The sequence below is a fragment of the Uloborus diversus genome, chromosome 5 (genome assembly GCF_026930045.1).
Source record: "Uloborus diversus isolate 005 chromosome 5, Udiv.v.3.1, whole genome shotgun sequence".
Lineage (NCBI taxonomy): Eukaryota > Metazoa > Arthropoda > Arachnida > Araneae > Uloboridae > Uloborus > Uloborus diversus.
The window spans coordinates 118,196,014-118,256,961 of NC_072735.1; the positions used below are offsets into that span (position 1 = coordinate 118,196,014).

A 60,948-nucleotide genomic window follows, 5' to 3' on the forward strand; every position below is an offset into this window, starting at 1 on the left:
GTTTTATAATATGTGGAAAAAAAGCTACGATGACGATTTCTGGTATGAGCATTATAAATCTGATCTCTCGGATCTATGAGTCACTTACATCCTTATTTTCAACTCTTTCAACTTCATCAATAATAGCTGAATTAAAACTTGTATTGAAGTTTCTTGATTCCTTAGCTATTTTTTCATAAAATGCTGCTTTTGATATTTCACGCATTTCCCAACGCTTAATTTTTTGCTGTTATATTTTATCGTGTAAGCCAAAGGTTGCTAGATGATCACTTTTCATAGATTGAAGAAAAGCTAAATCTTCTGGATTTTTTATAAGGCATTCTACATTTTTAGGTCATAATGAAAATGTTTTAGCTAATTCTTCCATTTTCTTTACTTTATTAATGGAATTTGTTGTATTTCTTCTTTAACGAGGAATTGCTTTTAATTTTGTGTTGTCTTCATGAAGTTATAGTATTTTCTCACAGGATTTACATTTAGTAATCATTGGAATGTTTGCTTTTGCATAGAAATCAGATATTTTTGACCAGACAAGTGTTGAAGATTTCTATTTGGTAAGATTCTGATCGGCACCTTTCTCAATATGATACATCAAGCAATGAAGCCCTTGCAAGCCAGTGGGTAAACGTGAACCCTTAAATTCTGAGTCCTCTTGAGTTATTCCACTTCCAAGTCCAAATACCATTGAAGATTGTCTGGTTTTGACTTTTATCTTTTGTACAGATGAACAAGGCTTTGTTTGTGGAGAAAATGCCACTGATTCAACAGCAGTTAATTCGCTCATGTTTATTAAAAGTTTTCAAAATATGTTACTTTCAAAAATGCACGCACCTTATGAATTACAATAGAATATATTAACTTATTTAAGTAATTTACAACACATATGCATAGAATAACAAGAAGAAAACTTAAAGAACTAGCATTAGTAGTTGTATGATAGAAGAAAACGGTAGACAGTTGAAAACAAATAGTGAACCTGAACAGTGAACAGTTGCAGTTACAAAAGATGTTATGGAAAGTCACTGAAAAAATGGTAAAAGTTTAAGTTAACACAGGTACAATGTAACTTAAATAATTTAAAAATTATTTACCAGTATTGCATTTTGAGTCACTTTTGATTGTTATAAATGTTCATTTACCTTAAAAAAGAAACTTCTTGATTGAGGTGGGATACCTAAATTAATTTTGATTTTCATAAAAATTCACAGGAATACTATCTACACTGTAACAAATTTCGGAAATGTTTCTAGATATATCGGAAACGTTTCCGAAATAGTAGGAATCCTTCATCCAATAGCGAACTCCTCAATATTCAGAAAGCTTTTTGTTATTTCAAGATATCTAGAAGCGGAAGTGATGACGCAACGCTTCGAAACCTATTTCATCCTTCCAACCAGGCGCCAATGAGTCGGAAATAACGAGAACTTCTTTTTTTCTTATCTATGGTTGCTGCAGTCAGCAACTGTTTAGCATTGGATTGCTTGTTATTTCATGTCTAGAGAGTAGTAAAATGTGTCGAAACTAATTTTACGCCTTTGCATTTTGGACTGCCCTTGATTTTTTAGACGATGTACGCAGCTATTAAGTTACTTAATAACCATTTGCTTCTTTACAATTTCCAATGCGACCATAATTAGATATATATTGTGTGTTCAAGCATGAATAGTTTCAACACCCGTGTTTATACTTAATGAAACGAAACCCTTTGGATTACTTATTCAGTTGTAATGGAGGTACTTAGATTTTCTTCCGCTCATGTTCACTTGTAAGTATTAATGAATATTTTAAAACATGTTGTTATATACATTTATATTTTTGTTGATTTGCATTTGATGAGGCTCCAATTGTAATTGTTTTTGGGTTTATCGAATTAATTTAAAGTTATCCTACATATACCTATGTGCGCGGTGTACTATTTGTTGTAACCAACTGAAACTGATTAATTACGCAAAAGAAGTAAGATTTATATTTTAGAAGCAATCACAGAAAAGTTATTTCGAAATACTTGGATGTACATACATTTTGGTTCAAAAAGAAAAAAAAATCAATTGTTTAATTCATTAGAAATATGGTAATGCAAATATTTTCTAGTATTGTAATATGCTTCACAAAAAATGTGCCGGTATAATTTATCTTTTTTTATTATAATTTATTCATTCATTTAAAAATATTTATACCATTAGAAAATGACCATGTTATCTATCAGTAAGAACATAGTTATGCAATTAATTCATCTGCTTATTCATTTTGTTAAATGTGGTTAACAATAAAAGGATTCCTTGACATTAGTTCTGAAAATAACATTTCCTTCGTGGATATACTAGTTTAATGTAGGACAGTCAGGAGGAATGAGTCAGTGGCAAAAATGGAACAGCTGCATTTACATGCTGAAATAAAAAGTAATATTATTTCATGTCATCGTTTTAAAAGTGATCAGTTTTTAAGTACTATGTTATTAATATTCAATGCACATATGGTGAGAGACTGTGCCATTGACATTTTCAAGGGGTTGCTTTTTTTAAGGTGGGGGGCGCTTTATATCATTTTATGGGTGCACCATCACTCTTATGGTGTGGGGGGGGGGGACTCTCGTATATATGAAATGGAATAATCATGTAATAGAGTTCAATGTTTTAATAAATAAAATATATAATGCATTTTGCGCACACTCTAAAAATAAAATCAGTAACCTATTTTGATTAAGTATCTATATTTGTGATAAACTGGAAAAGGGCAAGAACAGAAGAATAAACCCGAATGGTTCCAGCAGGGGGACTTTGGTGTCATATTTAAATTCATCAATTTCTCTGTTGGTACTTTTCGGTACACTTTGTTCGTCAAAGAAATTGACTTGACGTGAACGAATTTCGGAACGCAAGTGTAGGAGGTAAGTTCTGTCAAATTTTATCCGAAAATAAAAGCTATCAAGTTTGATACAAGATATGTTTTTAAGTTCTGCATTAAAAATACAATATGTTGATAATTTTGTCTTGAAAATATTGAGAGAAAAACTGAAGTTTAATATTGTTTAACAAACAATCCCACTTTTGAGAAAGTACTCCCCTTCCCTCCCCCGACGATTTTGTGATTATGAATGAAACTACTATATTATTTCATAAATTTTCAAAAATTTATAACTGTGCATATGTTATGCTGTTAACCATGCTATTTGTCATTAGAAATTCAGAAAAAAAAAAAATCCACGAATGATTCTAAAATTGCTTGTTTCATTGCTCTTAGATATGAAAGAATTGAAACTGATATGGCATACAATACAATAGTAAAGAATTATTTTTTAGAAAAAATCACGGAAAAAGGATTCCGAAATTCTCAGAAACGTTTTTGAAAATTGTTTGGAGAATTCCGAAATACTCGGAAACGTTTTCGAAACTTTCATGAACCACAGCTGCACAGAATACTCAGAAACATTTCTGGAAATTACGGAAAGAGGATTCCGAAATACTCAGAAACGTTTCTAAAAATTACAGAAAGAGGATTCCAAAATACTCAGAAACATTTCTGGAAATTATAGAAAGAGGATTCCAAAATACTCAGACACGTTTCTGGACATTACAAAAAGAGGATTCCGAAATACTCAGACACGTTTCCGGACATTACAGAAAGAGAATTCCGAAATACTCAGAAACGTTTTTGAAAATTTCATGAACCGCAGCTGCACGATATACTCAGAAACGTTTCCGAATTTTTTTTACAGTGTAGTGGTATGAGAACATTTTTAAATTAGGGACAAAACAATTTTAGACTAGTTGGGCGAATGATGCACCCTAGCGCCCATATGCAAAGTTGCAAGGGGGGGGGGGGGCTCAAATATTTTCCCCGTGGTTTAGCAGAATATTTTCCCCGTGGAAACCGATTTCAGGACAGATTAGAGTCATTAAAATTTGACATTTTTAATAACTTATTCATTTCTGGCTGGAGAAGAAATGTTTTTACATTTTGCAAAAGAAAAGTACTAAAAGCAAGGAAGTTCTAATTTCAAAGGGGGGCTCTAGCCCCCCCCCCTTGCCCCCCTATATGGGCGCCCTTGTGCAGCAATGATTTTCAGGACAATATTTTTCATCAAAAAGTTACACATGGCAATGTTTCAGCTGCCCCTATGAAGCTATCCTATTTATTTATCGTTGTTTTTTTTTTTCACTGAAGGATCATAAAGCATGGTTTCCTATAATCAGGGCCGCCAAGAGGCAAGGCGTGCACCATGTTAGTTTTGTCACCGGTCCTCCCTCCCATTATACTGATTTTACTCTATGCAAACTGTGCATAATACTTTAATTTGAGCCGAGTCCATAGTTTACGACTATGCAGACACACCCACTCAGCGGCCTAGTGAACAGTGTACTGAATACTCTTTTTTTCGTTAAAAATGTTTGAAGCGTGCATTTCAAAGAGAGTTATGGATATTCCAAAATTGCATTTTAAGATTACATTTTTACAGTAATTACAAAAATACTTTTTGTCACTATTACTTCAATTGTTCATTTATAATTACTATTTTAATTTTTTAAAACTACGAAGAGTTTCCCTTTTGCTTCGTTTATTGTATCGCTAAAATGAAATTGGTGAAAATATTCTAATTAAGAAAAAAAAAAAAAAAAAGGAATTTGCATAACCAAGTTTAATTCTGAGAAATTCATTTTTTGTGTCCGTCATTTGAGCTCATATCAACAATTGTACTTAGATATTTCTCCATTTATTTTTGTTTTTGTTATAAACTATTAGTATTGTTGTAACAAACAAAGCCGTATCCAGAAATGTTTTCCGGGAGGGGCTGGTTTCGCACACTGCCTAAACACACACACACACACACACACACACATATATATATATATATATATATATATATATATATATATATATATATATATATATATATATATATATATCTCTACATAGTATAAAATGGTCTCCAAAAAGCGTCTGTGTGTTTGAACTCGCAAAGCTCGAGAACTATCCGGCCGATTTCGCTGAAGTTTTCAATTTGTTCCTTCAAGTCCTGAAAAGGTTTTCAGACTAGTTCGAAAAATTCGATGAGTAGTTCTTTTTTTAATCCAATTTAGGCTCAATGTTCACACAAATTCTCGAAAATGGGGGTGAAAAATTACTTGCATACACACATTAATATTATAAATCGTTGGAAAAGTAAGAATTTTCCGCATTCTACGCAATTTGTTTCAATGCTCTTACTTAATTACGGCGGATGTCATTCACGTTTTTACCTCGAATTTTTTTAGGCTTAGCTGAAGTTTAGGCATTACTTACTTCATTTCATCTATCAATAAAAAGTGAAAGAATTGTCCCACAGTTTTCTTTTTGACACCATTGGAAAAAGCGACATTTTTTACTCCAGATCTATCTCGACTTTGGTCGAAAACTAAGCTTCTATCTCGAAAGGAAAAAAAGTTACAAGCCTTTTTAAATCAAGTTCAAAAAATCTCATGTTCATTCAAATTGTTAACTATTTTCTTTCGCATTTTAATCCCCCAAACTTGTTTTATTTTGTGTTTTCATGGTTACGCTTTTTGAATCCATCTTTCTCGATTTAATTTCTTAAAAGTACTTTAATATCTGTCGTCATTGTTTGGAAGGGAACTTTTGCATGATGTTTTTATTTATTTATTTAAGCCTGATTCTTGAATGTACCGTCATTTGAGACAATTTTTATTTTCAAGGTAGACCGGGCAAAGCCGGGCAGTGCAGCTAGTGTACATATATATTATTTAGACACACATACACGCATAAAAATGTTTAACATAGAAGTAAAAGGTCTAAACTCACTTACACAGCCGGATTTAGACTCGACGGGGACACTACGTTATGGCAGGTAGGTTTTTCCCTTTTGCGACCCGGACATTTTTGTCATAGATGAAACAAACCATTTCCCCCGTATGTGTCTTTTTTTTTACTGATACAGCTCTCATGTTTTTGTCTCGTTTTTTAATGCTTCCGCTGCTTTTATTTTTATTTTCATTTCTTATATTTTTCTTATACCTCCGGGAAAATTTTTGAAAAATAAATATAAAAATCTGTATTTTGAGGCCTTTATATGGGGGTAATTGAGACTGCAAAAATATGAAGAAAAATAGGCAACAAAAGCTTTTAAAAGTTATGCATTCTTTTACAAGTCAAGATCAATCAGAATAAAAAATGTTTGTTCGACAAATCGTATTTTGGTCATTCGGACAATTCATACTTTATTTTCTTGATAAGAGACAAAATTGAAGTACTTTTCAACGAATTTCAAAAACTTAAATAAATTTCAAAGACTCTAGAACATTTGAAATTATTTAAAGCTCTTTATTTGCATTTTCCAGAAGTTGATTGTACAATCTTACAAAATGATTATAACTTTGTAAGACACACCTGTTTTAAGTTAAAAATAAATAAAACGAAATATTTCTCAAAACAAAATTTTTTTCTTCAATCACAAGTAGCGCAGAAAATGAAACAGAGTAGAGTAAGTGTTATATTTTTTTCTAATGCTTAAGATCTAACCAGTATGCAGTAGAAGTAAAATTAAAAACAAGCAATAACAAAAGAACTTCCAAAATACTCAATTCGATATTAAATAAATGGCAAAATATGAAACATACGAGTCACAAAAATTTATCTTGAGATATATGCTATAAAAACGCGAGATACTAGCCTAACCAGATACTGCCCTAATCGGAAACTAGGGGCTCAGGCCTCGGGGAGATCCTGGCTCGAAATCGGCATAGTGTAAGTTTCATATGATTTTTGGGGGGAGGAGGGCAAGTCCACCAAACCTGGACGGCCCTGAATTGAATCGGGAAAGAGAGCAGGAAGTCCTAAAAAGTGTCTAAATTACAAGTGTGTTCTTAGAATTGCTTATTCTGTATTTCTTCAAATTTTCAATCGTTTAATAGTTACAAAAAAAAAAAAAAATTAATTTGAATTCTGAAATTTTGAATTCAAATTATGTTTTTCGCAATCACGAGTTGCGACAGGACTCATCATTGGAGTTCTTGTTTCTAGAAACGGTTCCTGCCCTCCCCCCCCCAAGCCTGCCTCTCCTCCTGGGCGGTTACGTGTGCATAGTTGTGTATGTATAAGTGTGTAGGCTTGTGTGTGTGAGTAGACCCCTGTGTATGCACGTAGGCGTGTGTGAGTTTATGTGTGTAAAGTCGTGTGTGTATGAGTGTGTGAGCGTGCGTGTGTGTAGGACATGGACGCCTCCGACCAAGAGAAGTGGATAGAATAGATAGCTCAGGACCGGAGCGGCCGCGCCGCCTGCAGAGGACGGTGGGCGGTGGTTGGTCCAAGCTGAAAAAGGAACCACAACGCCAAGGACGGGCAAGTGAGGACAATAAGCAATCGTGATTGCTCAAAAAAAAAAAAAAATAAATAAATAAATAAAAAAATAAAAAATAAAATAAAAAAAAATAAAAAAAAAATAAAAAAAACTTTATTGTTTTCTTTTTTTTGACTCTAGTAAGTGAAAAAAAAAAAAAATAAAATAAAATAAAAAAATCTGCGTCTGCCGATGGGCTCTTTTCCTTTGAATTTTGGCAAGTTGTATTCAAAAGATGTTTTCGCAATGCGAATTGCGATAGCATCTTATAGCACGTTAGTAGTGCAATAGCACGCTCTTCATCGGTTAGTTTTCGTCGAGGTATGACAAAACGACTATCTTTATCTTTACTAATATTATAAAGAGAGAAGGCGGATTTTTGTGTGTTTATATGTTCGAGGTAATCTCCGGAACCACTGCACCTATTTGAAAAATTCTTTTACTATATGAAAGGTGTTTTCTTACTGAGTAACATAGGCTATAATTCGGAAAAAATCCGATAAATAGTTCTTTTCTTATTCAAATTTAGGCCCAAATTTTACTTAAATTGCCTATTATTGGCTATTAAAGGGGTGAAAAAATACTTGCACATATTAATATTATATATCGTCAAAAAAGGTAGAATTTTCTGCGTTCTAAACAATTTATTTCAATGCTCTAACTTAATTACGGCGGGAGTAATTTGCGTTTTTAGCTCGAACTTTTTTAGGCTTAGCTGAAATTTAAGCAATAATTTCTTCATTCAATCTATCAATAAAAAGTGAAGGAATTGTCCCACAGTTTTCTTTTTAACAGCATTAGAAAAAGCGAGATTTTTTACTCCAGATCTCTCTCGACCTTTGGTCGAAAAATTAGCTTCTATCTTCAAAGGAAAAAAAGTTACAAGCGTTTTTAAATCAATTTCGAAATATGTCATTTTTATTCAGGTTGTCAACCATTTTATTTTCGCGTTTCCATGGTTACGCTTTTTGAATCCTTTGCATCTGATTTCTTAAACTTATTTTATTTCATGTTTCCATGGTTACACTTTGAAAATCCATCTTTCGCATTTTAATTCCTTAAAAGTATTTTAATATCTGTCGACATTGTTTGGAAATGTAATTTTGCATGGTGTTTTTTTTTTTTCGAGCAATCACGATTGCTTATTGTTCTCACTTGACTGTTTTTGATGTTACGCTGATTTTATTTTCCCACCAGCACCCTCTGCCAGCACAACCGTCGCGTCGACCGGCCTCACGATGCTGCTAATCTTCCGAAAACCGTCTCCAGGTTGCGTCCATATCCTACACACACACACGCCTACACACACACGCCTACACACACACATACACACATACACTAACGCGTCACGACTACACACACATACACACAGTCATGCCCCAGCGCACAGACACAAACTCACACTCCTACACACACACATACACATACTCATGCCTGCAAACAGACACAAATACACACTCCTACACACACACATACACATACTCATGCCTGCACGCAGAGACAAACACACACTCCTACACACACACGAACGCCTACACACATGCGCGTACACACACAGCACTGCATACACAACACGCACACACATGCATACACTCACACACACGCACCCACACACATGCGTCTACACAAACACACACGCGCATTCATACACACACACACACGCTCGTGATTGCGAAAAACATAATTTGAATTCAAGATGCAAAAAATTCAAATTAATATTTTTTTTTCTTTTATTTAAGTTATTCTTTAAGTTATTAAGTTATTCTTTTAATTAATTATTTAATATATGTCACTTGACACAATTTTTGCTCTCAAGGTAGACCGGGCAAAGCCGGGCAACGCAGCTCTTAATATATAAAGATTTGAAAGCTACTGTTAATGTGATTTTATGCCTTTTTGTTTGTTTGGCGAAACATTTATTATTGCTAAAGAAAACATCCGCTTCACACGCAAAAAGGCTGGGTTCCGGTAGCGTGGTCTCTTGGCACGTTAGGCGCTGAGCAGGGGGTTCAGTCTAGCATTATTGTTTTAAGGCAACCGTTAATGTAATTCATTGTTTTGGCGATTTGTTTTGAAAGAAAAGAAACTTTTGATTTGTTTTTATCCGAATGAAATGTACGACATTTTCTTCTTTTTTCTGACGATGATTTTTGAATGTTCCACGGGATGTTTTTTTTTTTTTTTTCGTTAGACGGATGGATTATGATAGCGTGGTTGCTGGGCAAGTTTGGCGATAAACAATAGAGCTGCGGAATTATTTTTACATTTGAAAGATATTATTTGATGTCTTTTTCTGTTTATTTGGCGAAATAGTTTAAATTGCAGTAAAAACCGCTTCACTCGCTAAATCGAGTTATAAAGCAACTGTAAATCTAATTTAATGATTTGACGAAAAGTTTTAAATTCCAAAGAAACTTAAATAGTTCTTTTTTTTTGAAAAGGTGTGTACGCATTTTATACAAAGAAAAACGATCATTTCACATCAGAGGGGGAGGGGGCGTCAATTTTTTTTATTCAACGGACTTCCATTAAATTTTTAGCCCGGGCATCGCTGTGCGGGTACTGCTAGTAAGGTATAAACCAACCTAAGGTAAGGAGGAAGTCGGGAAGGTATAAATCAAACTCCCTAATTTCGTATATAATTTGACTCCATTATATTATAAAAATCAATCAAACCTTATTAACATCACACATAACGTTGTTACACCTCAAGAAGTTGTCGCTAAATTAAATTAAAAATCTTACTTTTTAACAATGAGGTGTTGCCATTCGGCAGTTTGTGTAAAATGAAATAAATAAATATATTTAACAATTGAAATACATAACAAATATGGATGAGGTGTTGCTTTATATTTTGTGATCATTATACGTGGGAACATTTAAAAAGGAACCGGAACGTCAATAGCAGTCAAGTAAGGATATTAAGCAATTCGGATTGCTCAAAAAAAAAAAAAACAAACCTTATGTATTACGTTACAAAAGAGTTCTGTTTTCGAGGGGGGGGGGGGGGGGTTGGATACGGCCCTGCTGGTAACAAAACTGTATTCCGTAAATTAGAGGAAAGTCGGGACCTTTTCAAGAAAAAGATAGTGCTGCCATCTAGTGCTACTTTAAATAAGTGTTAGCTAGTCCTTTTCGAAATTCTTATTTAGGTGCAAAATTTTTCAAAAGTGCAGCTCTAAAAACGGAGTTTTAGACAATCTTTTATGTTCGGATACTTTTATACAAAATTTTATCAAAATAAAAGTGTTTCAAACGCGATTATAGACCATGTGTGTAGCTCGGGTGGAGCGGAGGGGCAGGCCCGTCATTTCGACGTTTTTCGGGGGATGGGGGTGGGTGCGGCAGATGCGTAACTTGGCCACGGGAAGTGGGAGGGCAAACTTTTTTTTTCAAGAGAAATTTATTTGATTCATATGCTGCCATCCAACTGAAATAATGAAAAAATTTACTTTTTCAAAAAATAAATGAATTAAGTTAAGAAATTCTAATAGTTTTTAACGCAATATATGTTATTCAGTTTGAACAGAACAGAGCGCACAAACATCCGGAGAAGTTTCAAAAAATTAAGAAACTTCTCTCCCAAAAAATATGCTGACCCTTTTTTGTTGTTGTGTTTATACATGTAGTTAACACAATCAATGGCGCCAAAAAGTTGTGCTTACGTTTTGTAATTCTAAAGTACAGATTTCTGTTTCTAAGTTGCGTTGGTTTTAATTTGCGAATAATTCAATGTACTATAAAAAGCTCAAGGAATTCTTTGGAAATGATTTTCCTTTCTTCCAAAGTTGTTTTCCGGGATCCCAGGAATGAAGAATCTGTACAGTAGGGTGGGCCGAAATAAGACAAAAAAAATTTTTTTTTTCGAAATCAATTTTTGGATAGCGTGAAAAAGTTGCGTAGTGAGCTAGTTAGCACTCACAAAAAATTTCTTGGACATTAAAAAATATCTAGCCGGCGCTATATGACACAGAAAAACCGAAAAAATAAGAGAAATGAAATTTTGTCAAAATTAAAGAAAAAAACTAAATTTCAAATATTTTGCTGGAATGCACAGAAAATGTTATATAATGAGCCTGTTCGAGCCCATAAAATGTTTCATTGCTTTTAACGAGCATTTAACCGCTCCTTTCCGACATCAAAAATTGAAGAAAAAGGAAAAAATATTGAATTTCTTTAAAAACCAATGTGAAAATTATTTTTAAAAATTAAATCATAGACTAATTAATTAAATAGCACTATTAATCATAGTAATCAAACCACATTGGAGCATAAACTAGCATTACATAACTTTACAAGCAGTGTAAGATTTTCTGATGGAGTTGGAGTGCCTATATACAAGCGTAACATCGGTTTGCAGTTGTCAGCCATCGTGCATGACTGAGTTTGCCTAGGCTACTGTGAGCCACGCTAGAAGGACAACTACCATCTTTTTCGGCAAGACAGATTCTATGCAAATATTGTTGTTCAGTACTTACATTTTTTTTATCTTCCATGTCCAAAGCCTGATGATTCAAATTTGACCACCGGATTTTTTTCACAATCTCTAAGAAGTTTTCCGATAGCTCTAGAATATGAATGTGGCCCCTTTGTGCAACCGTCCAGTTCCAGAATGAGATGCCTCAGTGGCAACTCATTAGTATGCAGCAGACATATGTTCCACTGTAAAGGTCTTTTGAGATATGTCTCAAGTAAACGAATAAACTCCACCTTTCCATCCCGTATTTACATTTGTTCCGTCGCATCCAATAACCGATAAGTTAAGCAAGATCATATTATACTTTTTTGCAAAGCCTATAATACCTTGCAAAATTTCTTTAGCACTTTCACCAACTATTAGTAATAAATGACCGATGTACTTGCTACCTGGTTCTTCTATCAGTGCTACACATGCTTCAGATGCTAATTTTTAATGGCCAGATGTCTTTTGAAGGGTGTCATCTTTGCGGCCATCAAAATACAAACTCTTTATAGCTGCCCCTTTTAACTGCTCTTAAATCCTTTTCTTTTAGCTCGCTCTTTTTTTTATCGACTTCCCTCCTTACTTTGTTTTTATCGACTATATATTTTTGTTCTGTTTAGGAGAAACTAAGTCGAAATCAGCGAGAACTGCTGCAGCAATTTTAGCCACTGCTCCATTTGAAGCTCCAGTTAGACCTGCAACTAAAGCTGTATGAGGCATAGAAAGTCTCATTTGACTTGTCGTTGTTGTTGATGGCACATCAGCTCGCTTACGTTTTCTTGAAAGCGGATAATTCAATTTAAAATCGTCATCTGTATTTTCTGTGCTTTCTCCTGATTCAAGCTCTTGCAGGTTCATTCAATGTAATATGACTTTCCTTAACCATCAATCCACTTGTGCTGGGTACTGATATGTCTTCCTCATCGAAAGCAACACTTGTTTAAATTTTCTGGCATCTTTTTTCTTTTTCGTAGTTTCTGGGTTGTTACCTTATCCACTTTTCCAATAGCCATTTTTCTTACTGTCCTTTGATCAATTAGAAATTGTTTTTCTATATCAGGCACTTTTGCTTTTTTTCTGCAAATTACATGAATATAAATCTGCGCATTTGCAGGCACAAATGTCAAACAAAGACGTAGCCTCTGCTTTAAATTTGCCTAGCTTTGATTGTAAAAGTTGCGTCTTTATATTCTTAGCATTTTTTGTTGCGCTATTATATTTAGAATAATAAGAAAAAATCATGGCAATCACTCTCTTTATCGAAACAACGGGAAAGGAAGCACGCTTCCAAATATCGATTATTTTATTTGCAACTACAGCGGCCACACTTGCAGAAGGTGGCTGCTTACTTCCTTCTCCCTTTGTTTGCATTCTAGTGATTTGATAACATCTGATTATGTCCTCATATGTTGGAAGAAATTATGCATCGAGAGGAGATAAATCTTTTCCAAGTCCAAATAGAAGACTACTTGTGCTTGCTCGCGTTACTTTCTTTTTCGCGCGTTTCTCCATAACAGTCGCGTCGTATACCAAAACAAAAATAATAATGCAATGACATTTGAAATTTCTCTTTAAACACGTTCTGCAGTGAACAATCGAATGCTCAGAATTTCGTTCTGACTGAAACGCAAAAAGCAGCCGGACGGGAAACTTTTCTTTCCCCAAAGATGGGCACTGGACACTAGAGGTACCCTTTATTGTTTAACTCCCAGCTGTGGAGGTGTAGAATTACAGCATTTAATGTCAAAAGGTTTCGTCTCGAGTCGTAAAGTCGAGAGGAAGAAATGGCTTGAGAAAAGGAAGAATATTTGCGTTCAATTCATTGATCAGTTTAAAGGACTTCAGAGGATTCACATTTTTTTTTTTTTTTAATACTCAAGGGGCTCTGTTTGTCAAACATATATAAAATAGTTATAAAATAATCTTAGGAATAATAGAAGCAGTAGAGCACTGGTTATAATCCAGGAGAAACAATGGGAACGGAAGATTAAAAAATTAGCATCTTAAGTAACTATTTTTTATTTGAGTGTGTGCATGTTTTTCATTGCCGTACAAATGTCACATAAAATTGATTGAATTTTCACTGTTTTTTCTAATTAACGTATTGCGTAACATTTCGGTCAAAACTTTAATTTTTTTTTTTTTTCATTTTTTCCATATTTCAGTCTTAAAGGAGCGTAGCTAAATATTCTACGAAATGTGTGAAAGTCTTTGAGGATTTCAACTAATTCACTGACAGATACTTCTAATGTTTGCTGAAACTAGCTTCAAACTCTTATTTTTGACCCCCCCCTCCCCTTTTTTTGTTGAAAAAATGCATTTTTGCCCTTTTTTCAGTTTTTCAAGGCCAAATAGCGCCGGCTAAATATTAAGCAAATTTAGCGAAATTTTTTATGGGTAATAACGGCTTCATATAGCAACTTTTTCGCACTATCCAAAAACAGATTTCCAAAAAAAGTTTTTTTCGACCCACCCTACTGTACAGTGCACACATCCTGTTATTAGTGACCTATGCCCCGAACCAGAGTGATATTCTATTTCAGTGACGCAACCAGAAAAAAGTTTTTTTTACGGGGGGGGGGGGCACACATCGAGAAGGAAAAAAAAATTTAGATCTGATAGAAAAGGGGGGTCCGGCGGTTCTCCCCCGTAAAAATTTTGAAACTTGTAGCTTTAAAAACGCTATTTTATTCTTTCTTCGTTGATGATAGGGGAATAAAAGGTACAGGGGTCTCAGCGGAATTTCTAAAAATTGAAGTTTTAAAAACTTGATTATAGGATATATTTATCGGCGTTAGGATAACGGATGGAGCTCAAGGACTGTCTCCGATCGATTTTTCTTTAATAGGTCGAGTTCAATACCTCCACCCCCCTTGCATTCGACATTGAAGTTTCAAAAAACGCAATTTTAGACAAACGTTGAACATTTTATGGGAAGGAGGTTCTGAAGCTCTTCCCTGTTAAAGTTTTCAAAACTATGGTGCTAAGAACTACAGCAATGTTTTATATTTAGGGACAATTCCACTTAAAATTTTTGTAAGTGTAGTTTAAAAAACCTAGTTGCTTATGATGTTGGAGGAAGGCAATATAGGGACCCTTGTCCGAATATTTTCTGAAATTAAAGTCTTAAAAACACGATATTTTGTAATATTAAGGCGAGTAATTTTTCGAAATTAAAGCTCCAAAAACACAATTTGAAGCAATTTTCGATGTTGTGTTTACTAATTGGGGGTATTTAACGTGGAAAATTCGCGAAATTGAAGACCTGAAAATGAAATTTAAGATGCTCCATAATGCTTCCAGTGTGTGAGGGGGGTAGGAGGGGGGCTTTGGAGGAGCAGTATTTTGAACACTTTCTTATTTTCGGACGAACTAGAAAAAAAAAAAAAAAAAAGGAGAAGAAATAGGACGGGGGAGGGGGCGGGGGGAATTAGCTGATCAACAAGCTGTTACTTTTGAAAAGTTCTGATTCAAAGATTTATTTTTAAAAGAAATCAAGATCTTCTCCTAACATAACTATTAATTTCTAAAAATCACTTTGTTTTCCAAAGACCTGTTCTTTTCTTCTCATCAATAATAAAGGTAAACATTCAACTCAGCATTCTGGGGGAGGCTGTGGTGTGGGCCCCCTTTCTGGTTGCGCAACTGTTCTATTTTGACCCGTCTATTATATGGTTGGTTGTTCAATCATGTGAGCGCCAGTTAAAGGATTGAAAGTAAATTTCGCTTTAAGAAAAACTTCGGAAATGCAAGAGTCCGCTCTTTCTCGAAAACACTCATTTTTTTGAGCATGTAATCCTAGTTTAAGACCTAACTTTAGTAAACTAAGATTACATGCCTATTACATGAGGGATGGGCGGGGGGAGGTTCATCATCACTTTGGGGTCACGGGCCTCTTCCAGGCTTCAGATTGGCCCACTGTGGTGCAGTTTAAAAACAGATAAACAAAAGGTTGAAATTACTAATTGGTGGTTGAGGACAAGGATAAAACTTTCACATATAATTCATAACGATTGCATTGGTAATATGCGAATTACATTTTATTATCGTTTAAAAATAAGGTATAGATCATTTGACAAACAATTTAAAAAAAAATTCTTTGCTTAAAAACTAGGGGGGCAAGTGCCCCCTAGTTTACTCCAATGGGGGGGGGCAAGGGCGTATATTAAATGCAAATTATACCGAAAAACAACCAAAACAACTTTTACTTTGAAAATAAAAAAATTTCAAAGTCAATTGCCCCCTTCCAGAGTCCCCTAAATGACGGGCCTGCGGAGGGGGTGGCACACTTCGGAGGGAACAATGCATAACACTTTTGATGAGAAAAAAAATCCAAATAAAAAAACTCATACTCTGAATTTGTTACCGGAGGCAAAGGAAAAAAAAAAAAACATTTGAAATGTTAGGTTTAGTTATGGTCGACACTAAAAGTGTCTGTGATACAAAACGTGTTTTTTTTTTTTTTGTGAACCTAGCTTATTTTTCTTTCCCTTTACCAGAAGTTACAGACTGAGGCAACTTCGATGAGAAGTCAAAGGACTTCAAAAAAAAAAAAAAAGATTTAAACTATTTTTTAAAACTTTTTTAGGAAATTTTCTCGAGAAGTTCTTGATCTCTTAACGTCATCAAAGGCTAAAACTAACTTCCTGACCACTACCTCTCTCTTTTTTTTGTTTGTTTGAGGAATATGGATTTTTTTCCCTTAAAGTATTCTCTTTTAAATAATTTTCGACTTGGATTAGTTATATCTTAATAAAAGGTTGGCAAATAGAACAATCATCCTGAGTGACAGAAGTAGTAGCTACGCTACTGTTATAGGTCATTTTTGGTAACCTTAAGGTATCCGTGCTTTTTCAAAACTGAAGATCCAAAACCACGAAGATCTTTGTTGATATTAGGAGAAGGGGAGAGGGTTCAGGAGTTATTCTCAAGAAATGTTTCAAAATTAAAATCTTACCAAATTTTAGAGAATCTTGTGATGTTTGGGCAGGGGCGTAGCTAAGGGGGGGGTTTTGGGGACAAAACCCCCCCCGAAAAGTTAGTCTCAAAAAAAAAAAGAGAAAAAGAAGAGAGAAGAGAAAGAAAAAAAAAGGAAGAAAAGGAAAAAATTCCAAGTGATTATACATACATACATACATATATATATATATATATATATATATATATATATATATATATATATATATATATATATATATATATATATATATATATATATATATATATATATATATATATATATATATATATATATATATATATAGAAGTAACCCCCCCCCCCCCCCGAAAGTCGGGTCTAGCTACGCCACTGTGTTTGGGTAGGAGCGATTGCTTCTCTTTCATCTCCCAAAATAGTCTAGTTATAAAAGCACAATATGGCTTTTATTAAGCAAATGGAAATTCGAGATCCAACTCCTTAAATGTTTTAAAATTGAAGTCTTAAAAATGTGAATTTAGACCATTTTTAGAAGCATAAGAGACTTGTCAATTTTTCAAAGCTCAACTTCAAAAATGTAATTTAACTATCTTCAATGATATTACAGGGGTGTTCAGAGTCTTTCTTCCTGAAATTTAAGTGCTATTGGAGACAAATCTATAACGATGTTGATTAGCGGGGCATGTTAAGGGACTTACATTTTGAAGATTACTTTTAATTGACTAGAAAAGAAAAAAAAGGGGGAGGGGGGTAAAAAGAATTGGTAGGGAAGTGTCATGTGTATTCCAGTTTATCAAAATGTTCATAATGTACCAAAAAATTTCATTTTCCGGGAGAAAACCGTTTTTTTAGAAGTTTCGCAAAGAAAAACAAACTAGTAACTATAAAAAATCACCTTTATTTGTTTCCATTGGAAATGAATAAAGCAAACATAGAAAAATACAATTATGGAATTATAATATTTAGCACAGGGAAAAATTGCAAAATTAATAAATATGTCGCACAAAAATTCCGAGACTTTTAAGCACAATGGAGTTACTACAGCACATAATTTACACAAAGGCACAGCTTTCATTAACTGAATCGCATATTTTGTTCAGTTGTTTTGCTCAACAGCATAACAATCACAAATTGCAAGAAAAAATTTTTGGTGGTAAGGCGTTGACCCTTTCACACCTTGGACCCAGGTTCTGCCCGTGTTGGTCAGTCGGAATTTTTGAGATGCAGAAAATCATCAGCACCCTTGTCTTATGATTATGCGGCATGTAAAAGATCCATTGGGATCTTCTTTTGGCTCAGAAAGATCTCGAAAAAATTAAACACGTAGTGCATTTTTGCATCAGAGAGAGCCCAGGTGCCTCCATCTGGTGGAAACAGGGTGTCAAAATCATCTGTGCCTTAATAGTACCACATGAAAGACTGGATGCCATATTGGGGATCGCACTAGGTCTACAAAAGGCTAGAACTCCTCTGCAGCCCCATGAGAAAGAAAAAAATATATATAAAAACTCGGACCATGAGTTTGTACTAGAATATTATACAATTCCCCCTCCCCAATATATATGCTAATACAGTCGGACCTCCATATATCGAAGTAGCAAATTGCCGGAAAAAAATTCGATATATAGAAATTTCGATACATAGAAACGATCGTATTATATCATAAAAATATCCTAAAACATTAAAATTAAAGCTAATTTTCGTGCACGAAACCCAATTTCTAATTTATACGAGCATCGGATTAAACGAAAGTTAATAACTGAAAAATTAACAGAAATTACATTTTTGTGCCTTCATACATCTTCATTCTTCGGCAGTTCAACTTGATTCGCAACATGAGGGGATTTTCGTTCTGACAATGTAATCGAGAGACAAGTAAAAAATCAATCTACTTAACTTGAATGATTTTTTACTGAAGCTAAAAAGACTAGGAATGATAATCAACAGACAAAAAGGATAACTTGAAACTGATTTTACAGTGTTAATGGTTACAACCAGTGGCGGATCCAGCCGACTGTTTTGGGAGGGGCCATCGGAAATTTTTGAACAAACTCCGAACTCCCCAGAAATTTTATTAAAATGAAGTTTTAAAAACTCAATTTTCGGGGTATCGCGACATTAGGTGAAGGGGTGGATTTAGGAATCTCCCTTGAAAATGTTTCAAAATTTAAATTTCTGAGTAATTTTTTAAAATTAGGAAACTAAAAACGCATTTTGTCTATTTTTGATGATGTACGGAGAAAGGTCAGGTTTCGGGCGCCGGCCCCAAAATACTTTTTGGAAATAAAACTTAGAAACCAAAATAGTCTGTCATTATACATTGAGAAGTTAGAAGAGGATGGGTCTTCTCTAGCTCTTCAGCTGTCCAGCCTAAAAATGCACCTTTAGGTAATGTTTGCTTACATTAAAGGAAATGTGAAGGTGCTTAGAATCCTTCCTTCCTGGAAATATTTTGCCTTTGAGGCTCTAAAAATTCGATTTTTAACTATATCTATACATATTTTAGAAAGAGATGGAAGCTTCGTTAGCTCCTCCAAAAACTTACTTTTAAAGCTATCATCACGATATAAGGGAGGGAGGGGGTCCTATCAAAAATCGTTTGTAATTGAAGTCCCAAAAAATTTCATTTAAGTTGCTTTTAAGCAAGTTAAGTGATAAGGGCTGGATAAGCTAGTTTCCGTTGACATGTTTTCCAAATAAATGCAATTTTTTGCTACATATCAAGGCATTTGTGAAAGGACATGGGAAAAGGGGGCTCTCCCCCTAGTTTCGAAATTAAAGCCATAAAAACGAAAATTTAGGCTCTCTTTGGTCTTGTGAACAATAGGTATACTCTGAGAACAGCAGCATTTAGAGATCGTCCAAGTGTCTGTAGTTTTAATCAAGAAATGATGTAAAAGATGGAGAAAATTTTTGGAAATAATAGTTTTGTTTTGAGGATAGGGATATAATTTATCTCCCAATTAAGGCCTATACTTTTTCAGTAAAACACATGTGTTAAATTTTGATATCTTCTCATAGTTTTTTTCTTTTTCTTCTTAAAAACATTCCTACATTCACAAGGCTTTGGGAGGGGCCATGGCCCCCATGGCCCCCCTCTAGATCCGCCCCTGGTTACAACTAAGATTTGAAATGAACTCGAGGGAATTTAAGAACTCCAGAACGGAACAACGACCTATCTATACTCACCCCTCAACCTCAGATTCCTTATGAGTTTCGTAGCAACCTTTAGTGAACATAATGTTCTCCCCCAACCTTCATTTTTCATCAGATAAACAGTCTAAAGCGGAAAAAAACTTCGAATATCTCGAAAAATAATTTCGATATATAGAGATTTTTTCGATATATAGAAACAGTTTTTCTATGTAATGAACATTGAAATTTGCTGCGATTTCGATATATAGAAAATTTTGATATGTGGAAGTTCGATATATGGAGGCTCGACTGTATTTTCAATAACGAACCCTTTCAAAACCAGAAGCTGAATCCGCCCTTAAATATAGAGCAGAAGGCACAGTCTTGAGTTTTCAGAGTCTAGAATGGAGCAGATTAGTATTGTGTTTTTGTTAATGAATGGTTGTAACAAGAGCTGCGGGGTTGATTTTGGGGTAAAGTAGTTGGAGGCCTGGAAATATCAGTAGTCTGGATTGGTCCAGAGGACAGAGAGAGATATATTTTGATTTTAAAAATCAGCGTTAAATGTTAAAAAGGTATGTTTGAAATACTGTGCAATCTTAGCAAATTAAGAGAATGTTGATCTAATGCAAGAAAGCTGATGTTGCTAAATGAAAGTATGATTGTTTAGTTCAAGATGGAACTGTTTGTTATTTCTACAAGTTTCAAACGTTTCTTATTTTTTTTTCTTGTTGCGTATTTTAAATGTTGTAGAAAAATAAACTTGTTTGAATGAATTGACACATTGGTAAACTAATAATAATCGAGTGTTTTGTATTGTAAAGCTTGATAACATTGCAAGAGAACTTTAGCACATGAATTCAACATTGATAATGCACTAAATCTTGAATACATCTATTTATGATGAAAAGAAGATAGGACTCCCCCCCCCCCCCTAAACACACAAGTCTATAATATGAACAGTAATTTTAATGATGATAGGATAGATTATAAATGCAAATACAGTCGACTCCCGCTACAACGTGATTCGACTTACGCAAAATGGCCGTAACGTGAGTTTTTCAGGAGCAAGGAATTTTAGAGTTAAAGCAAATTTCTCGCTCTCAACGCAAAAATATTTGGAAAGGAATCGTGATTCTTAGTTTCGGCTTTGTTATTGACTATTAAACATTGACTTCATGAATGTATTTTCATCAAAGGTGATGAAATATGGTGGCACCTAGGCACACTGTTTCATCTAAAGTTTGAAGATAGAAACAAAAAGCGAAAGTTTGCGACAATTTAAGAAAAGGTAAAAATACTTGATGCGCTTGAACAACTAGAAAGTGGGTTGAAGGTAGCACAACAATTATGTTTGAATGAATTTTTCATACGTACAACTAAACGTCAAGAGTAGGCAATCCGTATAAATTCAGACCTTAGTTTTAATATGAAGCTTGCAGAGTGGTGTTGAAGCAAAATGTAAACAATATGAAACTGGAATCTGCTCTTGTACTACTGATTATAGAGACCCTGAAATAAGGGTGTTACCATAGATGTAAATGTTATAAAAGTAAGTGCAAAGCCAGTGGCGTACTGGGTGGAAAATGTGTACCGGGAAAAACACTTGACCGGCGCCTTGTTCTATTTTCGCTCCCCCCCCCATTCACCAAGTTCAACTAAAAAATTAAACTTGATGAACTTCCTATCCGAGGAGTAGATAATCTTCAACGCCCCAAGACAACTGAAACTTTTGCGCCCCCCCCCCTCTTTTTTTTTTTTTTTTGTAGAAATGAAAGACAGTTTTTTACTTCCTTCGGTGATGTTAGGAGTGTTTTAGGGGGAGGGGAGGTTCCGAAGCTGGAACTTCTAAAAATTAAACTTTGGACGAGTTTTTTTATAAATAAGAAACGAGTAAAAAGACGAGTTGGAAGGAGAAGAGGATAGAGAGCGCTCCCTCGTCCATTTTTCGGGATCGAAAAGTTTAAAGTTCAATTGTTATGTACAACCATCTTACTAAAGAAGGGGGGGGGGGGGGGGGGGGGTCCGGGGCCCTCCCCGGGAAATTTTTCGAGATTGTAGCTCCTAAAATGCAGTTTTAGACGAACTCTAAAGATCATTCTTAAACTGCGATATCTAAAGATTATCTCTAGATTATCTTTGGTAATGCTAGGGGCTGAAGAGGTTCGATGATGCTCCCAGACCTATTTCAAAATTGAAACTTTAAAAACGCAATTGTGGATTATATCCAATTATTTTAGAAAGGTTGGTTGGCTCTTCCGCGAAATTGAAGCAGTAAAAAGACAATTAGCGGTGATATCAGGGGAGGATAGTTTCGTTGAATTTTTCGAACGTAACGCATTTTTCGTCGTAAAAACGCGACTGTAAGCTATCTTTGGTAACGTTAAAAGGACTAGCAATTTTTCGCAAGTGAAATCTTTGTTCGAATTTATTTCAGTTGACTTTCAATGATGTAAGGGAGGGAAGTTCCCGAAAGCTCTCCCCCGAGCCCTTTCGAAATTCAAACCCTTAAACAAAATTTAAGACGATCTTTAATGATTTTAAAGCGAGTGATAGGATCGTTCCCCAAGAAAAGTTTTAAGTTTAGCTCCTAAAACACAGTTTTTAGACGAGCATTGGTAATATTAGTGGGCAGAGAGGTTCGGAGGCTTTCGTTCGGAAATTTTCTAAAATTGAAATTCCAGAGAAAAAAATGCAAAATATCTTCGACGATGTATTAGGCAGTTCGGGAGCTCCTCTCGGAAATATTTTCAGAATTGAAGCACTAAAAACGACCATATTTTTAGTCCGTCTTTGATGATATTAGAAGGGAAGGGAGGTTCGGGAACCTCTGGAATTTTTAGAAATTTAAGCCCTAAAAACGACTATCTTTGGTGATATTACGGGGACGAGAGGTTCAGGGACTTCTAGAATTTTTAGAAATTTAAGTCCTAAAACCGAAATTTTAAACGATTTTGAATGATGGGTTGGTTGCGTTTCTCGAATATTTGAGTGGGGCGCTCTCCTGGAAGCCTTTTGAAATTGAAGACCTAAATGAGTAATTTTAGGCCGTCTTTGGTGACTGTAGGCGATGTGGTTAGGGAACTCTTCCTCGGAAGTCTTTCAAAATCAAAATTTAAAAAACACGCTTCTCAGCTACCTTTGGCGACCAAAAACGAGGGGTTAAGGTTCGGGAACTTCCCACTCTTCCGCTTTCTTCTCTCTTTTTACGTCTTTGTTTTTATTATTGGTAAAAATGTAGTGGAAAACGCTCCCCCAGTTTTCTTTTCTAAACCCATTTGAGTGCTTTAGTTTTTCGAAAATGAAATGCCGTTTGCGGCTCCAAAGAGAAAACTTTTCACATTTTGGAGTGATGTCTCTTCAGTCTTTTTTTCCTCGCACATTATTTTAATTTAAACATCATGAATTTAAAATAAAATTTAATGACTCTTAGTGATATTTGCTGCCTTTAAAAAAAGTAACAGCACCTGAAAGGGAAAAGCTATGTGGAATAAGAAAAGTGGCAAATGAAATGACTAACAGGGCAATCTGATCCCATGAAAAAGCTCAAACTTAGGGCTGTTAAGTGTGATAAGTTGAAAATGAGAAGTATAATACGCGCGTACAACAATTTTGTGTAAGCATGCGCTACATTTAATAATGATTTAAAAGAAAATACTTTTAACGAAAAGAATCTCTTATTTAAAATTAATGACTCCTACCACTAGTTTTGTTTCCAAATCTGCTGGGGGGAGGGGTAAATTAGAGTGCCGTAAAGTCTTCATGGGGGGCGCCGGCGCTAAGAAATTTTCATTTTCTTCACTATTAGCGAAATATGAACTGTTGCAAAATTTCGTAGCGCTTCTGAATCATGAATAAAAATAAAGGGCTATGCAATGAAAGCATACCAGTTTCATTCATTTTTGTCTGTTAGTTATGATTAGTTATATCAATGACGAATCTAGGAAAGTATCTATGTGTGTGTATGTGTATGAGGCTACTGCCTCCTCCCCGTCCGCACTTAGTGAAACCGAAGTTTTTGCCTTTCTTTTCCTTCGTTGGAAGCGTCATCAAGACAACATAAAAAATTTTGACCTTGCCCCCCCCCCCAGGACTAAAAACCCTAGCTTTGTCACCGTGTTATAGAGTGATGGACGCCGTACGAAAGTTAGATGTCCGAGATAGGCGCCTTGGTTCAAAAAAATCTGTCAACCACGGTATTATTCAAAAAATTTAGGGGAAAGGTTTATAGTTTCAACTGAGTTCAAGTCGGCGCTGAATGTTTATTTATTGTTAGATTCGCGAATTGATAGATTTGGATGGAAATGAAAAAAGCATTTTACATTAACGATTTTGATTAAACCGATGGATGGAGGTTACTTTGATTTTTAAAAGGGATGGTACGTAGTTTTATGATGTTAAGTCGTCTTATTTGTTCATCTCATACGAAAAATCTCATGGTACCAGGCGCCGCAATATCCGGTGCAAAATTCAAAGAAAAAAAAATATTGAGGCGCCGGCGCACTAAGGCACCGGCGCACCGGGAATTTTCCCGGTATCCCGGCGGCCCAGTACGCCACTGTGCAAAGCTACTGCAGTTAAAAATATATTATAATGACGATCAGATTGTGCAGCATAAATCATAATCTTCAATTTCTAACTTATAAATGTAACTTATTGCATTTACTGTATACAGCGCAGTGCTTTATTATTGCTACATACTGTACGTACCGCACTGTTTTATTTTTATGTCTCTCTTTCCCATCGATCATCAATTTTGTGCATCGTAACAGTATTTTATGTTGAATAATGCAGTTTTTAAAAAAATATTGTAAAGATTCAGCACTTTGTGTAAGAAACGGTAATATATAGTTAAAAAATGGTCTAAAACAGTTTAAAAAGTGTTTTAAAAGTCCAAAATGATTGGGTTTGTTAATAAAAAAATCATATACACAATACTTTTCCACAAAGCGAAATTTTGACGCAAGGAGTCATGGAACACATCCCTCGCGTAAGTCGGGATTCGACTGTACTTTTTATTTCAAGTAAATGGCCCAAGTAATCATTAAAGATGGCTAACAGGGATTAATACTACTTTTGAAAACAAGGTATGTACAGTCAAACCTCCATGTATGGAACTTCCACATATCGAAATTTTCTATATATCGAAAAAATAGACTGTTTGTCTCATGAAAAATGAAGGTTAGGGGAGAAAATCATGTTTATTAAAGGTTGCTACGAAACTCAAAAGGAATCTGGGGTTGAGGGGTGTGTAGATAGGTTGTTGTTTCGTTCTGGAGTTCTTAAATTTCCTCAAGTTTATTTCAAATCTTAGTTGTAACCAGTAACATTGTAAAATCAGTTTCAAGTTCTCCCTTTTGTCTGTTGATTATTATTCCTAGTCTTTTTAGCTGCAATAAAAAATCATTCAAGTTAAGTAGATTGATTTTTTACTTTTCTTTCGATTACATTGTCAAAATGAAAATCCCCTAATGTTACGGATCAAGTTGTATTGAAGAAGAATGAAGATGTATGAAGGCGCAAAAATGTAATTTCTGTTATTTTTTTAATTATTAACTTTTATTTAATGCGATGCTCATATCAATTAGAAATTGAGTTTCATACAAGTCAATTAGCTTTAATTATAATGTTTTAGGAGACTTTTAGGATAAAATAAGATGGTTTCTATACATCAAAATTTCTATATACAGAATTTTGTTCAGACAATTTGCTACTTCGATATATGGAGGTGAGACTGTATATGCCATTATTGGATAGTTCAACTCAGGCCCATCGTTTGGGAGATCAACTGCCTTCTCTCCCAATCAATTTTAGAAACAAGGTAATTGTGCATTTGTTCATGAATTTTAGAAACAAAATAATTGTGCGTTTGTGTATGTATTTTCCCTTTTAAAATGTATTGAATATATACCCTTTGTCAGGGGTGTGCACAGAAATTTTCGGGCTTGTCACAAATGATTTTTATGGGGGCTCATCCATATTGTTTACCCCTACATCCATAAATATAATTCACCTCTCATTTTAAAAATCTCAGACCCCCTTCGCCTTCCTTCCCTAAACAGAAAATTTTGAAATGATGGTCCTGGTTCAATGTGAATTTACTATGAAGCAAAATTATGGCATTATTAATGTGACCTTAACGTAAACAGGGGATTTATTCATCTGATTATTTCTTCAATTTAAACCACATGTAGATTTTTGAATTACTTTGTTTGAACATGCTTTGTTTTACTGTAATAAAAGATGAGATCATTGGGGGCAGCCTTTCACATAGTTGTATTAGTCTTGAATTTTTTTTTCAAAGGAATCTTTGAGATCGCATTACTGAAACTTTAGAAAATGTCCCCAAACAATAAGGTAACATGCATTGTAATGACTATTAGAAATCACACCAAGTCAAAAGCTTCATGATCCAACATCGCAATGAAATTCTTTTTATTTCACAAAAATTCATCACTTATAAGTTTTTGTTGAATCAATTCAAATTTACATAAAAATCCAACAAATCAACCAGTAAGCATATAAAAAATTAATAAAATAATCAAAGCTTATAATACATTGTAACATCAATTTGTAAAAATATTTTGTAACAGATTAACTAACATGAACTTAGCAGCATAAAAGAGTTTTCATACTTTAAATATGGAAAAGCACAAAATAATGTTCAAAATCAATTGAAGAAAATGTACAACAGGTTTTAAAACTTCAAATTTGAACAATTGTAAGATTTTTATAACAAATTTTCTAAGCGGTGAAAATAATTGATACAGCTAGTGATTTATCTAATATTAAGGACAATGATACAAAATTAAAGCATTTCATTACAGCACAATTTTAGGAATACAATTACAGTTGCAAAAATATATTTCTCTGCACTGGACAAACTATATTTTTTACATAAATTTCAAAGTCTAGAATGATTTGCACAAAAGTGTGAAAAATAACTATGTTTTGTAATTTAAAGCATTCATATAAGTTGAAATATCAGGAAAATACGAGTAAATGAAAGTCGTAATTACATAATTCTTATAATTTTGTTTAATTTCATAAACTATATATTTAAAAAATATATATATAACAGTAGATTGAATACAGAACAATTGAGAAAAATAACAGTGAGCGTCAATTGAATTAAAAATTATAATCTTCCAACTGTTTTTCAAAAACTAAATTATTAGTTAATACACGATTAATAGAAACATGATACAGTATGAGTTGTACATAAAAATAAAATATGTATGCTTTCATATTGATAGCCTTGACATGATAAAATTTTAATCTGAATTTTAGTTAATACATTAAATCTTTGGTATTACAAAAACCAGAACATGTGTTTAAATAACAAGCTAAATAAAATTATTATTCATTTCTGTAAAAGTCCTCACAGTCCATTTTTATCATGTACACAAGTTGAACAATACATCTTTCACAAACAATTAATAAAAAAAAAATAAATAAATAAAAAAATAACAACACTAAATTTTGAGCTTTTATAACATGCACAATTTTCAATATTCTTAATAAGATATAATTTGGTTACAGCCAACAGAGATTCTCATTTTTACAATTACCAAGAATAAAACAGACATAAACATAATTAAAAGAAAAAAAAATATATATACATGAATCAACAAACTAAAATTATTATATTGGAGACAAAAACATAATGGGAATGCACAAAAAGAGTTCAAAAGAAATTAAACTTTACATATTTAGCTTATAATTTATAGTAGCTTTGTAAAATAGCATTACCAATGCACAAGCTTATAGCACAAGCAGAAAATCAAAATGATATGATTTCCAAATGTGCTTGATTGACAGTACAACTCTCCTTATTTAAAAAATAAATTCACAACACCAGATTCAATGAGAATCACAAAATGAGATCAAGTGCAGCATTAGCACTAACAAACGGATCCCAAGTACATACCTAAATTGAAACTCTTTAAACATATTAACATAAGTTCATGCTAAAACAATTAGAAAATGATGTAGGAACGATATCACATAAGCAAATGAAGTACAAAGATTTTGCTAGAGGCTAAATGAAAATTTTCATTCAGTCTCTGGAAGATCTTCAGGATTATCTGTCAAGATCTGTTGTAATAAATCATACAAAATCTCAAACGACTTACTGTACGCAGAACGTGTAAGGTGTAAATAATCATACATGTCATGGTGGGATATAGTTCCATCCGGTAAAACAAAACCAGGATCAATATCAATAAGCTGGGTATTAGAAAGTCCTTGACATGCATGTTTTAATTTTTTGTTGACTTCTTCCATTTTAATTCGAACCGGATTAGGATTTTGACCGCATGGCAAGAGTTTCTGGAAAAATTATAAAATATAAAAATTTTGTTTAACAGATTTTCATTAAAAATAAAACTTAACACAACTCCAAGGAAACGCAGCCAAGTTCAAAAGTATAAATTTTATGTCCAACAGTTAAACAATTTAAAAAGGGTACCGAAAGTGGCAGAGCCACTGTCCGCCACTTTTAGTACAGTGGGCCATTCCCCCCCCCCCCCAAAAAAAAATTGCAAATTCAAAAAAAATTACCGGAGAAGACTACCAAACCTCCCCCCCCCCAAAAAAATGCACAAAAATTGCATACAATTCTATTTTTACAGCTTTAATTCCAAACATTTTCCAGGGGAGAGACCCTGAACCCCCTCTTTCCAATCATTGAAGATCGTCAAAAATTTATCATTTTTGGAGCATTCATTTCAGAAACATCCCCTTGAAAGATTCCTTCAACCCCATCCCTTTACTTAATGTTACCAAAGTCATCCTATAATTACATTTTTAAAACTCCAGTTCCAAAAAACTTCCGATGGGAGATTAAAAACCTCACCTCTTCTTAACATCACAAAAAATTCTTTAAACATGTTTTTAGAAACTTAAATATCAACATATTTCCAAGGGAGAGTTTTGAACCTCATGCCTTTGCCTAATATCTTTAAAGAGGGCCTTCAATTGCATTTTTAAGACTTCAAATCCGAGAAAAATCTGGGGGAGGGCCCCCAAACCCAAGTTGTTCACCTAACATTAATGAAAATCCTCTCACATTGCAATTTTGAAACCATCAATATTGAAAAGTTAAGGGACATCTCCCCCTGTCCATCAATATAAAGCTCAAAACTCGCGGTCGCCAGTCGCCAAATGCGACCAATTTCCAAATTTTGGCGACCATTATTTTCACTTCAGTCGCCAATGTGGCTACCATTCAGCAATGCAACCTTCCCTGACCTATAATCTTGACATATGACCTCTCCCTAAATTCTTTTGTCCACTAAGAGTTCGGCTATCGGATCGCTGGGGATGAAGGGAGGGGGGGGGGGAGTATTGTCCTCTTTCTGATGTCTCTACGTTTAGCATTAAGAATTATTTTTCCACAAAATGCAAGTATTTTAATGTATTTTAAATACTATTATATTTATATGCAATTGCGCTATGTGTTCCTGTTCTGAATAGAAACAAAAATCGCAATCCCGACTGCAAATTCGTTACAAAACTTGCTATTTCGAAAACTCTGCTTTCTTTACACGCGATCGTAAAAATAGACAAATTTCATACACCAATTTAGTAAATTGTGCTTTTTTGATCTTAAATTCATTTTTCAACTTTATTTCTCTTTAACAAATGGCTATTTCTTCGTTTTGCGGTATTTTTAAACTACACGTTTTCAAAATGGCGTCGCGTTGCTAGATTGTTCATTTTTACCAGTTAAGATGAAAATGTCCTTTCCAAAATAAATGAGAAGAATTAATTTTGTACATTTGGTTTACATATGAATAAACAAAAATGGCGCCTTTGAGTCAAAATGCATGGAGACAAGGTAAAAACGATATCGCTAAAAATTTTTTTTTTTTGTGAGATTTTTGATTTTTTTTTTTTTTTTGAATCATATTGTTTGTTTTTCCCTTTTTTTTTCTTTTCAAAATATAAAACCTACTGGAGGAGAGGACATATCCTTTTATTTACCTATTTCTCCTGCAAAAAATTGTTATTTTTAAGTTTCGCGGTAAATTTTCAAAATGGCCTCCCGCGTTTTCAAAATGGTGCCACGTTGTAGATTGTCCTTTTTCACCAGTTAGAAGAAAATGTCTGTTCCAAAATAAATAAAGAGAAGTACAATTGTGTTTATAAAACACATAAAAAAAAATGGAACCCTTGCATCTAGAGAAGGTGGAAAGAATACTGCTGAAATCCTTTTTTTCTTCTGCTGGATCTTTCATTTCATTTTTTTTTTCGTTTTGTTTTATATTGTTTGCTTTTCTTTTATTTATTCATTTTTTGACACTCAGGCTTCGATTTTTATAAAATTTTGCATGCATTTGGAAAAGCAAAAAAATATTTTTGTAGAATCGCAAATGGTTTAGGTTTTACATGCTGTTCAAGTTTTTGGTATTTTGTTGTTTTCTTTATCAAGGAACTAACTCGTCTTTTGGTTGAAAGCTGTGATGTTTCTAGAAGTTTTAAAAGCTGAAAAAAAAAAAAAATAATAATGATCTTTTTTCTTTATTTATTTATCGTGATGTGTTTTGCTTAAAGATAAATTAATGCAGATTATAGTTTGCAAAAGATGTGTTAAATAATATCTGGGCAGGGGTGCCTGTTCCACCCAAGTTCAATTCCCCCACCCCCTCCAAAATGTTTCCTCAACCCTCTTTTCCTTTTTTATTTTTCAGCTCGCTTTTTATTTTATTAATTTTTTTAAATATTTTTTATTTACTTATTTATTTTAATTATCATATTATAAGAAAAGTTCTTTGCTACGCCAATGACATATACACACATACTAAAACAATAAATGATATAAAATAAATTAAGTAATTTGAATTAAAAAGTTTGGCTATCATTTTTTGAGATTTGGCTACCATTTTGTGAGGATCTGGTAGCCATTGGCTACCAATTCAAAATTTGAGTTTTGAGGTATACATCAATACCAAAGATGGCCAACAATTGTATTTAAGACTCAAATTTCAAAAAAATTTTTGGTGGAAAGCTCCATACCCCATCGTCATTAAAGATGACCTACAACTGAGTTTTTCAACTTCAATTTTGAAAAAATTCCGGAGAACAGCCCCAAGTCCTTCTTTCCCCATCTTTCAACATCATTCAAAGATCGTCTAAAACTGCATTTTTGGAACTTCTACATCGAAACATTGCTGGGGAAAGTTCTGAACCCCATGTCTTCTGCTACGTCATCAAAGGTGGCCTACAATTTTGTTTTTACGACTTCAATTCCGAAAAATGTTTTGGGGGAAAGCCCATGAACACCCTTATTTTTAGCATCATTAAAGATTTCTAAAACTGCGTTTTTGGAGCTCTAATAGCAAAAAATAATTGGGGAGAATTACTGAATCTCATCCTTTTTCTTCAAGCCACTGAAAATGGCAAAAAATTGTGTTTTCGAAAATATGCATTTAAATTTCAAAAATTCTCAGAAGAGAGACCTCCAACTCTTACTAACCACCAAAGAATCTAAAAATGCATTCCTAGCAAAAAATTTTGGGGGAGAGCCCGCAAACACACACATTCTTATGCGCAAATATTAAATAGGTCAATCAACAAACAAAGACATTTATTAGCTTCAAATTTTATTGAAAAATGCAATTTTTGTATTTCATTATGTTCGGTATGGAAACTGGAAAAAAGAAACGCCATCTTGATTCTGCAACCTTTCTTTTAAAAGGAAAAAAGTGCAATTTAAGACCTAAATAGCTACTGAAAATTCTTCACAAGTTCACAAATGAATCAAAAGTTGAAGAGTTTGATTTGTACAATGAAACCAGAATATTACTTGAAATTCTACCTTTTTTTTCAATTTTCAATTTTTTATTCTTGGTTCTCGAAGCTCTTTCATTTAAACTCTTTGAATCATATACATTATTGGGGAAAAAGCAAACCATCATTCAACGGTTCTTTAACTTTTTAAAAATTTTACTTTCATTAGTCCCCCTTCCCTCCATAGTCATTCCCTTCTCGCAAAAGGATCACCTGGATCCGCCTAAAAAGCAAACTTTAAAATACTCTATTCATTGAAAAGGAAAGGAATAGGTTCGGGAAACACCTTGGCAACAGCCAACCCCCGCCCCCCTAAAGCAGATGTAAATCAGAAACGTTATAAGAGAGAAGGAGAAAAAAACGTCCTCTCTTTGAAACTTTTCTGGATCCGTCCTTGACTTATATTTAATCCTAATGTTATTTTCTTACAACGCATTGGGAACAAAATAATTTTCATATCTTTAATTTTAGAATGCTGATGAGAAAAACAAAGTATTTAAAAGTTACAAGTTAGTGTTACACAGTGAAATCAGACTTACGAGCCGAAGACAGGCAATTTTTTGTAAAAGTTTCATAAATATAATGTAAAAGCCTATCAGTTATTATCATACATTTTTAACAGTGTTAAGCAAAAATGAAATTCCATCTGTTAAAATTCGAATCATATCAAAACTGTCATGCTAAATTTATGTTTTTTACCGTGTAATATTGAAACCATGTTATAATAATCGTAAATTAGGTACTGTGTTGTAGGAGTGACGCCTGTAGTACAGAAAGTACAGTACAAAGTCCGAAGTTTGGAGTCCCTGGGACTTCAGCATGCTCCAATCTTGAACTTTTCTGAATTTCAGTGTCTTCCTATTTTCAATTACATTCCTTTTTTAATTTCTAAGAGGTAAAAAGAAACTTCCATGGCAAATAGGTGTTTTTCCCAAAGGAAAAAAAAAAAACTTTTAAATGTAAAATCTGCTTTAGTTAATTTTTTTTTGTGTGTGGGGGGGGAGGGGGGGACAGGAATGAATGCCAACTGCAGACAATTTGTAACCATGGCAATGCAAATTTGTCTATATTAACAAATTTTAAAAACAAGGAGCTAGACTTTTTCCTTGTCATAATAATCCGAAAAATCAAAGAAACATCTGCTGCAGTCAAGTGAGGGTAATAAGCAATTCTTGATTTCTCAACAAAGAAAATAAAAATATACTGTATTAAAAGGAAAAGAAAACATGCACATGCAAGCATGCAAGCTTTTTTTAAGCTGACAATTTTTCAAGCCTAATAAGTTATCTTTTCTCCTCCCCTTTCCCCCATATGACTCATGACTCGAAAGCATTAGTGAAAGTCAAGCACAAATTCTTTTTTTTCCCTAAGCATAGTAATTTATGGCCTTGAAGAACAGAACTCAGGCGAAGCAGTGTTCATGTGTGGATGCTGCTTGAAATGAATGAGGTTTCAGTAATGTGTAGTGGTTTTAAATTGTTAAAATGGGTGGTATTTTACTTATTCTGGAGGAACTATCAATTCCATTTCAGATTCCGCCAATTTTTATAACTCTTTGACATAAAAATACATTTCTATGCGCTCCCCCTCCCCCTTGTCAGATTTTTTTTTTTCAAAATAAAATAATTGGGAAAACATCTGAATTTGAGATTTTCTACAGATGTTGCATTTTTTCAAAATTCAAATTAATTCAATATTTGTAAACATGCACTCTTATTGCTGCTCTAGTCAAGACATCTTAATATTGATACATAGAAATGAGTTTGAAACAGAGATATGATAAAAGTTCCAGTTTTCTCACTCTCTAAATTTTGTTTATCTTAGAACATTTCCTATTTAACAGAGCAGCATTTTTTAAAAAATACATTACCCCCCAGACAGGACTTTTTACTATGTCACAGTATTGAACTAGGGTAATGATATGTAGAAAATAAATATATATTTAAGTTTATAAGAATACAGGCTGGAGTAAATTTTTTCATTGAATTAAAGCATCCTGCTAAAATGTCCATTTTTTATGCTTTCTGGGGCAAAATGTCTAGTTTAATTACAAGCAATTTAAATTAAATTGTATCAAGAATGAAAACACTCCTCACATTATTTTGTTGATAAAGTAAAATGTTACAAAGGAGTGAAAAAACTAATAATTTGATTAATTTGAATTGGTAGAACATATCTTTCAGTGCATTAATAATGATAATTAATAATAAAAATAAAAAGCTTGTTTATCCTCTCTCATTCTCAGCGATATTTTACACAGCATGGAGCTCTAAAAATTTAGTTTTAAATTTTTTTCAACAAAGTAAAAGTACTTAATGGATTAAATGGATTTCACAAGCTAAAAAAAGATTTAAGGCACATTTGGGAATAAAATGAGTGAGTTTATGGGCCAGGAAATATTGATATAATTTCAGGATTCTTATATAATTAAAAGTTTAGGCACTTCAATAGTCAAAACACACACCTTGGTGTTGATAAATGACTACTTGCCTTCCAAACTATTTATAAGGAGAATTTATCAGAAAATTAACAATTGAGGCAGTGAGAAGCAAAGGGATGCAAGTGGTAAAACTAAAAATTTGGAGATAACCAGTACAAATGGTAGCTTAACCTCCCCTCTGTCTTGGGACTACAGCTAGTACTAGTAGCTTTGTAAGTGCTGCGATACTGCATGATTTAGAAAAGCTTGTCAATGAAAGCTTACCTCGGACCTGAACTTTAAACACTTTACTCAAAACTTGGAAAATGTCCACTTTCATCCTTTGCTTCTCATTGCCTCAATTGTGTTACAGTTCTCAATTATAATACAACAAAATGGCAATCCATTTCAAAGTAAGATAAATAATATTACCAAAACAATAAGAGTAGCATTTGGTTTTTTATCCAATATTGCTTGAGCACAACTTTGTATTCCAGCTACAATTTGTTCAGCAGTATGAGAAATATTATTAGAGCCAACTGACAATACTATCACCTAAAAATAAAATTGTCCATGCTTTAGAATTATTTATGAAATGTAATAGAATATATCATAAAACAATGAATCATAACAAGCTAGAAATCCATCACAAAATATTAGACATTAGTCTCAGCAAATACTTGATACACTTATTATTCTACTAAGTACTTTCTAGGTATTTTGCAATGCATTGTGATGCACCAGCATGCTGTAAGAAACTGGCATCAGTTGTTTTTTTGTTAAAACTAGATAGTTGCACCCCCCCCCCTGCAATGAAACTGATAATATGTTTATACAAGTTAATTTTAGTTATTCTCAAAATAATCAAAGTTTTAAAATAACTGAAGTTTACACTTTTAATAATTTTTAAAAATATGGCAGCAGTGCAAATGTTGGGAGTTGTGGATCTCCCATAAAATGCAGTTATGGGAGATCACGTAGTTACAATGACAACACTTTGCTGCTGAGCAATCATGACAAAATAAAAAATGTAAATATTTAATCATAATGCATTAGATATTTCATTGAATGCATATGAATTATAACAAATTATAAAATACAACCATCTATTATAAACCGCTTTAAATGCACATGAATTGTATCAATTAAACACTTTAAAATTTTATTTTAATTATTTGCAAAAATATGGTAGCAATGCAAATAACAGTCATTGGGAGTCGTTAATCTCCCATAAGAGCAAAGTCAACGACAAAACGTTGCTTCTGAGCAATTGTGACAAAAAAAAGTAAATATTAGTCACAATGGATTAAAGCAATTTCACATGACATAAAAACTTGGCGTTAAAAAAAATCTTGAAAAAATGCCCCCCCCCCCCTTTACTTTTTTCGATATGTAATATATAGAAGAAATCTATTTTTTATATCTAATATATGGAAGAAAGTACTGAATTCGTGCAAATTTTTGAATTTCGAAAGATTTGAACTTTTTGAGGTGTGCCGAGTATATTTCGACCATTTTTGGAAAATGTCTGTCTGTGTGTGTCTATGTGTGTGACCAGTTTTTTGTAACCACTCTACAGCAAAAACTACCGCATGAAATCAAACGAAAAAATTTGGTACACATATGTGCTGCTATGTGAACTTATTCTCATTGGTTTTTGGCACGAATTCCTCCATAGGGGTGGAGCAATGGGACATTTCTTGAGTTATGTGTGTCTGCTATTCCCCAAGAAGTAACTGGCAGAATCAAACAAAATTTGGTTCATATGTTGCCCCTAACAGGCACATGTGCTGATTCAATTTTGGTGTCAATAGCTCAAACAAGGGTTGAGCTGTAGAATGTTTTTTGTGGTCAATTGTGACTGCTGTATCTCAAGAAATAATGAACGGAATCAAACGAAAATTTATCGACAGGTAGCCCTTAGGGGGGTATAAGATCTGATTCTATTTTGGTGTCAACAGCTGAAAAGGGGGGAAATTTTCTTTACCTTTCTACATTGACAACATTTGTCTTAAAATGTAATAACAATAAATCAATAATGTTGTAAGATTCCAAGCTGTTGTGCCGTGCGCTGAGTGTTGTTTCTCCAAACGTTTCGGCCGCATCTGTGGAGGCCATCTTCAGTGTTAATGCGGTCGAAGCTTCCAGGGAAGCAACTGATGCAGATATCGAAGTGTTGTCACAATTTATGTGGGAAGAGCTAGCACTCCCACCTAAATTATAATGAATACACCCATGACATTAAATTCAAAGAAACTAAAAAACTTTCAAGGATTTCCCACTATTATGCCAGATTAAACAGAGAAGCGATTGAAATCCCAAAAATTTTAACAAAAAAGAAGAAGGAATTAAGGTCAACAAACTCTAGCATGCTACACTTAGACAGATTATCCAAAGAGATACTTCTAGCCAACCAGAAACAGCGATGAACTCCCAGCAGTCAATCCCCAACCAGAATGAAGAGAGCTCAAATTTCAGCCAACCAGAAACAAGTACGAACGTTCATCAGCCAATCCTGGCCCAGAATGATGGGAGTGCTAGCTCTTTCCACATAAATTGTGACAACACTTCGATATCTGCATCAGTTGCTAGGAAGTCGCTTCCCTGGAAGCATCGACAGCGCTAACATTGAAGATGGCCGCCGCATATGCGGCTGAAACGTTTGGAGAAACACTCAGACCACGGCACAACAGCCCGAAATCTTACAACATTATTGACACCGGCCGTGAAAGTCTTCATTCTTACAATAAATCAATAGCTATATAAAGGGAATGATTAATGTTATTGGTAAAAGCTTTTGAAATAAGATAAATAAAGGAGAAAATAATTTCATAAACAATTTCAAGTACGTTCGAAAACTAGAAATAGTAACTTACAACTGAAGTTACGAAATCTTTATTTTGTCATTTTTTTAAAACTACATTATTTTTTGAAGAAAGTTCATAATAGTGGATAGCTTGTTCAAGGTCTTTTGGGTACATTTTCTGACCCACTTTCCTCCCTCCTCATTTACCGTGTTTTACATTTAATTTTCATTAATTTATTATCCTCTAAAATGTGTATATTTATTTCAATTTGATTCTCCCACTGCCTTTTTTTTGTATTGGCAACAGCAAGAAATTCGATATAAGAAATTTGAAGAATGTTTTGATGAAACATGCATATTGTTTTTCTCAACCGTTGTCGGCAAAAATTATTACTTTATATTTTTACGTCAATATTTTTTCTTACTTCATTTATTTCTAATTTTTTTTCAACAAATATTTGCAAAAGCTGATCAATATAATTAGATTATACGGGGGAAATATTCGGTTCCGGGAAGATTTTATTCGTATAAGAAGGATATTCTTTCATCCGTTACCTGATTAAGCGGAACTAACTAACAGTGTATCTAATAAAACTTTGTCGAATGGTAATAAGAGTCACATGGAATTGCTCATTAGATATTCATTGAATGCACATGAATCAATTCTATTATAAACCAAATATTGAAGGTACAGGAATCAATTCTGTTGTACCCCAACTATGTTAAATTCCATAAACTTTATAGCATAATGATAGTTATTGCTATACTTATTACTTTAGGATCAGTGGCATCTAATTCTCCATTTTCAATTCTCCAAAGAACATTGTGCGTTTCATCTTCAGAAATTCCCAGATTTAAACAATGAAGTGGCACAAAAAGTTTTTCCCACATCTAGAAAATTCAAAATTTAGATGAAATACAAATTAACAAAAATTGCTACCTTTTTAATGAATAGGTTAAATGCACTCTACAAGTTACAAGTTACACACACACACACACATATATATATATATATATATATATATATATATATATATATATATATATATATATATATATATATATATATATATAGAAACACTATCATATATTGTATTATATAATCTGGACAAGTCAACCAAAATGAACTTCACTAAAAATGAATTTCACTATTCAGTTCAATAGGTGCCACAGGCTGCTCTATGATACTGGTAGACAACACATTTGATAGCAATATATTTTTATGAATCTCTTTTTTAAATAAACAACAATATAGAAGCATTTAGATATATTGATGACATTATTATTTTTAATAACAATGATTTTCACAATTTACACAAAGAAATTTACCCAAATGAACTACTGCTGAAACAAACAAACAAATAAGGATGAGTCAGTTAATTTCCTTGATCTCAATATTCAACTGAATAATAAAGTTCCCAGTATAGCTTTGTATGATAAACGTCAGGATTTTGAATTTAAAGTGTATTCTTTAATTCATTTTCACAGTTGTGTCAGTAGAAAAGTGTTCAAAAATATAATCATTTCATAAATTATTAGATATAAAAAAATATGCAATAATAAAACAAATCTGAAAACAGCGATTCGAATTTTAACTGCTACCCTAACTGAAAACCAATATCCGGAGCATCTTACGAAGCATTTCATTTGCAGGCTTGTGGAGGACTAGCGATAATCAATTGTCAGTTCCTTGATTTTTCTGTTCCATGAATTTGATGGATGTACATTCTTTCTTTTGATTTTGAGTTCAGGTATGAATTTTGTTTCTCTTGTGGTTTAAATGTTTGTTGTTCTATTTTCTTTATATAAATCTTGTAGCTTAAATATTGTTCTATTTTCTTTAGATAAAACTTGTATTTTTCGTTTTTGAAAGGTTCAATGTTTGTATTTCATGTCATGCTGATATTCTGGACTTGCAGTAACCCAATTGCTTGTTTTGTGAGATGTCGGGGACTAGTGCTGCTTTTTTAGGCAAATTTTGCCAGCAGCACTCACGAAACATCTCATGGTTTTTCCCTACCCTTGGGGAGTACCCCCTGATGAGGCCCCAGGGTATTGTGGGATTTTTTCATTTTTCCCTTCTTTTATAAGAATTTTTCGTTCTTGTTCAATCCTTATATTGCTATCATATATATATATAACTTTTACTTCAATTTCTTTCTATTATTTGAAGCCATATATCAAAAAATCAGGTAACCTAACCATTTCATTAATCCAGTAAGTTACATTTCATTAATATTAATTGAAATCTTGTAAGTTCTGCCTCCAGTTAATATCTTCCACACTGTTGCGCTTTTAGCACTTGTGTGGTTAGCACAAAATTAGGAAAATATATTCATCAGGTCTTTTGAGTGAAAGGTAACATACTCCAAATTTAAAGTTCTAACTACAAAAAATTGGAAATTTTTTGCACTTTGAAATTTTTTGAGTTTTTTTACTATGAACTGCAGTACCCTAGGATGTAAAAAAATAAATAAATAAATAAATAAAATAATAAAAAATAAATTAATCAATTAATTAAAAACAAGTTAAATATCATAGCTGCCATAATTATAAGATAACAATAGCAGAAAATTAGGGAGGCAACATGAATAAATTTAACGGCAAAAGTTTGAAATGCTTTAAATATAGGTAAGAATTTCTTAAAATAAGCCTAAATAGAAGCCGAAATTTAGTGTTAGGAAATCGAGCAGAACAAAAAAATTTGGAAACAGAGCACTATTTTTAGCTTTTTGAAGCATGGAAGGAAAAAAAAAAACAACTTTTAGGTTTGATTTTCTTTTATTTTTAAGAAGCATAAAGTCTATTTTCTCTTATAAGATATAATAAACAATCATCATTTTTGCATCAGGTAAAAATTTAGGAAGTTGATAAAAATGATTGGGAACACTTCACTGCTAATTTTAGGAAATAGAAGTTAAAAATAAAAAAGGATAATGAAATAAACATGTTTCAAAAAATAATCAAACACCTACAATTTTCATGCAAAGGCTTTGGTTTAGCTATCACAATTTTTTTACCGTAGGGAAATTTTCCGAAATTCAAATCACTGGAAAATGCCTTTTTTGGGAATTTTCATTGTTTTGACAAAAACTTGAGAGATATTTACTTCATTAGAGAGTTTAGGAGAAGGCATCAAAATTCAGGGCAGTCGTGTCATTATGTATCAACTTTTACAACACTGCTGAATCTTGAATATTGAACGGACATGTAAGAAAATAACTAACTGGGAAAATTTTTCGAGATACTATATCTTAATACTTCTATGAATATGCATTAATACACATACAATAAGCATTTACTAATGTGCCCCAAAGCAGAATACTTGATGTTCTGCAACATACCAAAACTAAACAACATACTGCAATGTTGACCACAATTGTTCTCAAATACTTCAAGCATTGTATACACAAGCTACCGTGATCTTTTCCAAAAATCGAAAGCCCCAAATCAAAATCATTTTAAACAGGTTTTTTTACAAAACGGTTACAAAATGCTAGAAAAATCAGAATCTTTTCAGATTTAGAATATGAAATTTCTGCAGAAAATCTGACAAAACTGACTATCTTCTACAAATATCTTCCAACTCAAGATAGAACTTTGCACAAATTCTGAAGATTTTTTTAAGTTCAAAGTAAATCTAATGTTCTTTCAGATGATGACTTATCGTATTCAACACTTTTCATGAGCTTTCCGCCAAATTATTGTAGTTTCCGAGAATTTTAGATTTTCTTCTGCTTTAAAGAAATCTGCAGAAAATCTAGTTTCCGCAGAAATTTCACAGAAATTTGTAGAATTTCTGCTGAAAATTTGTCTGAGTTTTCCTCTCACATTTGAACAGAAATGTTCTGCAGCTTAGGCATCTGTTCTGCAACGTACGTTGCAAATTTAGTAGTAATCTGCTTTGGGGCTAATGAGAATAAAATTTAAATGGGAACTTTTATACCATACTAGTCAGAGATATTTTTAACACCTCTACAAACCTATTTTACCCATTAAAAATTTCAAATATGAGCCTAAAATTTTGTCAAGTATATTTTCACGCTTTGTGTGTAAGAAAATTTTGGCATCCTGAAAAAAAAAGTGATAGGATTTTTTTTTGAATGTTTTGCTGTTTCTAAAAATAAATGTCAAACATTCTGAATTTCAAAAATCAAATTTGTACAAAATTCTTGTTTCCCTGTCATACTTATTCCTCTTTAGAAACTTAGTTTTTTAAAAATTGATTATTGTCATCATCTTCATATTTTCATGCTGTCAAAATAAATTTAACACTCCTCTAAATACGTTAAGAAGTATTTTCACATTTGGAAAAAAAAAAAAAAAAAAAACTCTAGCTATAACTCTGACATTAGTATTAGGTTTGCTCATAACAGTGATGTAGCAAAAAATAAACAAAATGCCTCAATAACTCAATGACACTAGAAACTTTTAAATATCACATTTTTATAAAAGAAGTAACAATAAATAAAATTATGCAAAAATATAGAAATAAATAAATAAAATAATAAAACCTTTTAAAATTCAAGAATGAAATACTAACCTCTGTATGAGCTGCCATACTAACAACAAAATCACCTATGAAAAGAACATCAGGTTCCTGTTCCCTTCCTGCAACCAGGAAATGTTTATGCTAGGGGAAAAAAGAGAAGGAAATCAACTTCAAAATATAAGCTTCAGTTCAGATGTTTGGTGGTATAGAACACAGCGAAGATAGTGGAAATGAGAAACATCTACAAAATATTCAATATTTTGTCATATTTATTAGACAAAGCTGCAATCAACAGAAAGGATACATATGTTTACAATACATTCCAATGTAATGTAATTTGCAATGCATTAGCTTTTAAATTTCATAACCCATTCTTTAAAATCAGAAATAACAAAACACATAAGCAAGGTTGGCAAGGTTTTGGAGTCATGATTTTTAGCATCCTATCCAAAACCCTAGAGTCTAAAACTATTTTTAGTGAAATTACATTTTGTGAGAAAAAAATAAAATCAGAATAAAATCTATGAAAGCTATCAGGGGTCTGTCTGCTTTTTATTTATTAATTTTTTTAAGGAACCTATTTTGAGAAAATTTAGCAATATAGTCGACTTCCGTTACAATGCGATCCGACTTAGGGGATATAGCTATTAGGGTGGATCGAAAAAAATATGAAATTTTGAATCTTAATTTGGAATACCTGCCAAAAGTCGTGCATGTGTAAGTACAACACACATGTAAAATATTATCAAGTTTGAAACTCTTTGAGGATCCTACCAAGTCTTGAATTTCTCCAAAAATAGAAAAAAAGGATAATTTTCCAAAAATTTTATGAAAATACTAGTGTTTAAAATTTTTGTTATAATACGTTTAAAATGCTTCCTTTGAACACTCTTTTCATGTGTCTCCGCAATTATTTAGTCTTTGCACCATTAAATTCGCACATAAGCCGTTAAGTTTGCGGAATCAACCAAAAACTGACTTTTTTAAAGCTTTTTTGCACATTGCAATATTTTTTCTTTTGAAGTCCAATTTTCTTTTTTACAACGCCTGTATAGAATGCAGTTTTAAACGGAAGTGAAGTTAAACTTTATTACATTAACAGCCCAGCATCAACTAAAAATAGATGGCTGCATTTCGAGTTCCATTCTACCTTTTCCATCTGCCGAGTCATATGTATTAAGTATAAATTTATTACTCATTTTACATTAGAAGTAAACTATCGAAATGATTTAGTTGTATTAACTAAAAAAACATAGACAGAAGTGCATTGGTTACAAAGAATGTATATTTACTCACACACAGTCGCTCTGACATATAAGCATCAATATTTCACAAAATGAGGGACTTGAAAAGTATCAGTTATTTAAAGCCACAGAAAATAATCAGTTCGTCACATTCAATTCATAAAACCTCTTTGAAATTATTTTTTGACTCAAACGATGACATGATACTTCGAGATTTGATTTTTGCTCTTATGAAGCCATCTCTTGCTGTTTGACTAATAACTAACAAAGAAGCTTCTGTCACCATATTAGCACAGGGATCCATCACCTGAGTATGACAGGAGAACTAAACGAAAGCAAAATTGGTGTAGGTGTTTTCAATCTATTGTTGAAAACTTTCATTAGATATGCCAGCTAAAACAGGAGAGGGTGGGTGGCAGTTATTGCACATTCTTGCAGGTTGATAACATCAGAGTAGTCTGATGCATTAAAGTTAATCATTGAATAATAGAATTCTCTTATTTCTTCATGAACAGAAGCCACTTGTCTGGCCTTCAAAATCTTCGCCAAGCCAGTTCTCTGATGTACTTCGTTCATCAGTGATCACTGTTAAGAGAATATTTTCCGGGTGGAAAAAATAGGCATTTTGTTAAATGACAGGACTAATAATTTTTTCAGATTTTCACTTACGTAACGAGATGCTGTAATAACACTGATGAGGAACAACAAAGTTTTGTTTCAATTCCAGAAGAAGAAAAATTTGCAACGGCTATACTCCCGTCAACAGAGCCATCAACATTCTTTGGTGTTGATGTCACTTCAAAAGTGGAACAAATGAGGCTTTCTCTGCCAACATTATGAAGAGTGTGCTATCAGTACTGCATTTCTGACAGATGTGCGATGTGCTGCAGCAATTGTTTCAGAAACATTACAGGATTTTGGTACTGTGTCAAATAATTATCGCTCTAAAGTCGTTGATAGAAATAAAATTCGAAGACAGCGACAAAAGTGTCACAGATGAAGTAAGTGCTTCTCTTCAAAATCTGCAAACTAGAAGTGAAAGGGTTTGAAAAGTACATTTTTCGATAGCCGAAAAGACAAAACTATGACAAAAAGAAATGGTTCGAGACAGATACCATAGAAGAACCATAAGCGAGGAATCCATGGTTGAAAAATCCAATTCTCTTTATTTGGGTCATGTGGCGCCAACTTCTGGAATGGGAAAACATGTTGTGACAGCAATGTGATTTTTGAACTGAAAATTTGTTAAGCCTTAAGGATCTTTTAGCTTTTGGCTGTGATGGCACAGCCACGAATACCAGAAATAAGAACTGTGCAATTTTGGTCATAGAGAATAAAACTGGATATCTTGTCCCATGGTTAATCTGCGAACTGCATACGAGCAGCCTTAACGTCACCTGTTCACATTACTTGATGGTGAAACTGCTGGTCCATGTGAATTTTCGCTGGACCAATAGGTAAATTGCTAGACAGGTGAGACAATTTACCACTGGTCCAGTTTGAAGCAATTACGCTCTTTGTCGTAGGTGCTGGGCTGTTAATATAATAAAGTGTAAATTCATTTCCATTTAAAACTGCATTCTGCACAGTCATTGCAAAAAAAAAAAAAAAGGACTTTAAAAGAAAAAGTATTGCAATGTGCAAAAAGGCTTGAAAAAAGTCCATTTTTGGAAATTTCACGAGATTTTACGAACTTGTGTGCGAACCTAATACTGCAAAGAATGTAAATAATTTTGAAGATACATGAAAAGCGTGTTAAAAGGAAACATTTTAATGGTATTAGAACAAAAATTTTGGACCTTATTATTTTCATAAAAATTTTGGAAAACTCAGCTTTTCCCCTATTTTTGAAGAAATTCAAGCCTTGGTAAGACCCTCAAGGAGTTGTTCAAACTTGATAATATTTTACATGTGCATTGTTCTTACACATGCACAGCTTTTGGAGGGTATTTCAAATTAAGATTTAAAATTTACTTTTTTTCGATCCACCCTAATGGCTATAACGTGAGTTTTTCAGGAGTAACGAAGTTTAGAGCTAAAGCCAATTTCTCTCTCTCAACACAAAAATATTTTGAAAAGAACCGTGACGCTAAGCTTCAGTTTAAGTACCCACTACTAAACATTGACTTTGTGAATGTACTTTCATCCTTTCAGCAACACTGACTGCACAAGTTCCCACACACCGCACTACAAACATAGCTTTATTAGTTTATATATATCACCACTCCTCGTTTTTCATTTATTTATTCTAAATATGAAAGGTGATGAAATATTATGGCACCTAAGCATGCTGTTTCATCTAAAGTTTGAAGATGGAAACAAAAAGCGAAAGTTTGAGACAATTTAAAAAAAGGTAAAGATTTTTGATACACTTGAACAACTAGAAAGTGAATCGAAGGTAGAACGACAATTAGGTACAAGGGTTGCTATTTTGTCCACTTTTGCCTAAACAGTCCGGGGAGCCGGAATAAATGGGACGAAATATACAAAATACAAATTAACTGATTTTCCATATGTGTGATACATAGATTTATTGTTATGGTGTAATAAAATTAGTACATAATTATAATACATTAGCTTTTGTCAATTAATCATTTAATTAAGTTAGAATGATTGTATACTTTAGAATCTAATTCATCCAAAACAGTTGTTAATCTCACATTGGTGCAACTAATTTTAGATTATAACTAACTTAAAGTAATAAAATTTAACAAAGTGAACAAGTTACTGAGCATAATTACATATTACAATAACAGAAATTGAACTCAATAGAACAGTCACATTAAATGCTTGGATACACATGTACAAAACAAAGATATTTTCTTGAAAATTATTGATAAACATGAGGACGAAATGGATGCAAACATAAAGAATATAATTAATAATATTGGGTAATATAAATAAGTGAAATATCTAAATAGTCTTTTGAAACCCATCAGTATTTCATTAGATTACTCAAATTTCTCAATTATTGTAGACATAACTAATAAATTTCAAACACTTTTGAAAGCTGATAAACTTAAAATTCATAGCAAGATTTTACGGAAAAGATTTGATGACTGCATCACCCTAGCTCTCATTGCATCCGAAATACATGGGTAAAAGACTTACTGGGACCAAGAAGAAATGGCAAGGAATTTGCTAAATGACATTGACAAAAATCTCGTCGATGCTTGTTACATTTTCTATTGAAACAGCTCCATTTCTAGCAGCCAGCAAACTGTATTTTTCCAAGCCAATCATAAACATAATCTATCACCAGCAGATTGATGAGAATCCCCAAAGCAGAATACTTGACAATATTCTGCAACGTAAAATCATTTGACCAAAATTGTTCTGCAAGTACCAAGCATTCTATACACAAGCAACTATCGTGACCGTTTCCACAAATAGGGAGCCCTAAATCAAAATTGTTTCATACAGGAGTTTTTTTTTTTTCAGTGTTTAAAACTTCACTGTTGCTATGCATTTCTGTGGAACTTAAACCGATTGAGATTCCCTAAAAATATTTTCTATCCTTTCAAAAATGCATAGAAAGAGCAAAGATACAAATTTTTATTAAAATCTGAACCTAGGTGTCAAACCACATTTTTTGGTCAATTTTACATGGTATGAATGAGCAGTTAAAATTATGTAAATAAATAAATTTCTAAAATAATAAATAAAATGAGTTGAGTTAGGGTAGAATACAATAAAACACTTCAAAACTTTCAAAGTAATTGAAATATTTTCAGGATGCAAAAGGATTGAAATCTGAAACAAGACACACATTTTTCGGAGATGGACGCTTTTCAATGTCGGCATGTTGCCAAAACATATGTTTATGGAGAAAACTGCAGTGGATGAAGACCATTTGGAAAAAATAAGGAAAAGAGGAACCAAAAATGGCTAGAAAAGTATAAACTTTTCAGATTTAAAATATGAAATTTCTGTAGAAAATCGGCAGAAACTGCAGATTTTCTACATCCATCTTCCATCTCAAGGAGAATTTTGTACAAATTCTGCAGATTTCTTTAAGTTCAACGTAAATCTCACGTTCCTGCAAATAACTTATCAAACTGAACATTTTTTGCGAGCTTTACGCAGAATTATCGTATTTTGCAAGAATTTTAGATTTTCTTATATTTTAAGGAAATTTGTGGATAGGTTAATGTCATACAAGTTAGGAAAAAACTACTACTTTAGTACTGTTGTGAGCACTAAGAGCAGTTTACAGGAAGAGTTTAAAATAAACAAGGGGGTAAATAGCTTTAAAAAGGCCATTAACCTTCATTAGGGACTAATAAATTAACTAGGAACAGCCCAAGCTGGGCCCAGAGCCTGTTGCTGATCATCACATTTGTATTATAAGAACAAATTTTATTTTATGGTAACATTTTCTTTATTAATATCAATTAGTTTTTCTTTCAGATGGTTTCTAATATTTTGAGACTGTAACCCTTTAAAACTTTATATTTCTACTTTTTAATTTCATAAATACACTTATTATGAGACATAAACCTCCTGTGTCATAGGCAAACATTTTAAAATTTACTACTGATGTGTTTGTTTTTATACATGCTATTACATGCATTATAACTTATTAATATTCATTTTTATTATATATATATATATTAGCATACCTTCAACTGATTTTTTCATTTTCACTCTTAAATTTCTTACAATCAATTGTTTATATACATATTCAAGTTAGATAATTTTATATCAAGATATTACTTGAATGTGGGAAAAAATCTATATATTTATTTATTATTTTCAAACTTTGAATTTTTAAGTACGTACTTTTAGTTTACTGACAAAGTGGACAAAATAAGACAACCCTGATTAGGTATAAGTGAATCTTTCATACATGTAATTAAAAGTCAAGAGAAGGCAATCCGTATAAGTCCAGACCTTAGTTTTAAAATGAAGCTCGCAGAGTAGTGTTAAAGCAAAATGCAAACAATATGAAATTGGAATCTTCTCTTGTATTGTAGATTACAGAGACTCTGAAAGAGGGTTGTTACTGTAAAAGGGGAAATTGACTTTCAGTTAATCTGATCACAGTTGATGGCAGCACTATGCAACGTACGCTTGCTGAGGAGAGAGGACCAATCACAGGAGTTGAACTTGTTGCTAAGGCCCTCTGCTGGGCCAATGAGATTTCGAGATTTTTTCCCCGCTTCTTTCAGTGTGCTCTCAACGAAGAATATTAAATTTCTTTTCAGCGCCTCTTGCTGTTGCTAAAATGTTCTTCCAGCGTGTACCTCGAAAATGTGCTTCCTGTTCGTGGAAAAGGAGGCCCAAGTTTTTTAAATCTGCTAGCAAATAATTAAATACTTGTGAATATTTATCCTAGAAAAATCAAAAGAAGATATGTAAAAGAATATGAGTAAGCACATATGACGGATGCAACGAGATGGATTTTCATCGAGCTTAAATGGTGCTAATGACTGAACTGTGACGGATCTTCAAATGCTGATACTTTAGTATAAGCAGCAATAATGAGAGGTATCGAGAACTGCAACAGCAATCTCCCACTTGTTTAACAGACGAGAGCTTATCCACGAATTCATTTTTTGAATATGGTGAATGTTTGTATATTCTACGAATCCTCTACGTGCAATAGAACTCATAATAATTGAGAACTCTTCTGGCGATTTCCCCACCTATGTTATTCAAGTCTTTGTCTAGGAGTGTGTACATGCAATATAATTCAAATGAATTTCTATCAAATAAGTGTATGAAAAATAAACCAGTTTGGTAAGACAATATGTCTATATTTTCATTGTAACTTGCGTGCCTCTTCACGGCCATTAGGTCTACACCATTTGATTTTCATGATTTCAGCATGGTCTGGCATTTCAAATATGCCTGAACAGTATTTTTCACAACGCATATATTGATAAAACAGTATATCAATTATTGCAATAATTCCACTATTTTTCAACCATCAATAGCCAATAATTTAACATATTCTAAAAATTTAACAGTTACCATAAATGTAAATGTTACAAAAGTAAATGCGAAGCTACTGTATTTAAAAATATATTAGAACTACGATCAGATTGATCAGCACAAATCATCATCTTCAATTTTTAAGTTATAAATGTAACTTATTGCACCTTTTGTATAGTACTCTTACAGTGCAGTGCTTCATCATTACCACATACTGTTATGTACCATACCGTTTTATTTTTATGTCACTCTCTCCCATTGATCATTGATTTTGTGTATCGTAACAGTATTTTATGTTGAAAAACGCCGCTTTTTTAAAAACAGTAAAAATTCAACTTTTTATGTAAGAAACAATAATATATAGTTGAAAATGGTCTAAAACAGTTTAAAAAGTGTTTAAAAATGTCTAAAATGATTGGGTAATGGGTAGGTTAATAAAAAATTCATATACACAACACTTTTCCACAACGTGAAATTTTGACTAACGCGAGGAGTTTTGGAACGCATCCATGGTGTAAATCGAGATCCAACTAACTTGTAAATTTGTGATAGAGACGTACCGAGTACTCGGTAACTACTTGGTACTTGGCCAATTTGCCGAGTACTCAGTGAAATTCTGATCAGATACTCGGCCAATACCGAGTAGTTGCAAAAAATTGAATATCGTCCAAGACAGATACTAAAATTTATATAAAAAAAAGGAAGTATTATATTCTGCAATCATTTACAATTAAAATTTTGAGAATATTGAAGTTTGTAATGCTTCAATGGAATAAATCTTTATTTTAATGTCCCCAAAGTAAATAAAACTTATTTATTAAAAATTATGCAAAAAAGGTAAGAAAATATGGAATTTTTATATTAAAAATGTATTTTTGCTACAAACAAAAATTAGTTATAAAAAATATAAAAATACCTTTGCTTAAAAAATAAAAGGAAAATAAAACAATATTAAAAGCACAGTGCAGGAACACTGCAGACACGTGTTTTGGCATTATAAGGAATTCCTTTTTCAATGCACGAATTGGGAGCTCGTGGATTTAAAGGCATCCGATAAAAGTCGGATTTTTTTGTCGAATGTCTTTACATTCTTTAACTCACATGTTATGCACTGAAAAAGACATTCCTTGTAACGGGGAGGGGGGGGGGGGGGACACAGAAACACGTGTCTGCAGTGTTCCTGCATATTTGTTTTATCTGCTTTTAAAAATTATTTATGTTTGACAGATTTGAACTATAATTGATTGGCATACAGTGAAACCCCTCCTAACGGACACCCCTCAAAGGCGGCGGACACTCCTCTTATGCAGACAATTTTTAATTCCCCAGTTCCAATACAAATAACTAGGGATGCACCGGATAGTGATTTTGCCGGATACCGGATATCCGATGCCCCCTTACCTGCCGGATTCGGATATCTGGGCCGGATATCCGGCATTTCGATTGCATTGCATGTTCGCATATTTTTCTACAATGCTGTTTCAAAACAATAAATCAAACTTGTTCCACATGTCATTTCTTTAAAAACATGTTAAGTACATTCAAATGTACTTTTTTAGAGCTTCTACATTTTAATTTAGGAATTGTGCTATATATAAAATGAAACATTAAAATATTGTTTTATTTCAACAGATTTTTTCGAAAGAGACAAACTTTCGGTAAAAATTAATTCTTTATGTAATGTACACATGGTTCAAACTTTTAATTATTCATAGTTGAAATCTTAAAGGTTGTATAATGAGTCGTATTTGTTATTAGATTTGCCGGATGTGAAGCAAATTTTAAACTTCATCATAAAGTAATACATTTTCTTGTTTCCAATTTAGAAATAACAAAAAATAAAACTTTGCTTTGAAATCATTTTTATTACAGGTAATACACGTGTAAAATTTTTCTAACATACAAGTTAAAAAAGAAAATATTAAAACAGGGCAAATTTGACTCAAAAAATAAATAAATAAACTTAAATAATTAAATTAAAATTTTACTTTAATTCCAGAAATAAAGGTACATTTTCTCTAAAGATGCAAATTAGCATCTTAAATACAGGGGTGCCCCCCTAAGAGCAGGGGCCCACCCCCTTAAAAACCATAAATACCCCCAAATAGAAAGCTCCCCCGCAAAAAAAGAGAAAATACCCCTAAAACACTCCCCCCTAGGTAGGCAACACAGTTAACAAATTAATAAACTTATGCTAAAATAATCAACTGAAAATTTTACTTTAATTCCAGAAAACAAAGATTCACTCTCTCTAAAGATGCAAATTAGCATCTTAAATACAAGGGTGCCCCCCTAAGAACAAGGACCCACTCCCTAAAAACCATAAATACCCCCCCAAATAGAAAGCTCCCCAAAAGAGAAAAATATATCCCTAAAACTCCCCCCCCCCTAGGTGGGCACCCCAGTTAACAAATTAATAAACTTATGCAAAAATAATCAACTGAAAAATTTACTTTAATTCCAGAAAATAACGATTCACATTATTAAAAAATGCAAATTAATATCTTAAATATATTATTAAAAGTCGTTCTCAACATGTTAACAATTTTTTTTAAACATAATTAACTCTAATTAAAACTATGATGTCATCAGTTTTAGTTTAGATCTAAACCAAAATTTAATTGGTCTGTGTTTTGCTAAGTCTAAATGCAAAACAAAAGTAATAGAAAAAATGACATGACTAGAAATTAAAACTGAAAAAAAAAAAATAAAAAGCTCGCTCCGTTTTTTCTTTATTTATATTTTTAGTTCATACAGAGATTATTTGAAGCCTGAGAATTCAAATTTTACTTGCCCAATCTGCACTCTCCCTTCTCTTTCCTCTAAAATGTGTCATGCTTTCAATAAAATGAATCGTACATTTGTTCTGAGAATTTTTTTTTTTTTTTTTTTTGTGGATAGTTTTTTTTCCAGGTAGATTTCAACTCATTTTTACGGAAGTGGAATAATTTAAAAAAAGGGGGAGAAAACTTTTACGGATAGCTAAAAATAGAAAAAATACAAACGCAGAACAAAATTTTGGATATAAATGAATGCAATGAAAGGATTTTAGCATGTGTAGAAAAATACAAGCAAATATAATTTCGAAAATAGTTCGTTTGTACAACTGCGCGCGCTGGGTGCAAGCATCGACTACGTCATTGGTCGCTACATATTGGTTTCTTGATGGTTCTTCATCCTTTTAGTATCACTGAAAACGGAAGTTTCCACACCGTACTACTCTAAACATTGCTTTGTTTCAGTGCAACTATTCCGCATTTTTCATTAGTTTCTTTCATTCTTCGTTTTAATGTTCATGAGATATAATGGCACCAAAGCGTGCATTATTAAATTATTAATACACTGTAACTATATTATTGTTTTTATTTACATGTCTCTCTCCCATTGACCATTAATTTTGTACATCGTAACAGAGTTTTATGTTGAATAATACAGCTTTTTTTATGCAAGAAACGGTAATATATAGTTAAGAAATGGTTCAAAATAGTGTGAGAGGTGTTTACAAATGCCTAAAATTTTTTTAGTGTGTTTCTAAAAATCCGAATTCATACATTTTTTTACTACGCTAAATTTCAACTTATGCGAGAGGAGTAGTGGAATGCATTCCTCCCGCAAGTCGTAACTTGACTGTATTTTAATTTTCAACACGGCCGCTCCTCCAACTTCAAGCGCTTTGATATGAACCATTTCAAGGTCGATTTTTCACTTCAGCGTGTTAAAGCAGTGAGAGAGGGAGGGAGAAATTATTGGCAACATACTGTCAGCAGATTTGTGAAGGAGAGGGGGGGGGGGGAGAATGCCAGAAGCTAGGTTTGAAGAGGAATGGTCGTTTTTGAAGCAGCAATTAAAAGAGAAAGCATCATCGAAAAGTTTATGAAACAGTGAAAGCTTTAACTGGAATTTTTGCAAAAGTAAATTCAAAATTAAACCCTCATTTCGTACCGGATAACCCCACATCAACCCCGGATTTCTCTCACATTTTTACCGGATATATCCTGCAAAAACTGTGGGATATCTGGATCCGGAGTGGCTTGTCGGATTGGATATATCATAGTTCCGGATAGTTAAAAAATCAGCCAGATATGCCGGATACCGGATAGTTACCGGATATCCGGTGCATACCTACAAATAACATTATTAAACCCACATCCTGCGGACTCCTCTCTGTTGCGGACAAAAAAAAATTGTCTTGTTAGTGTCCGCATTAGAGGGATTTTACTATAATTTGTTTTAATTCCAACTTGATTATCATACCTTTTATTTATTTTTAAAATAATTTATTTTTTGTAAAATTTTTGAAACAAACAAAATTGTTTATGTAATGCATAATTAAATTTCAGCAGGAATTTAGTTTTAAAACCTATTATAAACCCTTGTCCTGTTCCCTCCTATGGACAAAGAGGTCTATACTACTATTCCAATAAGTTCAAAATTCATCACATGTGTGTCAGTGGTTCTACTTAAAACATAATTGGTACTCGGTAACTCGGTAGAGTAGTAAAAGGCTGACTACTCGGTAACTCGGCCGAGTACTCTGTACTCGACCAAAGTGCTACTCGGTACGTCTCTAATTTGTGATAAATATTTTTTGAGAAATAATGTAAAAAACAAGTATATCCTAGAAAAGAAAATGATATACATATACATTTAACATCCTGATATAGGATTCTCAATAGCAATGCTAGTTGGTATAATGGGGTAATCCCCTCTCCTCCCAAAGCAATAGCACACCCCCTCAAATTGTATAGAGTACATATACTCAAGAACAAGAACTCCCCCCCCCCCCCCAAAAAAAAAACCACAGCATAAAAATAAATTAAAACTTTTCAAAATACCTCATTAAAATTTCAATGACGAGACCCTCTCCTCTAGTAGGACACTTCTTGTAAACTTAAAAGTAATCAAATAAGTTCTCATCTCAAAATATAGTAAACTTAAAGTTTACTATATTTACCCATGAAAAACTTCATGCTGTTACAAAAAAAAAAAAGGAGGGAGGGAGAGAATTATGGCCACATTTGGCATTTCAAGTTGGGTTGCCCATCATAACAGGCTTTGATACTCATTTAAGGATTAAATCAATCATAATTACAATTTGTAAGCAAACTTACCATGCACATCCATCTATCATCTCCACGTTTATCTTCTGGGGGTGTTGCTTGTACTGCTGGATTCATTTTAAAATGAAACTGGAGGAAAAAACAATATATTACAAATAAACATCATTCAAAACTAGAACAAGAACTAATAATAAAATAAAAACTTTAAAAAAAATCGACAAAAAAAAATTCTTATTTGACCTAGCATTGCAAGTGCTGGTTTACACTTTCAGACGCAAGTAGGCACGGGTTGCCGTTGTTCAAATTATATCAAACATTTTTTACAATTGTTTTCACGTTAAAGGAAAAATAAAAGAAAATGTGCGACTTGAAAAAAAAAACGGAACAAATCTGATATACCCCCCTCTTGGCGACTTTTTCCTGTTGGTGCCAAAAAAGCGTCGCCAAGAAAACTATGTATGACGTCATATGTCATACATCGTTCTTAGCGATGCTTTTTTAGCGCCAACAGGAAAAATTCAAATTATGTCATTAATTATTTAATGAAATTAATGCATTAATTTTTTTCCATTGTTTCTCCGGGATACGAGCCCTCGGTCTCATAGTACTTTCGTAATGAGACCTCGGCTCGCCGGCCCTGCCTCGGTCTCATTACGAAAGTACTATGAGACCTCGGGCTCGCCAGGACCTCGCTGCCGCTCGGTCCGTTATCCCTCCGACTTTTAATATACATCACAGTCGGATATAAGTCACAGATCTCCTCCGTTCAGTATACAATAAAGTCACAGATTTTATGTGAAATTAACACCATTTTTGTGCTACAAAAATGCCAACCAGACCAAAATACAAACTACCAGAAACACACTAAAAACACAATAATTCAAAATATGTTCACTTATCTTTTTTACTTTTCTTTTACTTCCTCACGTGAGGCAGTGCACATATGTTCCGCTCTTAGGGAAATTATCCCATTTTTTATTATCATTACTTTACAAAAATATTTAAATTATGTTTGTTTTGACAAAAAAAAATTCCAAAAAAAAAACAACCTTATTTTACTTATATTTTGTACTCCACCCAATTAATTTCGCGAATTATTTCCAAAAACTTTACAAACATATCCTCATTTTTGTATTCACAATTTTTTTTTGTATAAATAATAAGCTAAATAAAATTTAAAATCCCCTAATCTATTATATGTTGGTAGAGTACTTTTAACGTGTCTGCATGTGGATTCAATTGTGTTAGTGTGACATTTAGTTTCTGGATCTACAAAATTAAGTTTATGGTTGACTGTTAAATGCTCATACCCCTCCTCCCCCAATGTATCATATGCCCTCTAACAATCGGAGTGCACCGTCGTGCCTGGTAGTATCCACTGCTTAATTGCCAAAAATAGAGTTTCCCTACCCCTATCCCCAACAGCAACCAAAAAAGTTTTCCCCGAACCCCGTTCAACCCCCCCAAAAACCCATTGTCCCTCAACTGCATGTCCCCGATTATATTTTCTTTTCCCAAATTTAGATTCATCAACTTCAATAACTTTCCCAACCCCCCCTATTTGTTCGGATTTTAATTCAATGTAATTTAATATTTCTTCATTAATATAATTTCGCCAATCGGCTAAAGTTTGTGATGAAAAAAAATATTGACTTTCAATATCAGCAGTTTTGGTCCCAATTAAAATCTCATATGTTATCAAAAAAATCTCCTCTATTTTCAACTTGCTAGAACTAAACCATGACCCACTCCTGATCGTTGCTTCTTTTCCACAAACAACACCCCCAATAACCTTTCTACAAAAAAAAATTAACCCATCTGAACATTTTTTAGTTTTTTTAATTTTCATAACAGAATTACATCTAGAACATAACATTTCATTCTTAAGTAAACCAATTTCCCTTAAAAATTCTAAAAAAACCTCTTTATTTTCAATTAGTTTAAATATAAAAAATCTATTTAGGACTCCGGTACGTCCAAATGTTGGACGACCTGACGAAAAAGAAAAAGAAGATTCATTCAAAAATTTCAATTGATACATTTGGACAACATCACAAACCGAACTCATAATTAAAATAGAAAATTCAACTAAATTAACATTAAAAAACAACAAGAAAAAGAATACTCTAAAATAAAGTTTGAATTGAAACTTTATTTTAGAGTATTCAACTTAAAATCTCCCTAAGAGCGGAACATATGAGCACCTACCTCCTACCACACAGACACGTGCAAAAAGACAGACTTCGAGAAACTACTTTCCAGCGTTCAAGTTGCAAAACCAGGGTTGCCAAGTTATCGCCTTATTGGCGATTTTCGCATCGAGCGAAAAATTAAAATCTCGCCAAGAGGGGGGCATATCAGAGGAGAGCCAAAAAAACTCTATTTTTTTCAGGACACCCTCATACACACATACATCGTTTAAGGATTGAACATAAAAAGGTTCAGATTGATAAGTTAGCTCATCTGAACATGGAATATTAGGTACTAAGAATTATATATTTCTTTTCCTTTTTTTTTCTAAAAATTTCTGTTATATCATACTCTTATATAACAGTTCATTCATTTATAGTAGCTTCTTTAATTGGCGAAGTACTTACTTTCGCGAAATATTTTTGTTTTTCAACTTTTGGTTGTTTATATAAAATTTATGAAATTTTCAACTCGGGGAAATCACTGATATCTTCATTTCCATGAAAATAAGTGCTTTTACAGTATTGGAACAATAATCTCTTTGAAATATATAACCTTCCTCCATGGGACATTCTTGGCAGCCAGAAAAAACAAACAGTTTACTGAATTAGTGATTATAGCTAATTCAAAAATACTTTTATTTTTAAGTCAAGCTCTATTCAACAAATATTGGTGAAATACGGAAATTATGATGCCAAACAAACTATTGACGTCAAACAGAGCGTATTTTGTAAAAATGATATGCCTGAGGTCAGCTCACATTTTTATGAGTCTTCTTTCTCATTGCATCCGCTGATGTACTTAGTGTAAAATTTGTGCTAATCAGATTCTTTTGAACCTCGATTTTTTTTAAAATTTTTTTTAAGTTTATTTAAAAGTAGTTTCCTGAAATCCCTATAAACTATTTTTTTTTTTGGATCGAACTACTCACTACCCTACTTTTTTTAAAAAGTAGTGTGCTATACGACAAACTACTAAAAAATGTAGCTACTACAGTAGTGTCACTACTAGTTGCCTGTTACTTCCAATCACTGAGAAAAAGTATATTCAAAGAAATATGCAAAACATAAAAAAATATATATACAAATATAAATATTTGTATATATATTTTTTAACATAACATTTTAATAACATAAAAAATTAAAAATGTATTTAAACTTTTTTATAATGCAACAAGATTAGAGCGAAAACATTTTTTTTGTTTTGTTTTTCGTGATGAAAAATTATTTAGTTTTTAGCTCATACTCCAAAAGACATGGTTCATGACATAATGTAAGATATTTCAGATTTAGAATATCGTAAAAGATTTTGTGTACTTTTGAAGTCATTATCATTTAAATACAGTTTTGTGGTCATTTTACATTCACTGCAGGTAATATAGCAGTGGCGCCGACTCCATAGGGCTTGAGGAGGCCCGAGCACCCTCAATAGTTTGTTTTGGGGGGCAGAGCCCCCTCAATATTGTAAGAACATTATTTGTCATATTATGGTTTCTAAAATCACAAAATTATGTTGGTATTTTTTACTTTCTTTGTTTGAAGATAGTTACATTGTAAAATACATTATGAATTAAAACAAATAACTTTTGCGATAGTAAGCAGGTTAATTGAAAACGAGTGGTGTGAATAATGATAGTGTTATGGTGCTGAGAGCACTCATAGAATTTGTCCAAGTGAGCGAACCTTCGGGTGAAGTCTGTTGCCGGCGGCGCTTTCATCTAATAAGTGTTGCTGATCTGGAAAAAATATATCAGGGTTTGATTTGTGCATTGAATGGAAGGCGTGATAGTTTTCTTCAATTATTAGAGTTAATAAAGTAATCTGTATCAACTTTTTAAACTCTATTAAAGCATTAATTTTGAGACATTATTTTTACTTAATGAACTCCGAGCCTTATTCAAAGCAAGCTTAAATTAGTTATTTACCTATAGTAATCAAAGTGCGACAGCAATTTTTTATGCTTTATTCTTTTAATGATAGTTTAGATTTATTTAAATATCATTTCAATCTTTTCAGAGCTATATATTCACCGCTTTGTAATAGACTTAAAGCGTAATTATTACTGTAAATTTTTACAAAATTACAATGCGTTTTTTTTTTTCAAAGCCAAGAAATGTGTCGGCTTGTCGAATTTCTCAGAGTGTCGATTTACCGAGAGTCGAGTTTTTGGGGTTTTAATGTTGATCATATGACTCTAAAATGCTTAAACTTGAAAACTCACTATTATTTATCTCAAATTTAGAAAATTTCCCTGGAAAGGCCCCGGTTATGGCACCCTTCCCCCCCCAATAGTTGTTAAAAATCGGTGCCACAGGGTGCCTTTCCATGCAAGTCAAATGCACTACCTTGTATAGTGCTGTAGCCTAGCTATGGCACTGCACGGCTCCCCACAAAATGGAACTGCAAAATTGTCCCTCCTTAAGGCAAGTGGCATGATGTAATTGAAGCAGAAAATTTGTGTACCAGATTTTAGATTGTTTTACTTTGAAAACGCCATGTCACATATTGTTTGTTTGTATAAATACGCACCAGAAAATATGTAAGTTGGCATTTTCAAAGCACAAAAATCTGAATTTTTTTTTTTTTTTTGGGGGGGGGGGGGGGGAACCCGTGCTTTAACATACTCCCTAGACCCCAGTGACATCAGGCCCCCCCCCAATAATTTTTCCAAGTCGGCGCCCCTGTAATATAGCACTGGAATTTCCGAGTTCCCTTAACAGGTAATGCTCATAAAATTTGAGACGTGAGTAAATCTTTTTCACTTGAATAGTCCTCACACTTGTATTGTTATAGAAAACCTGAACAAAGTCTTTTTGATGAAGGCAAATGTTAACATAATTTTTGCAGTTTTTGTATTGGGATGTTGAACTATCAAGAGAAATAGAAATTTTTTCCAAAGAGAATAAAACATCCCCTTTTAAAAATTCAAACTTCTCTTGGAAGAGCAGAACAGCAACTGTATCGTGTTGTAAACGATATGAAACAAACATGCTGACATACATGAAACTTTTGTATGTCACCCCACTTTGGTTTTTGAAGTAGACTGCAAAGTTGCTCGGTTATTCGTCCAATGAAAAAATTGTACTTCATCCTGGACCACAAATGAGTAATTTTCAGAGAAATCTTGAATGACATCTACTTTACTCAATTTTATATTTTCATTTAATTTATAAAAAATACACAGATTGTTGCTTGGATGTGAAGGAATGAGTCTTTAAAGCTAGTAGATTTTCATCGAGTGTATCAACAAAATCTTCAGTTGGTTTTAAAACAGTCTGAAAACTGCATCTGTCTACGAACACCCACTCTAAGTATGTAATAGTTTCTATCATATTTTCATGAAGCACATTTAGTAGAAAATCTAGTTATTTAGTTCCTGGATAATTTTGGCACTATTTTGGACTTGGTGGCAAACATATTATTTTGTTAAGACATGCTTTATAGTGCGCAAAGCAAGACCCGTCACTTATAATAATTTCTTTAAATATTTTACCATTTAACATTCATTTTATATTTAGGTGAATTGTACATACACATACAGAGTGTGTTCCAATCAGTCTCGCTAGAGATTAAAATTTAGAGTTTTTAAAAATAGGATTAATATTTCATTTTGAAATTTCCCCAGAAAAAGAGCAACCCCCCCCCCCCCAAAAAAGAGAAATACCCCAGAAAGTATTTTTCTAAAATTTCAATGGCAGTCTTCACCATGCCACCTTTTGGTAAGTAATTAGAGGAACACATTTAATGTTATTAGGTCTCTTTTTATTTAGTGTTTACTCATATGCAGTGCTTCACAAAGACTTCTGCACTGAACTTTTTGCACAGAGCTTTAAATAATACAAATACACAAGATTTATATAAGTGTTTCTTCAATCCCATCTACTGCACATCATATCCTTCATTAAAAAGAAACAGAAATAATAATAGATGGAAAAATATTGCCTGTCTAGTAAGAACGGAGTTAGTGCTAAGGAAGAAGAGCAGTAGCCTGATGTGACAATGATTTTCTTTGGTGTAAAATCATTTTTTAGTTTATTAATCACAAAACTAAAAAGAGCCATGAATTATGAAATACATATTTAGACCAAAAAAAAAAACTGACAAACGCAATTAATTTAGTCACGAATAAATGCAATTTTAAATAGTTACACAACATGTACACATCATAAAAATTTAGGAACTTCACTACCTAACCTATAGTGGAAGTTCACTACATAAACTAAGGTGAAAATAGCTGATGTATATTTCAAAATATAAATTTTAGGTTGAACATAATAGTTTGTACAAATAAGAAAAAAGTGCAAAACTTCCTGAAAACATCGCAGAAAATACTTAAACTTAAAAATAACAATAATAATTAGAAAGACAAAAACTACCTCACCCAAATTTGAAGGTGTCTAACTTATTATCACGGTATTTTGATCCCAATGAAAGAAAAAAAACAAATGTTCAAAATTTATTTGAGAAAAATAAAATGTTCAATTCCAAAATTTGTTGTTATATCAAAATTTATAAAATTCCCAAGCACAGTATGTTTATAGCAATTTGTCTCTCTCAAATCATCCATAAAGATGTTGCGGTTAGTTAACCATTAACTGCTGCTATGGAGGTTTTAGTTTTTTTTCCCGACGTAGAAAAAAAAAGTTTATTTTCTCCAAAATAAAGGAAAAACTGTATTAGTACTTTTTTATTCATCCAAAGAATCGTACGAAAAACAAAAACAAATAAATATTGGAAGAGGCCTCCGTAATCAGAGCTGAACGATCGCGCTTGTGTGGTACAGTCTGTGTCTACTAGTCTGTGTGTGGTACAGGATAGAGTCTCACTCTAGTACAGGAGGCCGTGAGTTCGCCTGCGATTTGTGCTCTGTTTGTGAATTCCTTTTTTAGGGTCCTGAGTTCGAACCTCGATGGTCGAAGCCCCACCGTCGTCATTAAAGGGGACTGGGCGACGTTAAATATGCTCGTGGTCTCAATGTCCTCCAAGTGAAACGATACCTCTGGGGGTGCTAGCACCAGGTAGCTATTAGCTCCTGGACTAGTTCTAAATTCTCATTAACTGTTCGACCGGTGATGGTGCTGCCATCTATCGGTAGATAAAATAATGGAGGCAAGGCACTTAGTATGCAATGCAGTTCTCGACATA

At 33.1% G+C, this 60,948-nt stretch overlaps 1 protein-coding gene across 2 annotated transcripts; it reads right to left on the bottom strand.

Moving 5' to 3' along the window:
* Positions 1 to 26,394: 26,394 nt before the first annotated feature.
* Positions 26,395 to 60,361, bottom strand: LOC129222280 (platelet-activating factor acetylhydrolase IB subunit alpha1-like). Of its 2 annotated transcripts, none has more exons than XM_054856761.1 (6): positions 60,185 to 60,361; positions 53,666 to 53,743; positions 41,425 to 41,514; positions 37,656 to 37,772; positions 34,508 to 34,630; positions 26,395 to 28,194 (listed from the first exon to the last, which is right to left on the bottom strand). In XM_054856761.1, exons 2-6 carry the CDS (start codon positions 53,729 to 53,731, stop codon positions 27,919 to 27,921), a joined length of 672 nt encoding a protein of 223 aa, XP_054712736.1. In that variant the 5' UTR covers positions 53,732 to 53,743; positions 60,185 to 60,361; the 3' UTR covers positions 26,395 to 27,918. The 2 variants fall into 2 exon arrangements, with proteins under 2 accessions (XP_054712736.1, XP_054712739.1); XM_054856764.1 differs by having other exon boundaries at positions 60,180 to 60,361.
* Positions 60,362 to 60,948: the final 587 nt, after the last annotated feature.

What these genes read in the sequence shown, in the direction of transcription:
- LOC129222280 (XM_054856761.1), bottom strand. Translation starts at nt 53,731, where the DNA reads ATGAATCCAGCAGTACAAGCAACACCCCCAGAAGATAAACGTGGAGAT. An exon ending in ATGATAGATGGATGTGCATG is followed by an intron (nt 41,515 to 53,665) that starts GTAAGTTTGCTT and finishes TTTTTCCCCTAG; the next exon opens with CATAAACATTTCCTGGTTGC. An exon ending in TAGATGCCACTGATCCTAAA is followed by an intron (nt 34,631 to 37,655) that starts GTAATAAGTATA and finishes TTTTATTTTTAG; the next exon opens with GTGATAGTATTGTCAGTTGG.